Source organism: Bidens hawaiensis, unplaced genomic scaffold (assembly GCF_021521415.1).
Source record: "Bidens hawaiensis isolate Kalapana, Puna unplaced genomic scaffold, B.hawaiensis_p1.1 tig00015764_1, whole genome shotgun sequence".
Classification (NCBI taxonomy): Eukaryota; Viridiplantae; Streptophyta; class Magnoliopsida; order Asterales; family Asteraceae; genus Bidens; species Bidens hawaiensis.
Genome location: NW_027492406.1, coordinates 366,110 through 438,198, shown reverse-complemented (window position 1 = coordinate 438,198; position 72,089 = coordinate 366,110). Strand labels below are relative to the sequence as shown.

The following is a 72,089-nucleotide window of genomic DNA, read 5'->3' as shown; positions in this document are numbered from 1 at the left end:
CCGATACTCGGTATTTGTGAGACCGGTTACGAGTTGAAGAACTAAATCGGCGTCCGACATTGGATCATTGAGATTGGCGAGTTGATCGGACAATACTTTCAATTCTTGGCAGTATGCGGAGACGCTCGAAAAAGACTCGAGCTTGGTATTGACAAGACAGTTCTTGAGAATGAGGGCGCGTGAAGCTTGGTTGTCTCGAAAGAGATTGGCAATGGCTTCCCAAGCTTCACGGGCAGTAGCTTTTGGTTTGATGATAGTTTGAAGAAGGTTATTTGAGTTGGTTCCATAAATCCATTGCTTCACCACTGCATCCAAACGATCCCATGACACCGTTGGTGCGACCTTTTCTTTACCCTTGTCTTTCTCCTTGTCTTGGCTAGTAGAAGAGGATGTGACCGGAGGGGGGGGGGGAGATGTGGTGAAGGACATCGAATTCAGTAAAATGAATGGTAAAGAGCTCGACACACGACGTGTATTGACCCTCTTCAAGATCAAGAGTAATAGGGACAAAGCTTTTGATGTTTGTAACCGTGAGAGCTGGGTGAAGGGAAGCCATAAGGAGTGATGGGAGAGGATCGGATATTAACGGCCGGAGAGGTGGGAGGACACCGTAGATGGCGTCGGTGATAGGAGAGATGAGGATCCGGCTGAGAGGTTAAGAGATTAAGGATGATACCATCATAGAGTTTGAAATCGTGATCTTCTCATTCAATAGTTTACAATATAAATACAAAACTATCTTCTCTATACAAGGCAATGATTTCTCATATTAACAACCAAATCCCTCTAAATATGTAACCGAATCAATCTAATTATGGAACCGAATATACGGATATCTTTGTGCTCTAATAGTTGTGTACTATTTTGCAAGTTGTGTTATCGAACACCGTAAATTATGGCTACTTCCCCTTTGAGTATGATTGTAAACGTACCAAACGAACACAAAAAATGACATATTCGTGTTTGTTCATTAAACTTTTTTCGTTCACGAACACAAGCATGAACATATATATATATATAGGTATTGGATCATTTCAGAAGTTTTTTTACAGTGAGAAGTGCGAGAAGTGAAGGTGTAACTCCATTAATCCCTAATTTCACTCACTTTCTTATGTGTAGGTATGTTGTGTGGGTGCATATGTATGTTTGTAGGTATATAGGTTTGAATGTGGCTCGGTACATTTATATGTTTGTAGGTAGGTTTGAATGTGTAATTAAAACATAAATACAACTAACCTAAATATATGTATGTAACATCATATGAAAATGAGTGAAATTAGGGATTAATGGAGTTATACCTTCACTTCTCGCACTTTTCGCAAGGTCCATTATATATATATATATATATATATATATATATATATTATGTTAGTTCATTAACAAATTTGACATGTTCGTGTAATACGCCAACTAAATTTTAGCCAACTCAAAAAGCGATGGCTAAATTTTATTTGGAAAAGTGTCAGCAAATCCTAACTGAGGATAACTTGGCTATATTTAGCCAGACGATTTACGCCCATATTATTTTAATTACCTCATTCTACTTCTCAAACATTCCAGAGACAACTGTAGCGTTTTTTTATTGCTTGTTTTTTGTATGATTATTTTTAAAGTATTAAAAGTGTACATATCGTTTAAAAAAAGTGTACATGCGTTTTGCTAAAAGTGTCACATTTCTATTTTTATGATATAACAATTTGAGCATCATTATTGTGCAATACTTAATGATAAACAATTTGAGTATCTATTCAAAAATAAGGTGTAGCATATTGTTGGTTTGTCTTAATTATTAATTATTAAACACTACTTTTTAATAGAAAAAAATAGGGAAAGGGAGAAAGAAGAGCCTCTTGACGCATCTGAGATTTTGAGCAACTTTTTTCTCTTCCAATAAAAATTATATTTGTGGTTTTGACTCTATGTGCTAACTCCATTCATTATCTTAACGGGTGATAATGGATGTTTGGATAGAGTTAGTCTAATAGGCTTTAATTATAATTGTGGTTTGACTCCATATGCTAACTCCATCAATTATCTTAAAGGGTGATAATGGATGTTGGATAAAGTTAGTCTAATAGGCAAAAGTGTAATCAAATTTAAAGTATGAGGTATGTTTGTTCAAAATTTTTATTTTAAATTGAAATGGTTATGAGATGTAAACCACATGATAAAAAAGCAAGTTATTCATAAAATTAAATAAAAACACACACAATATTAAAAGAACATTCATTTCCAACTTTGAACCCTTCAACTATTATAGGAGGGGACGGGGTGGAGCGTGGTGGCCGGCCATTTGGCGTGATGGGGTTTTTGCGTGATGGCCATCACGCGGTGATATCTCATAACACCCAACACACACACAAACCTATATATATATATATATATATATATATATATATGTATATGTATGTATGTATACCAAAATCCATCACACTAACACCACCCTCACTAAAATTCATCACTAGTGATAGAATGTGGTGAGGTGAGGTGTCACCATACCATTGGGTGTGGTGGGTGATGGATTTGGAACCATCCCCTTGTTGGATTTAATGGTCGGTTCGGGTCAAGTCAACGCGACCGACCCGAATGTGACCCGGTATGAGTTACACAGGGGGTTAACGAATTATAAACCCACTAAAATGTTTATTGGGCCCGACACAATCTATTAGAGACCGGATGATGGTTATATGATTTGTTTAGTTAATTGGGCTCAAACCCAATTGGTTTAACTTGCTTAAACCCTAATAATATTACTATATATAGTATATGTTAATATTATTAAACTTAGACCTTACAAAACATAACCCTAATTATCACCATCTCATCAGCCGCCGCCTCCGGCGCCGAGTTCCGGCAAGTCGGTTTTCCGGCGAGTCCTTTCCGGCTGCCGCATACTCACTACAGCCACCAATAGTTCTTCTTCATCCATCACAAGCACCACCGCAGCTCAATACAAGCTCCGGTGCTGTTGAATCCTTATACCACGGTTTTCCGGCGAACTGTTTCTTCTCCGGCGAGCTCGGTTTTCCGGCGAATCCAATTCCGGTCGATTCTATTATTGTTTGAAGCTGCTGTTGCTGTCCATCGTTGTCCGCTACTGTTCGCCGCCTTCTGCCGTCACCGTTAGCTACCGCCGCCGTCGCCGGAGACCTCCGCCGACTGCCGTCAGCCACCGTGTTCTGCAGATCTCGCCGGATTTGTTGTCGGTCCTTGGATTGTGTCAAATCTAGCACTTTCGTTAAGCCCTTGGTGTCTTCCCGGTTTCGATAACCGAGGTATATCGATAACTAATCTATGGTTGTTTATTATTGTTTAATCGTACTCGTTTAACGTTGTAATCGGATCCGGGTTTTGGGTTTCGGTTTATGGTTCGCTTAATCGTTTATTTATATTCCGCTGCGTTTTTATAGTTCGTTTATATCTTTGATTATAAATATCGATTAATAACTATTAAACGAAATATATAATTAAAACGGGTTTTAAAAGGTTTATCCATTTTCGTTCCGAACCACCGTTGAAACCCAACAGTGGTATCAGAGCCGCGGTTACAACGTACGAGTCGATACCGGTTCGTTTAAAACCGGATCTACATTTTAAACTTTAAATCGTTTAAAGTTTTGATCTAGATTTATTTTCGGGTGATTTTGATTTGGTCAAAGTTTTGTTTATTTTATCTGACCAAGTCAAAACGACCCGAAATTTTATTTATTTTGAATATGTAAATCCGGCCCCGACCTATGTGTTGTTTTGGTTGTGTTTGATTCTTGAGCTTGTTTTTGGCCATATGGATGGTTCAAAAGTTGTAAAAGGTTATTATTTATTTTTCGGTTTTCTTTTGGACATAAAGATGGTTCAAATTTGTAATAGGACAAATTATTGTTAGTTTATAAATTTGTAATTAAGAAGACGCGAAGATAACCGAGGACGACCTCAAGGACTTCTTGGAGTTAGTGGGAGTTCGGACAAGATGACGGGATGCATGAAGAAGTCCATCCTTGTGGTTGTTTGTGTTGTGAACCCCTTGACCCGATCGGTCTCCCTAATTGGCTCTAACGAGACCGATCACCTTTTGGCCATAAGGATTTACATATTATTTGCTATTGTGGTTGCTTTGATTGTTTATAATAGGATTATAATATCACCGACCTAATACCAAATAAATTTGAAAATAAACATTTTATTAACCGATTATGTTTTGCAAATTAAAAGCGTTTTGCTTTCCAAAACTAATAACTTAATAGATTTCTATTAACTTAAAATTGGTTAGTCATATCGCGACAAACTTAGTTTTTAAATAGGTTATTTAAAACTAAGTGTCCTAAGAGATGAAAGGGTCCATCAATTCGTCCCGATAATAAATACAGTAAAATTTGACTTTTACTCTATTTGGTAATTTTAAAATTAATCCCAATTTAAAACCAATAGTTTATGCCAATCCTACAACAAGTCACACTTGAGGCATACTGCGAAATTTTGAGTGTTTGGAGCTACAGCACCGCACTCGTTTTCTAGCCTATCCCATCAAGGTGAAAGCGTTTCGTTGACACATCCGGCCCTTTCACACGTCACTATACTAGGACAACTATTACTTTACTCTCCTGTTACGTGCTAAAGCTGTCTGGAGACTTAAAGTGGGAAAAGATGAGACTAAACGTATCTATACAGACAATCGTTGTCTCTATAGGTCTCATAACCGAGAATTGTGCTCTATTCACAATTGGCATTCGTTGTCAGTCTGCCTAACCACTTATTAATGTTGTGTGCCACAACTGCCTTTAATAACTGGAAGCCGGATTCTCATGTTTCTATTTCATTAATGTTATTGGGTCATTAATAATGGGACTACAACGTCGAAAATACTAATTAAATTTACTTTTGCTTAATTAATCAGATTTCGTCAAACGGTAAACTCACCCTACGCCCTTAAGACTATCCTTGAGAAGGATAAACTGAACGGTACCAACTTCATCGAATGGCACCGCAACTTGAGACTTGTTCTCACCATGGAAAAGCGCCTGTATGTTCTCGGTGGACCTGTTCCAACCGAGCTTGAAAACAACACAGCCGCTGATCGAAAAGTTCTTGAGAAGCATAAGAATGAATTGGCTGATGTCTCCTGCATTATGCTAGTCACCATGACTTCTGAGCTTGTTAAAGGCTTGGAAGACTTTGGTGCCTATGAGATGCTTGAGCAACTCAAGGGCATGTTCCAGAAACAAGCCCGTCAAGAACGTTTCGACACCATGAAACAACTCATCAGTTGCAAGATGGCAGAGGGGTCTCCCGTCAGTGCGCATGTTCTTAAGATGAAGGGGCACATCGATCAGCTCAAGAAACTTGATTATCCCCTGCCCGATGAGATGGCAGCTGATTTCATCCTCAACTCTCTCCCCAACTCATACGACCAGTTCGTAATGAATTTCAACATGAATGGTTGGGTGAAGACAGTGCCGGAGCTTCATAACATGCTCAAGACGGTTGAGATGAACATTCCTTCTAGGACCAATCAAGTTCTGATGATTCAATCTGCTGGTGTCAAGAAGCCAAAACCAAAGAATCGAGGTTTTAAGGGAAAAGGCAAGAAGAAAGTTACTGTTGCTGCCAAGGTCGCCACCAACACTAACAACATAGTTGCAAAGCCAAAGCCGCCGCCCTTTGAGGAGCGCAAGTGCTACAAATGCAACCAAATGGGGCACTGGATGAGAAACTGCCCCGACTACCTTGCTGAGATTAAGATGAAAAGAGCCAATGGTGAAGGCTCTTCTCGAGGTATTTCCATATACGTTATTGATCTTTCCACTGTCTCTAGCAACACATGGGTACTTGATACCGGACGTGGTTACCACATTGTTAATGTCTTGCAGGAGCCTGAGAAGTGGAGGAAACTGAATAAAGGCAGCATGGAACTCATCGTTGGAGATGGGAAGAGAGTACCAGTTCTGGCAACTGGAGTATTTCATTTTACTTGTCCATCTGGCCTAGTTTTTCCTTTAAATAATTGTTTGTATGCTCCTGGCTTGACCAGAAACATTATTTCAGTTTCGTTGTTATTTGAACAAGGATTTAAGTATGTTCTTAATGGCATGGCTATTTCTGCTTACTTAAATGATATCTTTTATTTTGAGGCTAAACCTCGAAATGGTATCTATGAGATTGATGTTCAACCTGACAATAACGTATATCATCTTTCAAAACGTATCAAGACTAGCATCAATGATACTTTTCTATGGCATTGCCGACTTGGCCACATAAGCAAGGCAAGAGTTAAACACTCCAATCCGAAGGGATTATTGAATCCACAGGACCGGACTCTTTTGACGATTGTGAATCTTGCTTAGCTGGCAAACTCGCCAAAGACTCCTTCACTAATAAAAGTGAACGAGCAAGTGATCTGTTAGGACTCATACATACTGATGTATGTGGACCTTTCAGAACCATGACTAGAAACCATGAGAGATACTTCGTTTCTTTTATCGACGATTATAGTCGATACGCTTATGTGTATCTTATGAAACACAAGCACGAAACTTTTGAAAGGTTCAAATAGTTTCAAAACGAAGTGGAAAAACAACTTGATAAAACCATTAAGATACTTCGATCAGATCGAGGTGGAGAGTATCTCAGCTCAGAGTTCATCACTCATCTAAAAGAGCATGGAATTGTTTCACAGCTCACTCCACCTGGCACACCCCAACTTAATGGCGTGAGCGAGAGGAGAAATCGAACTTTGCTAAACATGGTTCGATCGATGATGTGTAGAACTAACTTGCCTCACTCCTTTTGGGGTTATGCCCTTATGACCGCCGCCCGCATTGTCAATCTAGCTCCAACTAAAAAGATAGACAAAACTCCATATGAGATATGGCATAAGGGAAAGAAGCCCAAATTGTCTTATCTTAGAGTATGTGGATGTGATGCTTATATCACAAGTGAGTCTGATGACAAACTTGATCCCCGTGGCGAAAAAGTTATTTTCGTCGGATACTATTACAAAAGCGGTTATTACTTCTTTCATCCTGATACAAATACGATTTCTGTCAGGAGGAAATGCCACTTCCTTGTGAAGAAATTTCTCAATCGATGAACTGGAGATAACATTGTCGATCTTGAAGAAATTCAAGAACCACAAACAACTGCTGAGGAAGTTGGAGCGTCTGATCAACAAGTTGTTGTTGCTGATACATCAGACGTGAACACGAGCGTTCGCAGAAGTAGTAGGACTCCCGTACCAAATTCTAGATACTTATGGCATCTAGATGGTCCCGAAGTCTTATTAGTAGCCGATTCTGGGGACGAGCCTACTAACTACAAATCTGCTATATTGGATCCGGAATCCAAGAAATGGCAAGATGCCATAAACGCAGAAATGCAATCCATGCATGATAACCAAGTTTGGAACTTGTTTGAGCTACCCCCGATAGTCGGGCAGTAGGGAGCAAATGGATTTTCAAGAGAAAAACCGACATGCATGGAAATGTGCAAACCTACAAGGCACGGCTAGTCGCGAAAGGTTTTACTCAAACTCAAGGTGTTGACTATGATGAAACATTTTCGCCCGTTGCTATGACTAAGTCAATTAGGATATTGCTTGCCATTGCTGCATATTATGACTATGAGATATGGCAAATGGATGTCAAAACCGCTTTTCTTAATGGACATCTTTTTGAAGATGTCTATATGGTTCAGCCAGAAGGTTTTGTTGATCCAAAATATCCTAATAGGGTTTGCAAATTGAACAAGTCCATTATGGACTTAAGAAAGCATCTCGAAGCTAGAATCTTCACTTTGATGAGAAAATCAAAGAGTTTGGTTTTGTCAAAAATGAAGATGAGCGTTGTGTTTACAGAAAGGCTAGTGGGAGCACTATATCATTCTTCATCTTGTATGTGGATGATATACTGATCATTGGAAACAACATTCCTAAGCTTAAGGAAGTTAAGCACTGGCTGGAATCTTGTTTTGCAATGAAAGATCTTGGAGAAGCCGCATATATTCTGGGAATAAAGATCTATAGAGATAGATCTAAGCGGATTCTAGGGCTAAGTCAAAGTACTTACATAGACAAAGTAATGGCACGCTTCTCAATGGAAAACTCCAAGAAAGGAGCTGTTCCATTGACTAAAAAAACCGTGTTGAGCAAATCGCAATCTCCGGAAACGGACATTGAATCTAAACGTATGCAAGCAATTCCATACGCTTCTGCGGTTGGCTCTATCATGTATGCTATGTTTTGTACTAGACCTGACGTTTCGTATGCCTTGAGCATGAAAAGTCATTTTCAACAGAGTCCTGGCATTGCCCATTGGACTGCTGTGAAGACCATTCTAAGGTACTTGAATAGGACCAAAGACATGTTCTTGGTGTATGGGGGAGTGGAAGAGGAGCTCACTGTAAAGTGTTACACTGATGCTAGCTTCCAGACTGACCGAGATGATTCTCGCTCACAGTCAGGTTTCGTTTTCACTCTCAATGGAGGAGCTATTTATTGGAAGAGCTCCAAGCATAGTGTAGTGGCGGATTTTACCACCGAATCCGAATATATAGCTGCATCAGATGCTGCTAAAGAGGCTGATTGGATGAAGAAGTTCATCACCGATCTCGATGTGGTTCCGAGTATTCACAAACCAATCAAGATATTTTGTGATAACACAGGTGCTATTGCTCAAGCCAAAGAGCCAAGGTCTCATCACAGAACCAAGCACATTCTAAGGAAGTTCCATCTTATTCGGGAAATAGTGGAACGAGGTGACATCGTGATAAGCAAAGTAGACACAGATCAAAATCTAGTTGACCCGTTCACTAAGCCGATGACTCAGGACAAGCATGATCAGCATAGAGATGCCATCGGGCTTAGACTTGCTAGTGATTTATTTTAATTTAGTATTTGGATGTATGGACGTTTAGTCAGTTGTACTTCTCTGTTCACTTTTGATTTAATGGTTAAATGCAAACGTTGAATAATACAACTGTGTTCATTTTAATACGTTTAATCAGTGAATATCGTATTTATCCGTAGTCGGTCAGACTCGTGGAAGTGATTCTGAATTAAGACTATTCTGACTTTAGACTCAAGCAGTTGACTTCCAAACTCACAGACCTCATTATGAATAACGTTGGATGTAACTCGCATCAGATCATCTTCATGGATCTCGATCATAAGATGTTTTGATAATAGTATGCTCATTTAGTATCCTTAGACCTGAGATACATATTAGAACTTTCGTTTACCGAGGAATATTCTTTGATCATGTCAACCGCTGTTGCGTAACTGCCAGCCATAAAAGCATTGGTTGGGAATGTTCTGGAGTTCAGTGGGAGTTGTATGTAGTCAAGATGGGATTCTGTACTCTTACATTAAAATGTAACAGTTAGACATATTGGCGCCCTCGTTGATTCAAACTGGTAAAGTGTGAGGCCTCACCCAAACTTACTGTGTGTTTGATTGGACCACTTTGACTCTATATCGAGAACTAGAATAATTGAACACTATATGGGGTTGATTTGATCCATGTCTCATTGTTCAATTAATGTCTTATACAGAAAGGATAGATGACAACGATTACTATAAATTCATTATCTTGCAAAAAGGTATTCCAAGATACTTTGGTTATGGATTTAAAATGTCATATTTGGTTGGGGATAGCTATGTGTAGCTAGAACGCCTCTTGCTGTTAGCGTTGTGATACTTGACCCAAATCCGTCCAAGTGGGAGACTGTTGGATTTAACGGTCGGTTCGGGTCAAGTCAACGCGACCGACCCGAATGTGACCCGGTATGAGTTACACCGTGGGTTAACGAATTATAAACCCACTAAAATGTTTATTAGGTCCGACACAATCTATTAGATGGACCGGATGATGGTTATAGGATTTGTTTAGTTAATTGGGCTCAAGCCCAATTGGTTTAACTTGCTTAAACCCTAATAATATTACTATAAATAGTATATGTTAATATTATTAAACTTAGACCTTACAAAACATACCTAATCATCACCATCTCATCAGCCGCCTCCTTCGGCGCCGATTTCCGGCAAGTCGGTTTTCCGGCGAGTCCTTTTCGGCTGCCGCATACTCACTACAGCCACCAATAGTTCTTCTTCATCCATCACAAGCACCACCGCAGCTCAATACAAGCTCCGGTGCTGTTGAATCCTTATACCGCGGTTTTCCGGCAAACTGTTTCTTCTCCGGCGAGCTCGGTTTTCCGGCGAATCCAATTCTGGTCGATTCTATTATTGTTTGAAGCTGCTGTTGCTGTCCGTTGCTGTCCACCGCTGTCCGCTACTGTTCGCCGCCTTCTGCCGTCACCGTTAGTTGCCGCCGCCGTCGCCGGAGACCTCCGCCGACTGCCGTCAGCCACCGTGTTCTGCAGATCTCGCCGGATTTGTTGTCGGTCCTTGGATTGTGTCAAGTCTAGCACTTTCGTTAAGCCCTCGGTGTCTTCCCGGTTTCAATAACCGAGGTATATCGATAACTAATCTATGGTTGTTTATTATTGTTTAATCGTACTCGTTTAACGTTGTAATCGGATCCGGGTTTTGGGTTTCGGTTTATGGTTCGCTTAATCGTTTATTTATATTCCGCTGCGTTTTTATAGTTTGTTTATATATTTGATTATTAATATTGATTAATAACTATTAAACGAAATATTTAATTAAAACGGGTTTAAAAAGGTTTATCTGTTTTCGTTCCGAACCACGGTTGAAACCCAACACCCCTCCCCCTAACCGAATGACGTTTTGCATTAAAGTAGTATCCATGTTGCAGCATTTTCATGTTGTCAAATTCGAGATCATCCAAGTGTTTTTTTCATGAAACCCGCATCTACATCAAATTAAACGTATGAATATCCGGAACACATGCATGTAATCAACTAAATTTACTTGTAACTTAATTCCCTTTCTCTAATAACTTATAAAACAATTGTTATTCTTCTTTATACATATGGTGATCGAAGTGCCCTTTGAGCATAATATTATATGTAACTAAATTTGTGGAACAAAAGTTGTGCATATATTTGAACTAAACTGGTATATGTGACCACTAGGGTTTTATTTGCCATCTCAAATATCTTTTTAGCCACTTGAGTAGGTGGCTAGTTGAATAAGAGATTATTTGGTAGCCTTTTAATGGTTATAATTAAGAGGTTACTTTTTAATAGTTCATAACTTATTAATGGTTAAGATGTAGTCTTATGTATGAATGGGTAAGAGGCAACCATTAAAACATAGTCTCTTAACAATTCGGACTAAAGTCTACCTCTTAACCATTAAGAGATGGCCTTTTAATGACCATTAAGAATTAAGAGGCTATCAAACAGCCTTTAAGACTGTGTGTAGTGGGGCAAGAGGAAGGGGAGAATTGGGGCGAGAAGAAAGGGAACACCCCACCCCCCCCCGGCGATATGTGGGCGAAAAGGGGCGGGGGCAGGGTGTTATTGTCGCCGGCGTGGTTTAAAAATAATATTTTTATTATTATGACCGTTTACAAACGGTCAAAAATGAAAAAAAAAATTAATTAAAACAATATATATATATATATATATATATATATATAAACATACACATTCTTCTCCATTTCATACACAATTCATACCCAAATTCTTCAAAAAAATCTAGCAAAATGAATCTTACAAACAACCCGAACCAATCGAAAGCCGTGGAACTCACCGCTATCATAACAGAAATCATCAAAAAACACGAAAATTTTGCCGAGGAACTCAACGATACCATGAGAGAAACCAACAAACAACACGAAAAGATTGCCTCTATGATGGAATTGCGGGAAATGAGTAAAGAATACGAATCCCTCAAAGCTGCCGGGTCACACGAAGAGGCCTCATTGTTGCAACGACGACGGGTCAAAAAAATGCGCGAATATTATGGATATTAGTATTTTCTTTTTTAGTTATGTATTTTTTTTTTATTTTTAGTTATGTATTTTTTTTTGTTTTGTATTTTTTTTAATTTTTAGATATTAATTTTTTTAGTTATTTATTTTTTTGTATTTTTTTTTAATTTTAATGCATTTATTTAATTATTTAAATAAATTGGTTTTTATTTGTTTAGTTTAAATATAAAAAGAAAATAATAAATTTGGACTTCCCAGTTTGTAGCTCCTACACCATTACACCCCAAAAACAAATTTCCACCACTTGCTGACTGGGCGCCGCGTGTCGCAATTCGCCCCCATTTGTAGCTCCTCCACTACGCATAGCCTAAGTGACAGAGACTTACACGTTTTGTGGGTAGTCCAAATTCAATCCTTAGGCATAAAGTTAATCTAGAAAAAATAGGGTTGTTTAGGCAGGGTCAAGTTATTTTACAAAGGTTAACAAAAATGAGAAGTAAGCCATAAATAATTGACATGTGTCAAGTTGGGACCAAAAGAAAAAAGTACATAAAAGTAGTAGTACATATTTTCTCTCTCCTCATGCAAGTCACAAGTTAGTACCCTAATCATTTTAAAACGTCTATAACTTTTTCATATGATATTTTTTAAAAGAATTCATCATAATAACAAACGTTTTTTTATCTTTAATATGAGTATGATTTTGTATATAAATAATTAAAACAATTTTTACGTCATTGTGTTTTTTCGCACGTCATTGTGTATTTTCGCTTATCATTGTGTCTTTTTTCGTCATTGTGTTTTTTTCGTCATTGTGTCTTTCAACTCATCATTATGTTTTTTTAATACTAATAACACCGTTGTGCAATAATAAGATATAAAAATAGTGATAAAATAACAACAAATTATCTAGTACATAAAACACAATGATGAATACATGTTATAAAATAACTTTAAATGTAAAACACAATGGTGAATACGTATAACACAATGACCTAAAACGTAGGACACAATGGTGCTTACATATAACACAATGACTTAAAACGTAAAACACAATGGAAACAATATATTACACAATCAGGGACGACCATAAGGTGTGTCCGGGTGGTCGGCGCGACACACCGTAGGCTCGATTTTGTTTTAAATTATATGTATTTTTATTAAAACAATATGTATATTTAGTGTTTAAACTCAATTACATAATCATTAGTTTGGTCTATTAGCAAAGTAGTATTACTCCTAATCCAAAGGTTGTGGGTTTTACTCTCATTTGAGGCATATTTAATTATATTTTTATACAAAAGTTTTTTACACAATCAAGTTATAACCAAGTAAACCCATATAAAAATTAAATTGTTTAAACACAACAAAATACTTCTTTTACTTAACGCCCAAAAAATTTTCGCCTTCGGCCCAAAAAACATTTTCTTTCTCGGAGCCGGCCCTGGACACGATGACTTGAAACGTAAAACACAACGGAAATAACATATTATACAATGACTTGAACGTAATATACAATGAACGTAATACTATTTTCTCATATTAAGTGAATGTCATAAGTTAATCCGAATAAAAGACAATGAACGTATTACACAATGACTAAAACACAATGACGAACAAAAAGACACAATGGTGTAATCTTTGTTTTAATTTTTATCTTTAATATGAGTACCAATTGAAAAACACAATGATATAATACAATGCATATGAAAACTCAATTAAAAGACACAATGAACAAAAAAACACAAATTAAAAAACTCATTATTTTTTTTATTTATATATAATAATATGATACTCATATTAAAGATAAAAAATGTTTGTTATTATGTTAAAAAAAAATTTAAAATGTCGTATGAAAAAGTTTTGGACGTTTTAAAATGATGGGGGAACTAACATGTGACCTGCATGTAGAAAAAGAAAGTCAACAAACGTGGGTTATTACCTTCATGTCATTCCCATCAATTTTAATATATTAAATTAATCTCAATCATTTAAATCTAAGATCAATGTTTTAGATTCCTTTTCATTTCTCATTTTTATTGTTCTTTGTATTTTTACTTTATCCTGTTTAGTTATTGTAATCTACGTTAAAAAAGCATATATTTTCAATCTATAAAATCTCGAAGGCATAAAATGTTACTTAGTTCTAAATAAAATAAAAATGTAAATTACGTATTTTGTCTTCTATGTTTGAGGTGTCATGCAAATCTTGTCCATTTAACATCAATAAGTACATTACTTGTCCCTCAAGGTCATATGTTGTCATATTTTTCGTTTTTATAACTAAAAGACTTTACTTTTGTCTATTAAATTCAATCAGTCTAGTGCAACGCACATGATAGTATTTTAGTCCTTTTACGTTATTCTTTTAATCGATGATTTTCACAGTTAAGTTATCTCACTGCGTGAATACATCACGCCCCGCCACCCCACTCAGGCTATTGACATGATCGGGATCCACGCGGGCATCCGAGTTTGGCTTGGCGATCCCAGTAAAACCCAGTGGCTCACCCCGCCCGAAGGCATGACAGGTTTTAATGTTCTGGTAAAATCCGGTAGAAATCAGGATTCGAACCCGGGACATCCAGGTCATCCATCATGTTCCTAGCCATTAGAGCAAGCCCTGCTGGTTAACATTAGGGTATGTTTGGCACGAAGCTTTTAGGAGCTTGAAGCTTTTAAGAAAAAACTTTTACTCGATTAAAAGCCTTGTTTGCTTCAAGGAGCTTGAAACTTTCAGGTCAGAAGAAAAAGCTTAAAGCTTATACTAGTAGCGTTTAAAAGAGATACAAGCTTTTAGTACTTTAATTTACTTAACTAACCTTCCAAAATAAATACATTTACTATTATTGTTTTACGTTTTTTTTCGATCGGTGATTTTCACAGTTAAGTTATCTCACAGCGCGAATACACCGCGCCCCGCAACCCCACTCAGGCCAACTAAGTTGACATGATTGGGATCCACACTGGCATCCGAGTTTAGCTTGGCGATCCCAGTAAAACCCAGTGGCTCACCCCGCTCGAAGGCACGACAGGTTTTAATGCTCTGGTAAAATCCGGTAGAAATCAGGATTCGAACCCGGGACATCCAGGTCATCCATCATGTTCCTAGCCATTAGAGCAAGCGTCGCTGGTTAACATTAGGGTATGTTTGGCAGAAAGCTTTTAGGAGCTTGAAGCTTTTAAGAAAAAACTTCTACTCAATTAAAAGCCTTGTTTGGTTCAAGGAGCTTAAAACTTTCAGGTCAGAAGAAAAAGCTTAAAGTTTATACTAGTAGCAATTAAAAGAGCTACAAGCTATTAGTACTTTAATTTACTTAACTAACCTTCCAAAATAAATACATTTACTATTATTGTTTTTAGTTATGCTCATTTTAGTAATTTTATACATTTTATTAAAAGCTCCAGCTACTCTGTCAAACATCTAAATATATCTAAAAAGCTACAGCTACAGCTTCCAGCCACCAGCTAGCAGCTTCCAGCTACAGCTACCCGTTAGTTTTACCAAACTTACTCTAAAGACAAAATGACAAAAGGCGTCCTTTACGTTTGCACGGTTTTTTAATTAACGTCATTTGGCAAACTTAATGACAGAAAACATCCTTTATGCTTAAAAACTCTATCACGTTATGTCCTTTGACACTAACCAGTTAATTATTTTCGTTAAATTTGGTCATGTGCCATGCACATGAGGGTATATTTGTAAATTTACAATTAATTTAATAATCAAAACTATATTGTAAAAACATATAAAACACAATCACCACACACTCACATTCTCTCTCTCTCTCTCTCTCTCAAAACCACCACCGTCACCAAACAACCACCGCCTGTTGTAACCACCGCATGCCGTAACCACCACCACCTACCATAATAACCACCACCTGTCGTCACCGTCACCAAACAACCACCGCCTGTTGTAACCACCGCATGCCGTAACCACCACCACCTACCATAATAACCACCACCTGTCGTAAACACCACCTACCGGTCCCGTTGACGCCCCCATTACACCACCCTCATTTATGCCTTGATCGCTGCCATCCTCCTCCTCTCCGTCTCCATCCTCTACCTCCGCCTGACCTCCGTTATATAAACTAAAACTCTCTCTCTCTCTCTCCCCCCTAAACACAATCTCCATTTCAAACTCTCTTATCCTAAATCACGATTGCTAGGCACCCCCCCTCCCCAAACACACACACACACACACCAGTAATCACGATCGTCCCTGGCAGACTCTCCAACATCGTCGGCTCTCCACCAACGCCAACGCCATCCTTCTTCTCCCGACTTTATGCAGCATCAAGTTGAGTAAAACATCATACGACACTCATTCGATACCCAAACCACCAAAATCAACCACTCACCAATCAATCGAAGATATTGTAAATATTGCCGCATAGAAGCCCCTTCCTAACCAATCAACTTCAACGGCTTATTACCCCTAAATCAGACAACCACCGGCTAAGAGCGTCCATCGTTGTGCCGGTAAAAGCTTGAAAAGGCTCAGATCTAGAAAACACAAAGTGGCCGGAAGGGAAGAAGCAGCCGGAACTGGTTTGGTGGTGACTGGTGGGTGGTTTCGGTTCTAAGCGGGGGTGGGGTGCGGTGGCAGGGGTCCCGCTATCCTAATGGTGTAGAGACAAAAAGAGAAGAGAGAGGGATAATTAGGTGATTCCGACGACGGTGGCTATGATGTTGGATATGAACGATGGTAATGGTGATGGCCTTGAACTAGAAAATAATGGTTGGGAGTGTGGATTAAGAGAGAGAGAGAGAGAGAGAGTTATATTTGGGGAAGGAGATGGGTTAAAAAAAGAAATTTTTTTATTTATTTAAAGCCCAAAATTTTAAGTCAATTACACAAATAACCCATGAGGGGGTAAAAAGACTAAATTGCCCTCACATGAGGTGCACATGACTGGATTTAACGAGAAAAACTAACCCTCGTTTGAGAAAAGGACGAACCGTGCAACGCTTTTTAAACATAAAGGATGTTTTTATCATTAAGTTTGCCAAATGACGTCCATTGAAAAACCGTGCAAACGTAAATGACGTCTTTTGCCATTTTATCTATTCTAAATTAGTAAAAAGCACATGATAGTATTTTAGTCCTTTTACGTTGTTGAAACTATTCTTGTAATTAACTCAAATTAGTAAAAAGAAAAAAAAAAGAAAAAAAAAGCTAAACATTAAAAATAGCATCATTTTCAAATCTCACTATTATTGTCAGATACTATCGGGTTTGAGTCCAAGGTTTAACCAATTTAACTAATTGAATACCAAACTCATTTTTTATAACAATTTAGGGCCTAAGATTTTTAATTATTAACCATTTGCATGTGTTAAACATCATCCAAAAGTTCTGTCAAATCCCACTCAGTTGAGAGGAATTTTAGTCATCTTTTCTTAGGCACAAACCTTTAATGCACATAACACAAACTCTTCAAAAACTTAATCTATATATAAAAGCATTTTACCAAACCAATCTCTCTCCTCTTTCCCCTCGACCGGCCATGTTTTCGACCACGTTGGTACTTGGTATAGTTTTGAAAACAAACGAGCCTCTCACTTTTATGTTTGACGCTAAGAAAACTCAAGGTATATATCCAGAATTTCACGAAACTAGGAGTTACATTTAGCATTTATAGCATAGAGCCAGAGGTCACTAAAACTAACCAATTAGATAACGTCAAATAAGTACTCTCAGCTAAAAAGGATGAAAGTTAGTGTTGCTACAACAATTATAAAACCAATGATAGTGAATGGACTGGTTAGGCTAACAGGCTTCAAGGATTCCTGTTAACCTAACGCAGGTCTCCGGGTCCCTCTACGTTTGCAAAACGTAGAGAAAGGTTCACTACTTTAGTTGTTATTTGTTATAGTTCATCAAAGATCCAAGACCGAGATGTTTGGAACTAGTTTTGGATGCGAGTTCTTGATGAAGCTATGTAGATTTTGGAGTAAGAAAGAAGCATGCAAAATGCAAGTTTCTCAAGGAAGAAGAGAAGATCAGAGAGTATATGTTAACTCTCAGATCTGGTGTGTTCTTTTTATGGCTGAGTTGTGTTCCTTTTATAGGGGAAGTAATCCAAGCCTTTTTTCTGATGGACAAGCTAATGAACCTCCAGTTTGGTAGAGGGTTGACCATTTATGGGCGGGAAGCTTTTGACCTTTGGTTAATGATTATAATAATATTACTTTTTCTAAGCGTGTCCCCTCTTTTACGGCAGAGGGATGATGTGAACAGTGATTTGACGTGGTACTGTTGCACGTGCTTACTGTTCACGTACTTGTTTTCCTAAATTGGGCGGGAAAAGAACCTTTTAACCTTCTAACCTTTTTAGCGTTAATATGTGAAAACCATTTTACCAGACTTTGGGCTACCCCTGTCATCAGCCCCCCAAGTCAGAGGTTTTTGAGAAGTAGGCTCAAAGGCTTCTGACTTTTGCACATATTTTGTTATTGCACGCTTTGAACGGTTTTGCTTATTTTATGAATTTCTGACAAGACAGTTGATCTGATGGTTACTGTAGATTGCGGTTTCCAATAACTGCTCTTTTTAATAGTAATAACTGTTCATTTACTTCAGTGTTCTTTTAAAGTTCCACAATATTCTTCAAACACTCATCAAGTTCCTTTCGATCTTTCACCAGGTTAGTTCAAATCCTTCCCTTTTCTTTCGAATTATGGGTGCTCGTAAGGATCTATTGGTGAGTTATTCCCGATTAACCCAAGAGGAGGTTGAATATTTTTGCCTCGATTGGGGTATAGGTTTAGAGTTTAAACCGGTTGCTCCGCCGGCCGACGCTTCGATCGACCGTTGTCCGGCGGGTTCGATTGCCCTTAATTGTCGCAAATTTGAGTTTTCGAACATTCGCCATCCGTTTTCGGTTTTTGTTTTGAACGTGTTAGAGTATTACCGTGTGTCTTTTGGTCAGATTCACCCCTTAGGGCTTGCTAGGGTTTTGCATTTTGAGGTTTTATGTAGGGCTTTAAAGTATGATCCGTCATTATTGTGTTTTCGTCGTTTCTTCCGTCTAGCGAAGAACAGTGATTGGTATACCTTCGAGCATACTCAGGTTGATACTTGCCTGATATCTTCGACGGTTACGACCCTTGGTTCCTGGAAAGATCGCTTTTTCTTTGTTTCCGATTCCATTCTTCCTTTTAAATCTGTTTGGAGACAACCCGAGGCCGTTTTCAATGAGCCGGAGCCTTCTGAATCGGAGTTGAACGATGTGTTTTTTAAAATCTATTAGGAAGTGTTCGTCACGTCTTCATCCTCATCCCAAACATCTTCTCGTTTTGTTAGGAATTAGCAAGTTGTGGGATAAGCCTAATCGGGATCCTGTGCTTATGAGAGATGATAAGGGTATGCGTTTGCTTATCTTGCACTTGTTTTGTTTCCCTGTTGTGCCTATTGATAGATTCCCTTTGTTTTTGTAGTTATGTCGGCTTTAGATTTTTTGAAGAGTGATGATACTTCCGATGTTGGATTTGGGGATGTTGTGCCTATTGTTGGGAAAAACGTTGTGGTTCGAGGAAAAGAGAGTAGGTTCGAAGGTTCTGGATATGTGGGAGTTCCGAACGTTAAAGGGTTCACCAATCTAGTGCTCCCAAGGTCTCTACCCGCCGTTCTAAATGGCATTTGTTGAAATCTTCTGGTCCATCATCTTCACATGAGCATGTGGATGTTAGTGATGATGTTCAAGTTGCTGAGGATCAGGGTCCAAGTGTAGAGGTGGAGAAGGAGCAGGGTTTGGTTGTTTCTAAGAAGAAGAAATCGGTTGGTAAAGAGGTTGCGGCACCTACTCTTCGAGGGTTGGATGGAAATGAGGCTTATGTTCCTGGTTGGAATGTTAAAGTTGGTGATAGCTTTAAGGATCCAGAGGTTTGCGCTGATGTTTTGGCTAACTTTGCTCCCTTGGGGTTCGTGATACCATATCTGAGATGGAGAGTGATGTCATGCTTTCAAGGCTAATTCTTAGCTCTTGCAACCTTTCATCCCTCTTGGCTGAGGGTGTTACTCGTTTTCGGAAGGGGATGCAAGAGTATGAGGAATTTTCTAAGAAGAAAGAGAGGATGAAAGCTTCTATGGCGGCGATGAAAAAATATGTTGACGGTTTTTCAAAGAAGGAGGAGGATTATTGAAGAAGATTGATGAGCTTTCTCGTAGTCATGAGATTGAGGTTGCCGGGTTGAAGAAAAAGATGGAAGCTGGAAGCTGATAGGGAAGCCTTTGAGGTTCAGAAGAAAGCCTTTGATATGGAGAAAGAAGGCTTGAAGGCTTCAGTCACCTAGGCTACTAACGACAACCCGTGGCTGATTGAGCGTGGGTTTCATCAGGTTGTGATTTACGTGTTTCACTCTTCGTAATTTAACTCGGTGTTGGGTGGTGTTTATACAAAGAGGCTGAACTATGGGAAACGGGCTTTGTTATTGGTTTCAAACATCACGAAGCTGGTCAACCCTTGGAGCAATCGCCTATGTTCAACCGTGAAGCTTTCAAGCTCTTTTCAGATTCCGTTCATGCGATGGAAAGGCTTTCTTACCCCTACGTGGGTGAAGTTTCATCTTGCTTTGGTAAACCTCTTTCCGTTTTGCAAGGTTTAAAGCCGGCTGGGCTTGATGAGAATGTTTTCTCTGAGGTGCTTGAGGCGTTATCCAAGAAGCGTTCTCGCTCAGATGACAGTGAAGAGACTTTGTCCGGAGATGCTGGTGGGTTTCATGCGGGTAGTCTCGAAGGTTCAGCGGTTGGTGATGACTTAAAGGCGAGGAAATCCACGAAAGGAAAGAGTGGTGAGGCTAGTACTTCAAAGCCTGTTTATGATGTTTGAACAATTTATTCATAGCTATCTTAGCACTTTGAACAATGTTATGTATTTTAAACAATTTTAGGTTTAGCATGGAACCCTTAAGGTTTCTGCTTTATGGTTGTTGTTGGCCTTTGTTGGCCGTTTGAACACTTTTATGGGAATCCTTGTGATTTCCTTGTTTAGCCTAGATGGCTTATTATGGATGATGCTAGTTATGGCCTTAAAGGGCCTTTTTATGAATTGTAATGTTCGATGTTTTGTATTTATGTTGCTTGTCTTGTTTGTTTGATGTGTTTTTTAGCCAACTTTCCTTAAGAAGTTTTAGTGCTGCTGTCACTTTAGCTTCAAGGCTTCATTAGGTAAAAAACACATGTCGTCTATCCTTTATATCATTACTTAGTGTATATTTGTTTCGTAAACTTTTTTCAAAGCTTAGGAACGAATTGATGTAGGCTGTTCAGACCCGTCTATGAGACAAGTTTTGTTTGAAAAAATTTTCTAAGTCTCATGGAGTTGGATTGATATAGGAACTCACCCCTTATATAGGTTCATTTAACCCTTGAACCTATTGAGCGATGTGGCCAAAGAGCTCATCCCCTTACATGGCCCTTGCCATGGAGTTTCTTGCTAGGTTCTCAACCTGATTATAGGATAGTAAAGACAAGTTATGATAAAAGACTTCATCATTCATTCAAGAGGTTGTTGTTTACAAAAAGGAGAGCTATACATCTCTTGAAATACATTTTAAGATCTTGACTAGACATGGAACCTTTTAAGGGTTTTGCCATTCCAGTGTTTTGGAAGCTTTTTGCCTTCTGCGTCGGCCAGTTTGTAGGATCCACCCTTCTGAGCTTCAAGGATTGTGTATGGTCCTTCCCACTTTGGGTCAAGTTTTCCTTGGTTTTCTTTCTTGCAGGCCTCGTTGTTTCGGAGTACAAGATCTCCTGGCCTGAAACGTTCATGTTTCACTCTTGCATTGTAATAAGCTTCCATTTTTTGTATGTACTTAGCCTCTTGTATTGTGGCTTGATAACAGATTTCTTCAAGGAGTTGCAAATTCAACATGGTCTCATTGTTGTTTGATTCGAGATCCATGTTGAGTGTTCTTTGAGTCACAACTCCGACTTCTGCTGGGATTACGGCTTTCGACCCGAACAGTACTAAGCTGTAAGGTGTCCGTTTGTGACTTGTTTTTTCGATCGTTCTTATTGCCCATAAAACATTTGGAAGTAAGCCAATTGTTACCATGTCTTCCCAGCCTTGCTTTGATTCCTTCCACAATGGTTCTGTTTGTTCTTTCAACCTGGCCATTGGATTGTGGGTATGCAACTGAGCTGAACACTTGGGTGATTCTGAATTCTTGGCACCGTGTGCTAAAAGGCTTCTCAGCAAATTGCTTCCCATTTTCCGTGACCAACACTCATGGCAGCCTATTGCGGCAAATGATGCTTTCCCATACAAAGTCGATGACTTGTTTGCCCGTTATTTTTGCAAGTGGCTTGACTTCGGTCCACTTAGTGAAGTAATCAACGGCTACTAACAAAAATTTTACCCCTCCCTTGGCTGGTGGAAATGGACCAACGATATCCATTCCCCACTTGTGGAATGGCCAAGCCGAGGAGATGGGAACTAGATCGTGTTTAGGGCTTTTGGGAACCAGTGCATGAATTTGACAAGCTTCACATTTCTTAAGTTACTTTGTTGCATCTCGGTGCATCGTGGGCCAGAAGTATCCGAGGTTCATCAATTTTGCAACCACCGTTCTTGGCCCATAATGAGCTCCACATATTCCCTCGTGAACCTCTTTGATCAGATATTGACTTTGTTCAGGGCCCACACATCTTAGTAGTGGTGCAAGGTAAGCTTTTTTATAAAGGGTTTCTCCTCGCAACACATACTGTCGGGACTTGATTCGAACCCTTTCAGCCTCTGTCTGGTCCAGAGGTAACTCACCATTTTTGAGGAACTTTTCTATGGGAGTCATCAAATTGGGACCTTTTTCAGTGATTACATCTTGAACCTCCAATTCTTGAATTGAAGGAGTTTTCAACACTTCTACCAATACTTTGTTGGTGAGGTGTGCAAATGTGAGGGATGCTAGTTTGCTCAAGGAATAGACTCTTTTTTTTGTGATCTTGGGACTTGTTTAATGGTGCATTCTTGAAACGTGTTCATCAACTCTTTTGCCTTATCACGGTACTTCTTCATGTTGGGCTCTTTTGCTACATAGCTATCATTGACTTGACTTGAAACAAGCAACGAGTTTGTGAAGACTTGTAGCTTTTGGATCTTCATCTCTTTGGCAATTTGATGTGCGAAACGCGGTCTATTAAAACCTAACCTAACTTAGACACTCTAGTTTTAAATTTATAAATCTAGACTCTCCTAATGCTAGACAACTAGACAGGCAAGTGTACCTATCGACTGTAGTAAAGCCTATTGAAGTCCGGATATCGAACCCATGAGACACTAGCGACACATAAACTAGACTCTGATTAATAACTTAAATAAATTGATTTTATTGATTTTTATTTTTTCAATTATTAAATATAAAATAATATATAATAAATAATAATTACTCTAAACTAAACACAGACAAATAGAACTAGAACTCAAATAGGGTGAAACAACTACCTAGGTAAGGAATCCTACTAGTCAACTCGTAAACTCTCGGAATTGGATATATGATTGGTAACCAGATTCTAAAAATTTGAAACTTAAGGAATAACTAAAGTACGCTAGATCACCTCCCGGTCTCACCAACAATACCTAAGAACCCTAAATATCATGTAAAACTCAATGGTTTAATGGCTCGGATCACCTCCCGGTCTGACCTAACCTAACTATGTTCAAAGATTAAATCACCTCCCGGTCTCTCTAATCACAAAACACCCTAAGGCGTAAGGGGTATTTTTATTAAATTTGGTTATAATTCGGATCTGTAAGAATCTAAAGGAATCTAGGGTAACTCACTCCCGTGAAATCACTACCCACACCCGCAAAAAAAAACCAAAACAGACGACACTTAATTACCTCCCGGTCTCTCAAGTGGCAGAATATAAGGTATCTCTAAACTTTCAATTACCGCTCGTATGGAATACGTTAACAATAAACCATAAACTAGTTACAAACACACAGTAAGTAACCTAATACGCATCCATACATGAAAGACATTCACAAAGACGCATATGGAACAAAACCTGATTATAAATTAATACCAAATACGCATATGCATCACAATCAAATAAAATTAAAACTTTACCAAAGCATAAACCAATCAATAAATAATCCAAGATCAAAAATAAAACGAGTCTACAAAGTAATCATCCAAACCCAGGCAGTATAAAATTTTAGCCAATCATAATAACGAATGAAACAAAGATATAAAATAAAGTGCGGTTCATCGTAAAAGAAATTAAAATAATTGAGCTACTAGCCTGTGAGCTTAAATTAATTGAGCAGCCTACCTGCTTGCTTATTAATTCACTTTTTTGATTCTTTGATTCTTGAAATTTGTCGTACACCTTTTGAGAGCAACCTGCCTTGGTGCTTGATTTCTTGTGTTTTTTTTGATTGATCGCACCACAGGGGCAGCCCCTGTTCACGTATGCCCCCTCCTTGACGTCTCTCTTTCTTCCCTTTTTATATTAATTGTTATATAAACCCTTGATATCTTATGTTTTGTCGGTTTCATGAAAATTCTTATGAGCTTGTTTATATTATTCATGGACTTTGTTTTTTTTGTTTTTGTTTATATGAAGGATTTAATAATTGAGTAAAACTAACAACTTGAGGCATGCCTTTAATTCATTCATTCACTTTATTTGGATTCCAAACTCTCGGTGGCCTACATCACAAAATACACACCAACAATTATTAACATTCAAGATCATTTAATATATTAAATGTAAATTTTACATTTAGGAAATATCGATTTCTATATTTTTTTTTAATATTAGTGAAAATAGAAATAAATAAAACATTTAATATTATTTGTTAGTCTTTAGTTTAGCAAAAATACTCCATTTTAGTTCGTTGTCTCACTAGACTATTATATATTAAATTTGAACCGACTAGGAGTAAAACTTAATAAAAACCAACCCAAAAGTGGCTCAAAGTGTAAGAAATACTTATAATGTTTATAAATAATTTAGCCCATATCACAATTTTCAGACCATCGATCAATGCTTCATATTCGGCTTCGTTGTTGGTGGTCTGAAATTCAAGTCGTAGAGCACATGTAAATTCTAACCCTTCGGGGTTGATTAAAATGAGCCCAGCTCCTGACCCTTCAATGCTGGAAGCTCCATCGATAAAAAGCTTCCAGGCTTCAGGGTTAGAAGGTTCAGTGGCAGTCGTATGTATTTCAGGAATGACTTGTTTCGGGATTTCTACAATGAAATCCGCCAAGACTTGGGCTTTGACAGCTTTTCTTGGGACATAGGTGATGTTATGTTCACCTAGTTCCACGGCCCATTTGGCCAATCGGTCTGAATTTTCTGTTTTTCAAGCACACTCTTGATGGGTTGGTCAGTGACCACTTGTATAGGGTGTGCTTGAAAGTACCTTTGAAGCCTTCTGGCAGTTTGAATTAAGGCCAGGAAATTTTTTTCCAAATGAGGATATTTGATCTCTGCCAGTTTTATCGTTTTACTAAAGAAATAAACGGGTACCTGAACTTTGTTTCGTTCGATGGTTAGGACCACGCTTAATGCTTCTTCAGCCACTGAGAGATAGACAGATATCAGTTATCCTGTTTCGGGAGCTGCAATAGCTGGAAGTGAAGCCAAGTGTTGCTTCATTTGGTTGAAGGCTTCTTTCGCTTCTTCCGTCCACCTGAAGTCTTTTTTATTGGTGCAACCCTTTAGTGTTTTGAAGAAGGGTAGGGATTTCTCAGCGAGCTTGGAGGTAAAACGCTTCAAGGCTGCAAGCCTTCCGTTCAGACTTTCTACTTCTTTTTTGCTTTGTGGAGATTTAGTTTCAGGAACATCCCTGACTTTATTGGGATTGGCTTTTATGCATTGTTTCCCCACGATGTGTCCCAAAAACTTGCCTTCTTCGAACCCGAATGAATATTTTCCAGGATTGAGTTTCATGCTGATCTTCCTCAGGTTTTGGAAGGTTTCTTGTATGTCATCGAGCATTTGATGCTCGGTTTTTCTTTTGATTACCAGATCGTCGACATAAGCTTCTATGTTTCTGCTAATTTGGCTGGCAAATGCTTTGTCAATCAAACGTTGATAGGTTGCTCCGACATTTCGTAGGCCAAAAGGCATCTTTTGATAACAAAACAAATACCTTTGTCCGTGTGGAATGCAGTTTTTTCTTCATCCTCTACTTTCATGAGAATTTGATGATAACCCTTGTAAGCATCGAGAAAACACTTAAAGGGATGGTCGGTTAAAGAGTCAACCTTGAGGTCCATCTCGGGTAAGGGATAACAATCTTTCGGGCATGCCCTGTTCAAGTCTTTGAAGTCGATGCACATCCTCCAAGACTTGTCAGGCTTCCGAACCATGACTGGATTAGCAACCCAAGACTGATATTTGACCTCACGTAGGATCCCAGCTATGACAAGCTTTTCAACTTCTTGGCACGCTGCCAAGCTTTGTTCAGGAGCCAGGCTCCGTTTCTTTTGGACAACAGGCTTGACATCGGGTGGTATTTTTAGCTCATGCTCTGTAATGCTTCGAGGGATGCCCGTCATGTCTTCCGGGCACCAAGAAAAGACATCGTTATAGTGTATCAACAGCTTCTCAAGGTGCGAGATAGTTTCTTTGGAAAGGCTTGTGTTTACCCGTACCTTTTGTTCAGGATACTTTGGGTTTATAATCAAGCCTTGTTCATCGTTTTCGTTTCTTGAACTTTCCCCTTCAACCGTGTAAACCTCTTGGGTGGGTTGAAGGGTTGCAATTCCCCTATCGGTGGGAAACTTTACGGCACCTTGACCAACCGAGACAGCCATGTTAAACGCACATTGTCCTGGCCTTCCTATGATTACATCATAGTTGGAAGGTATGTTGATAACCACAAAAGTGAGTGGTTTGGTTTTCTTCATCTTGCCTTCACTAAAACAGACATCAAGGGTTAGTTGGCCCAAAGGCTTCAAGGGTTTATTGGCGATACCTTTTATAGATGACCCGGAAGGTTGAATCCTTGAACGCTCTTCCTCACTTATTCGGTTGAAGAACCTTTCATACATGATCTCTGTGGCCGCCCCTGTGTCAATGTAGGCTTTGCTTGTTTTGAGTGTTCCTACGTTCGCTTCTACCACCAAAGGGTTTGAGAGTAAGTCACCTTGAGGTGGTGTGTCACACCCGGCCCTGAGCGGCGGAAACAGCCGGGCGCGCGCGAGTGGGAATTGATACTTAAGCACGGGCCATTGCAAACATTCAAAGTAAGATTTTCATTGCGCATGAAAAGTTTAATACAAATACATTACATTGTTTAAAAATTACATAAAAACATCCAAGTATAAAAATTGTTGAAGATTTCCACGCCATATCCCCATGCGCGGCGGGAACAACCACGCGCATCGAAGGGATAGAGCTAAAATCTTCCAAAAAGCTAGTTTAGATGTTCAGCGTGAGGTGCTCTAAGTGTGACTCCATGCGCTACCTAGTTATCTCCTGAAAGACACGTAAAAACATTTGAATCAGTATAAACTGAGTGAGTTCACAAGTCTTAGTAACTTGATAAATCGTATTGCATCATAATCTTGATACAAATCATTCTGAAACATAATTCTGATAGCATCATTAAAACACATGCTTGGTAAGACATAGTTATATCAACATATTCTGATAAAATCGTTCCGCGGGTTACGCGCGAACATTTCTGGGAACTGTGCTCGTCTATGCAAAGTGGCGCTGCCACTACGAGCTAAAATAAGTAATACCGTCCCGCGGGTTACGCGCGAACGTTTCAGGAACATGTGCTCGTCCATGCAAAGTGGCGCTGCCACTACGAGCTAAAATAATAATACCGTCCCGCGGGTTACGCGCGGACGTTGTGCCGGAAAACAAGGCGCTCGTCCATGCAAAGAGGCGCGACCCCTACGAGCGGGTTCAATCCCATAGTACTGCCCCATGACCATACTAGGCACTCGTCCATGCAAAGAGGTGCGACCCCTACGAGTGGGTGGATCAAACCAGCAGTCCCTACCCTTAGAGTTCCAATGGTAAAGTGATCACTTACTCGAGTTCTAGCGCACATACATCGAAAACCTTAGATAACCGTTTGCATTACTCATCATGAAACATAACTTAAACACATAATCGCTTGCATAGCTTGTAAGTATACCATGATAAAACATTATTTAAGTACGTGTCCCTCGCCCCGAAAACAGTTTAAAAATAGTGAAAACAGTGAAAATAGGGGCTGTGAGACTCACCTGTGGTTCTTGTTAAGGGATTAATCGAGATTCGGGTTTTCTTGGTGTTGGCCTCGGAATTGAAGGTCTAGAATACGATTAAATAACAAGAAGTATATATATTAAGATCAAGAAATAGGAGAATATAAGGGTTGGAAAGTATATCTCAAGGTTATAACCTCGGCTTACCTAGTAACTGGAACGGAATTGAAAATAACGGATGCTCGGGAGATGATTAGTGCAAGTTTGCAGTTCTTTGGAGTGTGTTTTGAGTGATAACTTAGGTTACATATTTAAAGGCAAACTCAAGGGAACACAATCCCTTGCTTTAGGGGATTGAAATCTTTTCATATCTAGGGGTAATGATGATAAAGTATGGAAATTATTATTGTTTATTGTTTACTTAAAAGTGGAGGAGTGGACAAAAGATCTTGATTTGATTTGGACAGGACATGCAGGTCTGGGGTTGGTGAGAATAGGGTGGCTGACAGTTGACTTTTCATGTTACAGTGTGCTTTTTCAGGTACTTTTGTCAGTGTACAGTAAAAAAAAAAGTGGAAAATCTCTGAAACACGCTACTGTTTCCTTTTGGGCGGGAGTAATCTCCTTATGTCTGGAGAATAGACTAAGTGTTCTGTGCGCATCACTTTGTGCGCATAGCTTTCTGCGTGAAGGACATTTCTTTGCTGCGGGTAGGTGCGTAACCTTCTCGCAGTTAGGGACATTGAGTTTCATTTGTAGATTCTCCAGGTGGTCTTGGTATTTCAACATAGTGATCAGTCATGTTGAAGTCAATTCCATCTTGGAGCTTCAGACAAACTAGCTCTCAATGTTCCCGCCATGCGGGGAGGTTAGTTCCCTTCCGCACGCGCATAAACGATGTAGGATGCACCCGCCTTAGCATCATGCGGGATGGTCAACCCATAGACAACATAACGTTAAGTTACATGAAAACATAAAGCCAAAACATTCGCGCATGGCGCATATAACATATGCTCACGCTGGTTCTTAACATGGTGCGCTCGCGCAGGGCGCACATAACAAATGCACGCGCTGACTAACATGGCGCGCTTAATATTTACAATCACCTAATTATTAGGTTGATTACTTAGTTTATAGGATTGAGAAATTTACCGGGTGTCACATTCTCCCCCTGTTAAGCGAATTTCGTCCCGAAATTTAGGAGACGTTGCTGGCAGAAGCCATGCTCTGAAAGAGGTGTGGGTATTTCTTGCGTATTTGGTCTTCTCTTTCCCAAGTGAATTCAGGCCCACGCCTCGAGTTCCATTGAACCTTTACTAACTTGATTTTGCTCCTGCGTAACTTTTGTTCTTTCCAATCGGTTACTGCTATAGGTTCTTCTACGAAGTGCAGCTGTTTGTCGATGTGAATCTCTTCCAACGGCAAAATCAACGTTTCGTCAGATAAGCACTTTTTGAGGTTGGACACATGAAACGTATCATGAACTCCACTGAGTTCGGCGGGTAAACGGAGTTTATAAGCAACCGGACCGATCCTTTCCAGGATCTCGAATGGTCCAATGAAGCGCGGATTCAACTTTCCTCGCTTGCCGAAACGGGGGACTCCTTTCCATGGAGAGACTTTCAAAAGTACTTTATCCCCTACTTGAAATTCCAATGGTTTCCTTCGCACATCTGCGTAGCTCTTCTGTCTGTCGCGCGCTGTCTTAAGGCGATCCCTTATCTGAAAAATCTTGTCTGTTGTTTCTTGGATCAACTCTGGACCAGTCATTTGCTTGTCACCTACTTCAGCCCAGCACAGTGGGGATCTACACTTGCGCCCATACAAAGCTTCGAACGGCGCAGCCTTAATGCTTGTGTGATAACTGTTGTTGTAAGAAAATTCAACCAATGGGAGATGAGTATCCCAGCTACCTTCGAAATCGATTGCGCACGCGCGTAGCATATCTTCCAATGTCTGGATTGTTCGCTCGCTTTGCCCATCCGTTTGAGGATGATATGCCGTACTCATGTCAAGACGAGTACCTAAAGCCCCTTGTAACGATCTCCAAAACCTTGATGTGAATCGACTATCTCTATCAGAAATGATGGACACTGGGACTCCATGCTTTGAAACTACTTCTCGAATATACAGTCGGGCTAACTTTTCCATCTTATCGGTTTCCTTGATCGGCAGGAAGTGCGCTGACTTAGTTAGCCGATCCACAATAACCCATATTGTGTCATAACCCCCAGGTGTCCTTGGCAGTTTGGTGATGAAGTCCATAGAGATTTGTTCCCACTTCCACATGGGAATTTCTGGCTGTTGAAGCAACCCTGATGGTTTCTGGTATTCAGCCTTTACCTTCGAACACGTCAGGCACTTACTGACATACGTCGCGATGGCGCCTTTAAGATTGGGCCACCAATACAGCGTTTTAACATCTTGGTACATCTTGTCTGCGCCAGGATGTACGGAATACCGCGTCTTGTGAGCTTCGTTCAATACCTGCTCGCGCAATCCTCCCTTGAGAGGGACCCATATGCGGTTAGCGAAATATAGATTGCCGTTCTCTTTAAGTTCCAAATTCTTAACCATACCCCCAAGGCATTCGTTTTTAACAAACTCTGGTTTCAAGGCTTCTTGCTGAGCGTCTCGGATGCGGGTAGAGAGATCTGCGTGAATGGTCAACCTTAGAGCCTTGACTCGTAGCGTTTTTATTCGCCCCTTCCTACTTAGCGCGTCTGCTACCACATTCGCCTTTCCAGGGTGGTACTTAATCTCACAATCGTAATCGTTCAACAACTCCACCCATCTTCGTTGCCTCATGTTTAAATCCTTTTGATCAAATATATGCTGAAGGCTCTTGTGATCCGTAAAGATTATACACTTTGTACCATAGAGGTAATGGCGCCAAATCTTTAGCGCGAAGACAACCGCTCCAAGTTCTAAATCATGCGTTGTGTAGTTCTTTTCATTGGTCTTGAGTTGGCGTGAGGCATACGCTATGACTTTGTCTCGCTGCATAAGGACACATCCAAGTCCCTGATGTGAAGCGTCGCAGTAAACAACAATGTCATCCATCCCCTCGGGCAAAGACAAAATTGGCGCACTACATAACTTCTGTTTCAACATTTGAAATGCTGTTTCCTGATTTTCACCCCAAACAAACTTCTTGTCTTTCTGAGTTAGCGCGGTCAGAGGTAGAGCTATTTTGGAGAAGTTCTCAATGAAGCGTCGATAGTAGTCAGCTAGTCCTAGGAATTGCCTCACCTCAGTTGGGGTTTTTGGCGCTTCCCAGTTTTCGATGGCCTTGACTTTGGAAGGATCAACGTGAATTCCTTTCTCGTTTACAACGTGACCGAGAAAGTGAACTTCTCTAAGCCAAAACTCGCACTTGGAAAACTTCGCATACAACTTTTCTTTCCTCAACAATTCCAAAATCAATCTCAGGTGTTGCTCATGCTCGGCCTTGGTCCGTGAGTAAATCAGAATATCATCTATAAACACAATCACAAACTTGTCCAAGTATGGTTTGCACACGCGGTTCATCAGATCCATGAACACAGCCGGCGCATTAGTTAGCCCGAAAGGCATTACTAAGAACTCATAATGGCCGTATCTAGTTCGGAAGGCTGTTTTCGGCACATCTTCCTCATGGACCCTAAGTTGGTGGTATCCTGACCGTAGATCTATCTTCGAATAATAACTGGATCCCTGCAACTGGTCAAATAAGTCGTCAATCCTCGGTAAGGGGTACCGATTTTTGACTGTCAGCTTGTTCAGTTCCCTGTAGTCAATACACATTCTGAACGAACCATCCTTCTTCTTAACAAACAGTACTGGAGCTCCCCAAGGTGAAAAGCTTGGGCGTATGAAACCCTTATCCAATAGTTCCTGTAACTGATTGGATAGCTCTTGCATCTCAGATGGAGCTAGTCGATAAGGCGCTCGAGCTACTGGCGCAGCTCCTGGGACTAAATCAATACGAAACTCGACTTGTCGCGGCGGCGGTAATCCGGGCAAATCTTCAGGAAAAACTTCTGGAAATTCGCGCACTACTGGTAAGTCTTCAATTCTTCGCTCATCTCCTTTCTTCTCTACGACATGCGCCAGGAAGGCGTAGCACCCTTTCCTTAGGCACTTTCGCGCCGTTAGGCACGAAATCAGTTTCGTCGCAACTCCCCTTCTTTCCCCTTGAATTACCAAGGTTTCTCCGTTCAACAGTGGGATCCGAACCTGCTTCTCATGGCAAATAACTTCCGCGCGGTTCTCGACTAACCAATCCATACCTACCACAATGTCAAAACTTCCCAAGTCTATTGGCAACAAGTTAATATTGAACCCGTGACCTCCCATGACTATAACACATTGTTCAGTTCTTTCGTTTGCGCATAACTGCCTACCATTGGCTAGTTCTATAGTATAAGGCGTGTCTAGTTTACTGGTTGCTAGGCCTAGGGAGTCTTTAAACTCGGCGGATATAAAACTTAGGTCAGCGCCAGTATCAAATAAGACAGATGCAAAATGTCCGTTAAGCAAAAACGTACCGGTTACCACATTCGGCTCTTCTTTAGCTTCGCCTGCGCCGATCACAAAAGCTCTCCCGCGAGCTTGGTTCCCCTTTTGCGGGCAATCCCGACTAAAATGCCCTGGCTTCCCGCATGCGTAGCAGTTGTCGCTTGCTCCAGCTTCTCTGACACGGGAATTCATCGTCTTGTGCCCTGGTCTGCCACATTTGGCACATTCGATTCTTGCGCATTCACCCTCGTGGTGATACTTGCATTTGTTGCACCATGGGCGAGGCCCGCTGTATCCTTTTCGTGGTGGCTCCGCGGCCTGAATCGCGTAAACCTTTGCGCTTTCCTGCTTCTTGAACGGTGGTTGCTTGGAGTCAGACCCTCGGTGGTGAGAGTTCCATTTCCTCTTGGGATCAGAGGTTCGCTGCTCGATTCCGCGCGTAGTCAACATACCCGCACGGATCGTATCCCTTGTAAGGGTGATGGCCCGCGCTACCGCCTCATCAAAGGTTGGAGGCGCTGCGGCGTTGAGCGGAACCCTAACAACAGGAGGTAACCCAAAAATATACCTCTCGATCTTCTTTTCCTCCGTGTTTGCCATGTCTGGCACCAACTGGCAAAGTTCGTTGAACCGGTTGTTGTAGGCGTCGATATCCGTTCCTACCATGGTGTGGTTCCAGAATTCCTGTTGTAGACTCTGGATTTCTGCGCGAGAGCAGAACTTCCTCATCATCATCTCCTTCAGTTCCTCCCAGGTCTTGTGGAGAGCAACTTCTCGCCCCAATGTTTTCGTTTGAAGCTTCCACCAAGACGAAGCTGCCTCTTGGAACATGCAGGTCGCGTAAAGGACCTTCTGGTTCTCACTACATCCGCTAATGGAGAGAACTGTCTCCATCTTGTCAATCCAGTTGTAGAGCCCAATGGCCCCTTCGGTTCCCTTGAATGGCCAAGGCTTACAGGCCATGAATGTCTTATAGGAGCATCCTTTGTCCAAGGCTCCTGATTCGGGTTCTGGGGTCTCATTCTGACGACCCTGACTTGATTCGGCCTTGCTGGCCTCATGTGTCGCAATCGCTTGCGCGATTATTTCCGCGAGTTCCTCGGGTGTCATGGTAATTCCTTTGGCTTTAGTTGGAGGCATTCTCGCTTTAAAAGAGAATGAAAATATATCAAACTTAGCGCATGTACTCAGAGCACATAATGTTATCATTATTTACTAGACAGTGTGACCCGTGTTCCTAAGTGTGTGTATAGTTTCTTTTGAAAATATTTTCTTTGAAAAAATATTTCATGCGATTCCCCAACGGTTATAGTCTAGGTTAAAACTTCTTTTCCTAGTTCGCTATAACCAGTGCTCTGATACCAATCTGTCACACCCGGCCCTGAGCGGCGGAAACAGCCGGGCGCGCGCGAGTGGGAATTGATACTTAAGCACGGGCCATTGCAAACATTCAAAGTAAGATTTTCATTGCGCATGAAAAGTTTAATACAAATACATTACATTGTTTAAAAATTACATAAAAACATCCAAGTATAAAAATTGTTGAAGATTTCCACGCCATATCCCCATGCGCGGCGGGAACAACCACGCGCATCGAAGGGATAGAGCTAAAATCTTCCAAAAAGCTAGTTTAGATGTTCAGCGTGAGGTGCTCTAAGTGTGACTCCATGCGCTACCTAGTTATCTCCTGAAAGACACGTAAAAACATTTGAATCAGTATAAACTGAGTGAGTTCACAAGTCTTAGTAACTTGATAAATCGTATTGCATCATAATCTTGATACAAATCATTCTGAAACATAATTCTGATAGCATCATTAAAACACATGCTTGGTAAGACATAGTTATATCAACATATTCTGATAAAATCGTTCCGCGGGTTACGCGCGAACATTTCTGGGAACTGTGCTCGTCTATGCAAAGTGGCGCTGCCACTACGAGCTAAAATAAGTAATACCGTCCCGCGGGTTACGCGCGAACGTTTCAGGAACATGTGCTCGTCCATGCAAAGTGGCGCTGCCACTACGAGCTAAAATAATAATACCGTCCCGCGGGTTACGCGCGGACGTTGTGCCGGAAAACAAGGCGCTCGTCCATGCAAAGAGGCGCGACCCCTACGAGCGGGTTCAATCCCATAGTACTGCCCCATGACCATACTAGGCACTCGTCCATGCAAAGAGGTGCGACCCCTACGAGTGGGTGGATCAAACCAGCAGTCCCTACCCTTAGAGTTCCAATGGTAAAGTGATCACTTACTCGAGTTCTAGCGCACATACATCGAAAACCTTAGATAACCGTTTGCATTACTCATCATGAAACATAACTTAAACACATAATCGCTTGCATAGCTTGTAAGTATACCATGATAAAACATTATTTAAGTACGTGTCCCTCGCCCCGAAAACAGTTTAAAAATAGTGAAAACAGTGAAAATAGGGGCTGTGAGACTCACCTGTGGTTCTTGTTAAGGGATTAATCGAGATTCGGGTTTTCTTGGTGTTGGCCTCGGAATTGAAGGTCTAGAATACGATTAAATAACAAGAAGTATATATATTAAGATCAAGAAATAGGAGAATATAAGGGTTGGAAAGTAGATCTCAAGGTTATAACCTCGGCTTACCTAGTAACTGGAACGGAATTGAAAATAACGGATGCTCGGGAGATGATTAGTGCAAGTTTGCAGTTCTTTGGAGTGTGTTTTGAGTGATAACTTAGGTTACATATTTAAAGGCAAACTCAAGGGAACACAATCCCTTGCTTTAGGGGATTGAAATCTTTTCATATCTAGGGGTAATGATGATAAAGTATGGAAATTATTATTGTTTATTGTTTACTTAAAAGTGGAGGAGTGGACAAAAGATCTTGATTTGATTTGGACAGGACATGCAGGTCTGGGGTTGGTGAGATAGGGTGGCTGACAGTTGACTTTTCATGTTACAGTGTGCTTTTTCAGGTACTTTTGTCAGTGTACAGTAAAAAAAAAAGTGGAAAATCTCTGAAACACGCTACTGTTTCCTTTTGGGCGGGAGTAATCTCCTTATGTCTGGAGAATAGACTAAGTGTTCTGTGCGCATCACTTTGTGCGCATAGCTTTCTGCGTGAAGGACATTTCTTTGCTGCGGGTAGGTGCGTAACCTTCTCGCAGTTAGGGACATTGAGTTTCATTTGTAGATTCTCCAGGTGGTCTTGGTATTTCAACATAGTGATCAGTCATGTTGAAGTCAATTCCATCTTGGAGCTTCAGACAAACTAGCTCTCAATGTTCCCGCCATGCGGGGAGGTTAGTTCCCTTTCGCACGCGCATAAACGATGTAGGATGCACCCGCCTTAGCATCATGCGGGATGGTCAACCCATAGACAACATAACGTTAAGTTACATGAAAACATAAAGCCAAAACATTCGCGCATGGCGCATATAACATATGCTCACGCTGGTTCTTAACATGGTGCGCTCGCGCAGGGCGCACATAACAAATGCACGCGCTGACTAACATGGCGCGCTTAATATTTACAATCACCTAATTATTAGGTTGATTACTTAGTTTATAGGATTGAGAAATTTACCGGGTGTCACATGGTGGGAAGCAGACGCATTGAAGCTCCCAAGCCTCCAAGCGTTGTCGTTTGTGGGAACACCTTGGTCTATATTTACCATATTCACTTCTTTGCATTTTCTTTCGGTCATCTTGTCCTTGACCCCTTTTACCAAATGGGCCAATTCTTCGAACTTAACAGCTTCCTCAATTCTTCTCTTGAGTTGAAAGCAATCGTTGGTGTGGTGACATTTTTCTTCATGGAAGTCACAGAACTGAGTGGAGTTTTCGTTTTTCTTGCTTTTGGGCAAGGGTCGAGGAGGTCGGAACCCGTGTTTCACTTCTTCGGTGGCAAGGATTTCCTGAGGGGTTTTGGTTAGAGCTGTGAAGTTCACAGTCTTTTCCTTGCTAGGAAGGTTCCGACCTTCAGGCCTTCGTTGATCTGAGCTCCTTGGGTGTCTATCATAGGGATTGAAATTTCCTATCTTTCGGTTGGGGCTGTTGCCTCGCCAACTAGGAGCTCTTTTTCTTTGTTCTTTAAAATCAACGGCCTCTTCTCCTCGGATATGAGCCTCAGCTCGTTCAAGAGCTTCTTCAAGGGTTTTAGGTAGGCACTTGTTAAAGTCCCTTGTGAGGTATTCAGAGGTGATGGCGTTCATGAAGCCTGCCACCCTCATTTCTTCGTCGGCCCCCACATATGTCAACCCTTCCTTCTTATATATTTCGATCAAGTCTCGAAGGCTTTCGTCATCTTTTTGTTTTATCTGAAAAATTACCGTGGCATCCTTGACATACCTCCTTTGTTGTGAAAAGTTGGCCAAGAATCCTTTGCTCAGATCATCAAAGCTTCAAACGCTTTGGGCAGGAAGGTCGTTGAACCATATCCTGGCTGATCCGACAAGCGTTTGCATGAACATTAAACAACATTCAGCGTGGGACCACTTTTCAATTCTGGCAGCGCCGGTAAAGATCTGTAGGTGGTCTTCGGGATCCTCGGTCTCATCTTGTGTTTTTATATGGGATGGCATCTTGATTTTAGTTTGAGAGTCATAATCGGCGATTTTTTGAGAGAAACAAGATAGGTTATCGGGCTTATAGGGCTTTGCAAGGTCTTCTTCTACCCTTGTAGCAAGATTATGACTTGTTGCTCCTTGGTGAGTACTCAGCGCTTAGTTGATGAGCTGGGTCCAAGGGAAGTGTGCCATCATTTGAGTCATCATCTGAGGCATGAGGTTAAAGCCTTGAAGGCTTTCAGTAGTTGTTGTTATTTGGTTTGTTCCCATGGGGGTGCTCATTGCTGCACTCCGAGCCAAGGGAAAGGCCGCCATGGCCTGCTCCCATGTGGTGGCTATAGGAAGAGGAACACTTGAAGCTAGTGACTGCCATATTTGTTCCAAAGTAGGTTCATGCCCGAGGGGTTGTGAAGTGAACAGAGGGAAGGCTGTTGGGCTTGGCCTCCCGTAGGCATAAAGAGTTGGGTTAAAAGGTTGGCAGGTTACACTTGGACCAGCTTCCAAATGAGAAGTAGTTGGTTGTGAGCTAGTAAGAGAGGGATGTGGAGGTCCGAGTAACAGTGAGGGTTCCGGATCGTCATAATCCTGCCTTATTCTTATCCCCTTTTCTCTTTCTTGGCTCACATGTTGGTTAAGAAGAGATTTTAATTGTAAGAAATGTCTTGCTACCCCTTCCGGTGTCAAGTCGACACGCTCCGGGATGTTTGAGGTTCCTATGTGAGGAGAAGGAACTCCGGATCGTGAAGGGGTTGGAGTTCGGAAAGGTGAAAACTAGAGGAACAAAGGTCCCGTCGAAGTTCCTACCAGAGTAGAGATTTTAATTGTAAGAAATGTCTTGCTACCCCTTCCGGTGTCAAGTCGACACGCTCCGGGATGTTTGAGGTTCCTATGTGAGGAGAAATGTGTTAAGAAGCTACACTACTTGGTGTCGGTGTTCTTGACACTTGATCAACTTCTTCGGGAGATTCACTTTCCGACATGGCGATTTTGATGAAAATAGAGCTACACTACTGGTCTTTAAGATAAAGTAGGCGGCGTAGCCCCACGGTGGGCGCCAACTTGTTGCTACAACAATTATAAAACCAATGATAGTGAATGGATTGGTTAAGCTAACAGGCTTCAAAGGTTCCGGTTAACCTATCGCAAGTCGTCGGGTCCCTCTACGTTTGCAAAACGTAGAGAGAGGTTCACTAGTTTAGTTGTTATTTGTTATAGTTCATCAAAGGTCGAACACCAAGATGTTTGGAACTGGTTTTGGATGCGAGTTCTTGATGAAGCTATGTAGTTTTTGGAGTAAGAAAGAAGCATGCAAAATGCAAGTTTCTCAAGGAAGAAGAGAATATCAGATAGTATATGTTAACTCTCAGATCTGGTGTGTTTTTGTTATGGCTGAGTTATGTTCCTTTTATAGGGGAAGGAATCCAAGTCTTTTGTCTGATGGATAAACTAATGAACCTCCAGTTTGGTAGAGGGTTGACCATTTATGGGTGGGAAGCTTTTGACCTTCGGTTAATGATTATAATAATATTACGTTTTCTGAGCGTGTCCCCTCTTTTACGGCAGAGGGATGATGTGAACAGTGATTTGACGTGGTACTATTGCTGCACGTGCTTACTGTTCACGTACTTGTTTTCCTAAATTGGGCAGGAAACGAACCTTTTAACATTCTAACCTTTTTAGCGTTAATATGTGAAATCCATTTTACCAGACTTTGGGCTACCCCGTCATCAGTTAGAAAACACAAAAATTCCTAATGAGTTCCATAAAATAAACGAATAATAATACCACCTGTAATATGGCAGTTGAATTTTACCGACTTAGAAAAACAACGTCTAGTTTTATTTGGTTCAGAAAAGCGCCGGCTAAATTTTAACATGAGACTAGTGGCTAAATTCACCCGTTGTCACACGGATTATTGTAATTGATTTGTTTTGTTTTGGAAACCTCATTCTACATTTCAAACATCCTTGTGCCACCTAAATTCCAGTCAAGAGCATTTTTGTTATAGTGTTCTTTTTATTGTTAGCAGCGTTTTTCTCATTGTTTGCTTTTTTCATGTTTAAGTATTTAAAGTGTACGTGTGTTTATTCTAAAAACACATTTCTATTTTTTTAAATGATTTCAGCAACCACCATTGCAAATGGGCAACATAAAATACAGACCATTTTTGGATTTAATACTTTGTGGTTTGTATTATATCTGTTATATTTATTTTTTTATTTAATATTCAAATTCTGCATATGTTATGTTAATAATGTCACATGTCTATTAATTTTAGTGATTTTAATGACATAAGTAGAGCCTCTTCAACCTAAAATCATCCATTTTTTTTATTTCTCTTTACAATGGCTACTGCTTCTTCCATCTCCTTAATTTTCATTGGTTTTTTCGTGCTTTCAATATCATTAAACAGCACTTCTTTGCATGCTAATGGATGTTATACATCCATCATCAGCTTCGGCGACTCCCTTTCGGACACTGGTAACCTTAAACACCTCGCCTCGATATCCAACCAACAATTTTTATTGTTTGCACCCCCTTACGGCCAAAACTTCATCAATCAATCTACCGGTCGTTGTTCTAATGGCCGCCTAATCATCGATTTCTTTGGTAACTTTTCTATCTCTACGTGTGATCGTAACCTGTTGATTGTATCGCTCAGGCTCGTTAAGTTTTTCTCAAAATACATACAGTAGTTTAAAATGTATATTTATAACTTGATAAATAAATAATGAGCCTAGTTGGAATTTTAGAAAAGGAGTTCGAAATGAGGCTAGCTCGGATTTGGTTCTGCTTGTTTGCCAATGAATATAATTATTATATAATACAAACAAGAAGTTTGGTGCCTCAAAGTCTCGATTGGGCAACTTTGCGGCACCGTTTTGGTCCTTTTTGGTTTGATTTGTTTCGGTCCATAACAAACGTAACGAAAACCGACCGAATGTAAATTTTGTTTTGTTTTGTTTTGTTTTGTTTTAGTTTTGATATTGTAATGAACATGATGAAAACCGACCGAATTCGAGTAGACTCAATGCGTTTTGTTTTAGAAACGTAATGAAAATCGACAGAAGTGTGATTTTCTATTTATTTATTTTTTTAGTTCCGGAACCGTCACGAATGTGACATAAACCGACCGAATTTGCGTAGACTCATCGTCTTAATGCCCAGGATCAGCAACGATTGGGTTTTACCAACACTCGAGTTTACCGGCTGACGCCACCCCATCGGCTCACATCAAATTTTATTATTTTTTTATTTTGACCTTAGTTCTGGCACAATAACACATGTAACCATAACCAGCTAAATTCGCGTCGACTTACCGCCTCAATACTTGTGACCGATAACGTTTGGGTTTTACTATTGCCCCGGCGCAACGAGCCGGGTAAAACACTAGTTAGGTACTAAGACACGCGCGTTGCAGCCAGGGCCGGCCCAACTATTTTGGTGGCCTAAAGAAAACTGGAAAGTTCGGGGTCTTATCGAGAGTTAGAGAGATGAAATTAGGGATGAGCTCGGTACCGTTACCGGTGTCAAAAATTCGATAAATACCAGTAGTGGTACCCCAATCGCGATTTTTTTAAAAAAACTTGGTAGCGTTATTGAAATGAGTTCGGTACTAGTAGCATTTTCTTAGCCTTGATGAAATTATAAAACTTATATTTTTATTTTTAAAAACTATCGATGGGTTTTCGTGTTTCGTATATGAAAATACAAAATAGAATTTGATTTATATATCATACAAATCCAAGGGATCTGTTATACCTACAAACTTCATGCATTTTAAATTTATCGAGCCGTGTACATAAAATAAAGTTTGGATCTGTATATAATAAATAAAGATTCAAGGTATATATATCCTAGGGGAAGAATTATAAAATAAATAGTTAGAAATAATCAAGTGAAAATAGGAATATTGATCATGAGGGCATCGAACTTGCGTCAATAACATGTAATATAAAAAGTAGGTCGGCCTTAACCACCAGGCCAACATCAAAGATTGGATTAGTTATCAGCTATTTCTAATTAATAATCGATTATTTTTATATATAAAATACGTAAACGTTAAAACGGAGGCCTTAATTTTTTGGAGGCCTAAAGCCCTAGCTTTACCTAGTTCTACTATAGGGCCGGCTCTGGTTGCAGTGTCGGCGTTCAAAAATAATATCAAACATGAAACCGCACACGTGCATAGTGGAGCATTAACTCACGCATTACGACACATTAAAACATGAGAAAAAAATTTTAGACCGAAAGATTAAAAAAACACTATCATATAAAAGAATAAGGGCGTTGTTATATTAAAATGGACTAAGAAAAACTTCAGTGACTTGTTCGTCTATATTTAAATGCGAATCGGTAATAAATAATCTCACATTTTATGTATTGGTCGTTAATAATTTTGCATTTAAAAATCATGACCAAAGGTTCAACCATTCAACTTTTTTTTTGTCTAAACGGACCTTCGTTAAATAACACTTAATGTCATTATGTTTTTTTTTTCGAGTTTCAAACCGATGTTTTAGGGCTTTTGATCGAAAGAAAGATACGAGTCGACTGATGTAAAACTTATCTCGATACGGTGATTCATAGTCTATTATTACATCGATCATAGTAAACTATGTACCAACATTATTGCCCAATCTGGCCTAACTGTGTTGTCTAAACCGGACACACGCTAGCTTCATAGTTTGGCTTGGGTGTTCCCCTAGGAAACCATACCATGCATATCTGTCTATCTATATATAATATGTAATTTTTTTTTAAAAATTTATAAGATTTAAAACCAACATATTTTTTTAAATATTCTCATAAAAGTCTCTCAACAACTTGGTACACATAAAAAACCAACGTAGTTTCTGTTTTAACTCACAAAAGTATTAACAATTTTTCCAAACAATATAAATTGAACTACGTTATGACACAACAACAACAACAACAACAACGTGAAACTAGTAGACGTTTTCATTGGTTATTTTTAGTTTATTCGGGTTATTCACATACTTTTAGCCGATTTGGGCTAAACAAATAACCAGTCCAAACCCAAGAGAAATTAAGTACTTCAAAATCGAACCACAAACCACATTCCAATTCGCTTTGATTTTCTATTTAAACGAATAAACCGAATTCATTTTGTTGGGTTTTTTCGGCTAAGTATAAAGTATAGTTTGTTCGGGTTATTTGGTTTATTGGGCTATATAGAACATTAAACCAAAAACTGAATCTGTAGTTCATTTGTTTAACCCAAAAAAGTTTAAATCGAATAACCTGGATAAATCGAAAAGAACCGATGAATACCTCTATTGGTTTATTTATATTTTTTGTCGCAACTTTATATAACCTTAAAAATACGAAGGAACTTTAATATTTGAAAAATTATTAAGAGACTTTTGTAAGACAAAACAGAAAATATGTTAGTTGTTTTTTTTTATTTATAAGATTAAACGAATCATTTGAAATAACAAACCTGTGAACGAAAATTCCTTGGTAAATAAAATAAAATCTCACATTGATCCTTCAAGATGCATGGGTGAAGCACGTGTACTCCACTTGTTCACAACTAAAAATTTATATAGAAAATAGAATGTGTTTAATTATGGATTTAGATTTACCATCACACCACTATTTACAAAACTCTCCAATGCTGACTGAACCGCCACATATCGTAAAACGTCTAAGTAAAGTTATGACTATGCATGGTCTTACAATTTACACACTTTAATCATCACAATTTTGTACAATCATCACTGAAACTCGGCACCTTTGTTCATCTACATTTATTTATGCAGCTGAGCATCTAGGGTTGCCATTGGTACCACCATTTCTGCAAGACAATCGGAATAACAACACGATGACATTCAAACAAGGAGTGAATTATGCAGTTACAGGTGCAACAGCATTGCATCCATCAGTTCTTGAACCGATAGGGTTTGTAAATCCATTAACAAATGCATCTTTAGGAGTTCAATTCTCATGGTTTAAACAATCACTACCTTCCATTTGTGGTGACGATTCAAGTAACAAATACAACTTCTTAATTCAAACCCCTAACTAGGAGGTTTTCATATATACTAATCGATCAAAATTCTATGATAGATTGTAGAGATTTCATTGAAAGATCTTTGATCCTCGTGGGAGAAATTGGGGGAGACGATTTCAACTTTCCGTTACTTAAGGGTGGTAAAAAAATCGAAGAGGTTATGTTACTTGTTCCTGTTGTTATTGATACCATCATCTCTACAGTCGTTGTAAGTTACAATTTTATATCATTGTATGACAAATATTATCTTATTTGTGTTGTAGATGTAACTTATAGTTATAGGATTTGATTGATATGGGAGCTAAATCACTAGTCGTTCCTGGAAACTTTCCAATTGGATGCATCGCGGCATATTTAACAGTCTTCGGTTCTGAGAATGAAGAGTACGATCCTGTAACTGGTTGCCTCGTTGGTATAAACCAATTTGCTGAATACCACAACAAACTTGCAAACAAAACTAAATCAAGTTCAATATCTCCATCCAAATGTTAACATCATCTATGCCGATTATTACAATGCCGCCATGGAAATCTTCCTTTTCCCATCTAAATTTGGTAATTAACAAGAGTTCGAATGCCAATAATAACTAGTTTCATGTTTCATATACCTACATAATCAATTCCACATTTGGTTAAATTTTTAGGGTTCACAAATGGAGCTCTGAAGGCGTGTTGTGGAGGCGGAGGGAGATATAATGTCAATTTAACAGCGGTGTGTGGAGATGTGTCTGCAACCGTGTGTGATGAACCAGACACATATGTTTGTTGGGATGGAATACATTTAACTGAAGCAGCATACAAAATAATCTACAAGAATTTATTTTCAATGCCTCAATTTAGTTCATTGTGTTCTATATCAACTTAAGGAGTTGGATTATCAGATTCTATGTAAGTGATTTGTATGGAATATTTGTTAGTAGTTGCAACGTTTATCATTGTCTTTTCCTTTTGTTTCAATTAAACATAATTCTTGTAACTCATGTTACTCTTGTTCTGTTAAAAATGTCATAAACTTCTTTTTTCGGTTACGACTATTACTACAAATGCACCCTCACAATTGCTATATTCGGGCGTATGGTCATCTCTAGTAACATATGCTGATGGTTTTAAATATTATTTGGTGGATGGCCTTACTAAAAGAATTAGGGTTTACCTTTTAAAAACATAAATCTGTTTCATGTAACACATTCATTCATTTTAAGGAACTTACTGAAAATTATTTCAAACAAAAATCCAACAACTTTATCCCGATGCAAGGGTGAATAACTCAAACTATCTTCTCGTCTCGCCTTGTGTGGCATTTCTCATCTCACTTATATATCCTCCTCACACACACGAGCACAATGGCTATACAGGACATAGACACCTTCACAAAGTCAAAATGTGTTTAACCCTCTTATCTCATGCCAACAATACCCCTAAAATTTTGGCCCCTCGCTTTTACTACCACTACCTATCTTATAAGTCTCCTACCCAAAAGCCACAACCACCCTAAAAATGATTCTCCATTCTCATCTCCTCCACAATATACCCAACGATGCTAAATTGTATGGCTATGGATCTATGCAGTCGATATCGCCGATATATCACTAATATATCAGTGATATATCGGTTATCAGTCCTGGTGATATATAAATCTAAATATCAGTTCAGAATATCGGTACCGATAATATCAATGATATTGACCGATATTGGACTAATATTTGACCGATATATCACCGATACTCCCGATATTAGTGTTTTAATTCTTAATTATCAACTTTTAGTGTTTGATGTTAGTGTTTTAAGTCTTAATCAATTATTACATTGCTACGATTGTTAATGTTTTGCAATTTGCGAAAGGTTAATTTGTTCATGATAGGAAACTATACTGAATTATTAGTGTTAAATTGCTATATATATATATATATATATATATATAAAATTTACATGATATTAAATTAACGATATCTCACCGATATCTCACTGCGATAACCGATATCTCAGATATCGGTTCTTGACCGATATCCGATATATTTTCGCATTAACTGCTTAGCGATGGATGTCCATCGCGTCATATTAAGACCAGATCATGATCCCATCCATGTTACATCGATTATTCGATTCATACCATTTTGCTCCCCTTTGTATCCCGAGACTCGAAATTAAGCTTGACTTTAGTTTAAAAATCATTTTGCAACAAATAGGACGAGTTCAGATGTTAATAAGAAAAAATAAGTTGGCTTGTTAATTTTCGTTATATACACAATATATTTTGTGAACGTACGCTGATCTTATAGCATTGAATCCGTTAGTTCTTGAACCAAGAGTGGGTGTAAACTGTAAATACCATGACAAATGCCTCTAGGAGTTTAGTTTGTTGGGTTTAATGTGGAGGCTCGATTGTTTTGGGTCCGGTTCAAGAGAACAATGGAGCAAGAAATTAGAAGATCAAATTGGTTGGCCCACTTTGTTTTAATTAAAGCGCGTATTAGTTGTCTTGGTGAATAAGTAGAAAACCCTAATCTTGTATCTATATATATTTAGCCTTGTACCTGTAATATATATATTTAGCCTTGTACATGTAATTCCTCATCACGAGTGAGGCGGAAAGCAATAATAAAAGTATCTTGGTTGCAGCCAATGGGCGTAGGTCAGCTGGCCGAACCACGTAAATCTCACGTGTTCATCTTCGTTTATATTTTTCTCTTGCAGATTATTTGTGTTTGTGTATGTGTTGCAATACCCGAATCCCTAACAAGTGGTATTAGAGCCGAGGTTACGGTTACACACGGGCGAAACACAACGCTAGAGAAGTTGTTTGGATTGAACTGGGGTTTTGTTCTTTTAGCGGCCAACCATCAACTTAGTTGTTCATTCGTAAGACTCCGGTTCCACTCCAACGTTTACATAACAAAAAGAAAAGAAAAATAGAGATAACCTACGGCCGCAAACCATTGCAATCATTGATCAAAATTGTAAAACATGGATATTGCAATTTGTTTAGGAAGTCAGACCACAGCCACCAAAAAGAAGCAATTAAATAAGAAAAAAAAGGTGTCTTTTTTTTCGTTGATCTTGGCGGGTTCGCTAATAAGGACACCGCCCACCCTAAAGCCCAAAATGCTTTGGCGAGTGCCCTTTATAGTAAAACCGTCCAAAGTTTGGGAGAAAAGTTTGGCATGTCCTCTCGTCAGAGAGCGGTGTTAGAATGTCTTCAGGCTGCTCATGTTCAAGACTTTTTGACTGTTACCCCAATCGAAGGGTTAGGCCAGCACATGTCAGCAGTGGAGTACCGAGCCATTCTTAATATCGGTTAATGATCCCCCTGTTCCCAGTTGATAAGCCCTGCCTAGTTTATCGTAAGGCGTGTTTAGACAATTTTGGTGAACATGCGGTTCATTGCAAAGAGCTCCCGGGATTTAAATATAGACATAATTTGCTCAGAGATGTCCTTTTTGACGTGTTAAAACGAGCGGGAATCTCGGCAAGAAAAGAGGCTTCTGTGAATTTCTTGTCGGATCCGCGTGAAGTAAGGTCTACTCTCCGACCAGCGGACATTCTTGTGTTTGGATGGGCCGGGGGGGAGCATGCTTGTGTGGACCTTACTGGGGTGTCCCCTCTTGTCGGGCTTAGGGACACCGGGTTTGTTGCTAGGCAGGTCGTGTTAAAGGCAGAAGCAGGAAAAATTGCTAAGCACGAGAAGGCGTGTGTGGAGAATCAACACGCCTTCATTCCTTTTGCTTTTGATACATTTGGGTCTCTTGATCCCGATGTTGCTACGTTTCTAAAAAGAGTTCAGCGGGTCGTGCACAGTAACTCAACGACGCCAAAGAACGATAATTTTATTTTCAGTAGGATCGGTTTTGCCATTCAAAAGGGGGTAGCGGCCCAGCTTGTTGCCCGCTTACCTGCCTCTTTATTGTAATTGGATCCTTTTATTTGAAATGACAAGTACACATTTTATAAAATCAAAAAAGGTATTAATTTATTTTTTGCACTGGTATGAACGACAGGATCGAATATTGCTTTATTTTTTTAGTCACCTCTTGTCATAAAGAAACCAAGGAACAGCCCGTGTTTCTAGTTCATTCCAGTTTCTGATTAATAATTTGGTTTGGGGTTGGTTTGTGAGTTTGAAGTGGTTTTTGATTATCGAGTTTGCGACATATTTGTCAGGCAGTTTAGCCGGGTGGTTTTGTTGTGGTTGTCGGGGGTTATTTTGTGTGTCCGAGATTATTTTTCTGATTTTGCTACCGAGATCCAAAGTCAGGAATTCTCAGTTTGAGATAATGGCTGAGAACGGGAAACTTCAGATTGAGAAGTTTGATGGTAAAGACTTTGGTTGGCGGGAAATTCAAATGAAGGATTTGCTAGTTCATAAGGAATTTGGACATGGTATTGGGTGAAAGACCGGAGAAGATAAAACCATATGAGTGGGAGACATTGGGTAAGAAAGCCAAGGCAGTTATTAGATTGTCGTTATAGAAGGATGATGCGTTAAACATGTTGAAGGAAACCACGACGCGTGGGATAATGAATGCTTTGTCTAATACGTATGAAAAGCCTTCGGCAGCTAATAAGGTTTTCCTAATTCGTGAATTGGTGAACGCGAAGATGAAAAAGGAAGTTCAGTTACAGTGCACATCAACAAATTAAACTCGATTTTGTCAAGACTTGGTTCAATTAGTATCAAATTCAAGGATGAGGTTCTAGCTCTACTATTGTTATCGTCCTTGCTTGATTGCTGGTCAGGGACTTTTACAGCGATTACTAGTTCTACCAGTGAGTTCACTTTTGATGGGATTCGGGATCTTATTTTAGGCGAAGACGGCAGAGGAAGGAAAAATAACAGAGGTAGTGGGAGCGGGAACAGGAAAAGGAGCCAGTCTAGGACTCGGAAGGATGTGGTATGTTGGAACTGCAATGAAGCGGGACACTTTAGGAATCAGTGTCCGAATGATAAGAATGAAAATAAAGAAGTCAACACTTCAGAAGAATGCTCAGAGGATGAGTTTTTAGTTGTTAGTGTTGAGGATAATGTTGATTCCTGGGTCAGGGATTCTGGTGCTTCATTTCATGCTACCAACAGTAGTGAAGCATTGCAGAATTTGAAGGAATGTGATTTTGGTAAGGTTAGACTAGCGAAAAATGTTGTTCTTGATGTTACGGGCATGGGTGACATGAATTTAGTTACTTCAGCCGGGGGAGCACTGGCAGTCGGTTAGTCAAAGCTTTAACCAGAGTTAGCAGACAGAGGGTTAAGAGAACCAATATTTTAGCGGTTAAAGTCTCTCCAGAAGATTACCTGCTTAATATAGAGAGTTTTGTTGGTTCTCAAGGTATTCCAGGATTCGGCAGTTCGTGTAAGTGGGAGCCGGTAGGGACAGAGAACGAATCGGTGGAGGTTGTATCCATGACTGATGTGTAGGGCTGGCAATTGGGTACCTGTTAAAGACATGATAAGACCTGTTAAGCAAAAAAGTGCGGTATGTGAATTTTTTATTTTCTTAAATAATTGAAATTACTAGACTAGACTCCCTCATTATCCCTATTGGTACACAAAAATTAAAACTGTCTTATAGTCATGACATATAAAGTAGTTAAACGAGCCGTATTCAAGTTTGATATTTGTGTTACACGCGTCGCCTCTTAACTGTTAAACCTGTTAAGACACGAATTGCCAGCCCTACTAATGTGTTGGAGCTCGGGGGATCTTCAATGGGCGTTCATGTTAACTGATGAGAAGGCAGATGCAACCAGGAAGACGAGGAAGATTACAAGAGGTACAAGTGATCATCGGTAGGCAGTTTGAAGATTATCAAGCTTCCAAGTGGGAGATTGTTGGGTTTAATGTGGAGGCTCGATTGTTTTGGGTCCGCTTCAAGAGAACTATGGAGCAGGAAATTAGAAGATCAAATTGGTTGGCCCACTTTGTTTTTATTAAAGTTCATATTAGTTGTCTTAGTGAACAAGTAGAAAACCCTAATCTTGTATCTATATATATTTAGCCTTGTACTTGTAATCCTCATCACGAGTGAGGTAGAAAGCAATAATAAAAGTATCTTGGTTGCAGCCCGTAAACGTAGGTTAGCCGACCGAACCACGTAAATCTCACGTGTTCATCTTCGTTTATATTTTTCTCTTGCAGATAAATTGTGGTTGTGTGTGTGTTGCAATACCCGAACCCTTAACACAGTTAACATGGTTAATAAAATCATTGCCTTCTTTTTGCGGAAACTATTCTTGTAAGCAATTAACATTATATTTTTTATTTAGACTAGATTGCAACTGTCCTATTAGATATGGGCAAATAAATCGGTTAACCGAGTAGACCTGAAAACACCGAACCAGTTATGTAGAAACTGGTTTGGAACCGACAAAAACTGTAGGTTCGGAACCGCTTTGTAGTTTTCTCTACCAAAACCGATTCCAACCCGGTCAACCGAACCGAAACCGGTCAAAACCTAAACCGAAATCGGTCAAAACCCGAACCTAAACCTATAGTAACATGGTAAGAAACCGGTTTCAACCCGAACCGAAACCGATTATAAACCGGTTTTGACTTTTTTTTACCAAATCAAACCAGTTTCAACCCAAACCGGTTTTGAGTTTTAAACCGGTTTGTGCACCTCTATGTCTGATGATCTTAACTCTTAGGATATATTATCAGTTATTTCAAGTGTTATAAAACAATTACAGGTTTTGATTCAAATGGGGCTAAATTCCATGAAACTTTTCAATTGGATGCTAGCGTATTTGACAATCTACGGTTTGGAGAACGAAGAGTATGATCCCAAAACCGGTTTCATTCGGTTAAACAAGTTCGTTGAATACCAAAACAAATTGCTGCAAACAGAACTAAATCAAGTTCAATATCTTCATCCTGATGTCAATATCATCTATGCTGACTACTACAATACCGCCATGGATATCTACATTTCCCCTTTCAAATTTGGTAAATGAACTTGAGTTAATAACCGCTTTCACATTATTATCAATTAGGGGTGACAATTTCAAACAAGACATGATTGTCATTCACATCATTGATTCATGTTTGTTACATGTTTTAGGATTCACAAATGGAGCTTTGAAGGCATGTTGTGAAGGTGGAGGGTGGTATAATGTCAACTTATTAGTTGCATGCGATTGCAAGTTTGTGTGATGAACCGAATACATATGTTGGTTGGGATGGATCACATCTAACCGAAGCAGCGTACCGAATAATTTCCAAGAATTTGTTTTCTTCACTTTTAATTTGATTCATATGAAATTTGGTAGTTGTTTTGTAGCAATCATGTTGAATCTTCAAGTAAAGGTTGAAATGGTGGTTATTTTATATATTATGATGAAACATGGACACATTGGTAAGGCTAACGATGGTTTCCAAGCCGTACATGGGGGTTTTGGTTTTGGTGATAGGAACGAGACCGGATCAGACCTCCTAGAGTTTGTGGTGGCTCGTGACCTAGGTATTATAAATTCCTATTTTAAGAAAAAAGATTCTCATTTGATCACTTTTAGCAGTGGCGGACGCGACACGCAAATTGACTACATATTGATGAGGCAAGAAGACTGACGTTGGTGGAAGGACTGCAAAGTCATACCTAGAGAGACAGTTGTAGCTCAACATCGACTGCTGGTGACAGATATAGGCTTCAGAAATAAGCTGAATGTTCGAGAGAAGAAAGGTACACCTAGAATTCGATGGGGAAATTTGAAGGACGAAAATTTCCTACTGTTTAAGGATAAGCTCATACTGCAGACGCGGGGTCGACTAAATGGGGACTCAACTCATATATCGGAAGCTATGGCGACAAAGATCATTCAAGTAGCAAAGGAGACTCTCGGGGTCACAACAGGAAAGGCAGGTGGCCATAAGGAGTCTTGGTGGTGGAATGAGGCTGTACAAGACAAGATAAGGGACAAACAAGGATGTTTTAGGGAGCTTATGAGGTGCACGAATGAGAAGGAGCGAGTGGAATTGAGGGAGACCTACAAAACGACCAAGAGAGAGGCGAAGAAGGCAGTGGCAGAAGCAAAGAACTCGGCTTATAAACGGATGTATGAATATTTAGAAACAAAAGAGGGGGAACATGCTATGTTTAAGATTGCCAAAGCCAGGGAGCGTAGAAGGCAAGATCTAGGGCCTGTGAAGTTCATAAAGGATACATATGGGCATGTACTAGTCAAAGAGCAGGACATCAAGCTAAGATGGCAAACCTACTTCCACAACCTTTTTAATAATGGGAGAGCTTACCAAGAAGAACATGACAACACAACCTTCCAACTACAACAACCGAATAACTGCTACTGTCGACGGATCACACGAGAAGAGGTGCAGACTGCACTTAGGAGGATGGGAAGGGCTAAGGCGATTGGCCCAGACAACATACCCATCGAGGTGTGGAAGTGTCTGGGAGAGGAAGGAGTCATGTGGTTAACTACTTTGTTCAATAGTATTATTAAATATGGTAAGATGCCAGACCAGTGGAGGAGCAGCGTTGTAGTTCCTATCTATAAGAACAAAGGAGACGCTCAATGTTGTGGTAACTATCGAGGAATCAAACTAGTAAGCCATACTATGAAGCTATGGGAAAGAGTGATTGAGGTTAGACTTAGACGAGAAACTCAGGTTACGGTGAACCAATTTGGCTTCATGCCGGGTCGTTCCACCACAGAAGCAATACACCTTATAAGAAGATTGATGGAAAAGTATAGGGAGAAGAAGCGTGACCTGCATATGGTGTTTATTGACCTAGAAAAGGCCTACGACAGTGTGCCACGACAGGTGCTTTGGGAGTGCTTGGAGGGTAGAGGAGTACCAAGGAGATACATAGAGATAATTATGGATATGTATATCAGGAGTGCAACAAGTGTTCGTGTATCAGCGGGGGATACTGATTTCTTCCCCGTAGAGGTAGGTCTTCACCAGGGGTCAGCGCTGAGTCCGTTTCTTTTTGTAGTAGTCTTGGATGAGTTGTCAAAGTCGATTCAGGGGACGCTTCCGTGGTGCATGATGTTCACAGACGATATTGTGTTACTTGCTGAGAGAAAACAAGATCTAAACATGAGGCTTGAGGAGTGGCGAACAACCTTAGAGACAAAAGGTTTAAGGATTAGTCGCTCTAAGACGGAGTACCTACACTGTGATTTTGGTGGGGTAAATGACAATGAGGACGCACAGATCACCATTGAAGGGTAGGTGGTTCCGCAGGTAACGAAGTTCAAGTATCTAGGATCTTTTGTTCAGAGCGATGGAGAATTAGACATTGATGTGATCCATCGAGTCCAGGTAGGATGGTGTAGATGGAAAGCAGCCACAGGAATATTGTGCGACAAGAGTTTCCCAACTAAACTAAAGGGGAAATTTTATAGGGTTGCAGTTAGACCTGCAATGCTATATGGAACAGAGTGTTGGGCCATCAAGAAGGCACACGTGCGGAAGATGGAGGTAGCAGAAATGAGTATGCTACGTTGGATGTGTGGACACACAAGATTAGACCGAATAACAAACGTTGTGTTTCGGGAGAGATTAGGTGTAGCGAACATAGCAGACAAGATAAGAGAGTGGAGATTGAGATGGTTTGGACATGTGAAGAGAAGACAGACGATGAATCCTGTTAGAACGTAGAAAATATTAATATAGAAGGGAAGAGGGGTAGATGACGACCTAAATTGACTTGGGACGAAAGGATTAGGCATGATTTGATAGACCTAAACCTCTCCGAGAACATGGTTGAGGATATGAATTCTTGGAGAAGTAGAATTAAAGTTAAGGTTTTCTAGGGAAATGATTACCCTAGGGCTTCTATTTTCCTATTTTTGTCACACACCATAATGATATTTCCTTTACATATATTATTATTATTATTATTATTATTATTATTATTATTACTGTTGAACTTTGATTTCTTTGTATTGCTTCCTACATACGTACTTTAGAGCTGAGGGTCTCTCCGGAAGCCACCTCTTTATCCCTTTGGATAGAGGTACGGTGTGCCTACATCCCACCCTCCCCAGACCCTACTTATAGCTTTGCTGTTTGTGGGACTACATTAGGTCTGATTGATGATTGATAATATCATCTCCTCCCAAGTTTCTATATAAATTGGAATATATTCTATCTATTAGTTCAAAATCCAGTTTTACAACATAACAAACTCTTCTACCTTTAACTGCTTAAGAGTTTCTTTACAAGATTTCATCAGATTCAAAAGAATTACATTTGGTTCTTCATTTCCGATCGATAAAGTGTTTACCCTATCTATTACTCTTAGAAGCGTTTCTTCCTGGAAAAGTTTGGGGTCATCTTTGAAACGGGTCACCCACGAAATCCGAGAATATTTATGTGATTCGGTTGAAGGAAGACATATTAAACAAGAGAAAGCAGCATCATAATTATCTTGTTTCAGTTTCATACAAAACATTTCTTGAACAAGAGGTGGTGGCGGGATTTGGTCCCCTTCAATCAAATGTTTCCATGTTGTTTCTAATAGATTCACCTGCAAAATTGATACAAAACGGATCAATTTACAGCTAATAAATGTTTTTATCATGCTAAGGAAGTAAAGTTTGACTTTTGAGGTCAAAGGTATGACTTTTAAGTCCGATATTGATATGGGTTGTTTTAAAAAATTAAACAGAAAACTGCCAAATGTCGATATATCGTAAAGTTTGTGCACGCTCACAATTTTTCTTGATAACCTAAAGAAATCATATCTAATTCTTGTTAATAAACATAATGCAGTTGACCTCAAAAGTCAAAGGTATGACTTTTTAAGTCCAAGATTGATCAATATTATCATAAGTTTATGCATTTTTACATTATCATAAAGTTCATGCATTTTTACAATTTTCTTGATAACATAAAAAAATCGTATCAATTTCGTGCTTATAAACATAGTCCAGTTGACCTCAAAAGCCAAAGGTGACTTTTCAAGTTCAAGATTGATATGTGTTGTAATAAAATCTAAAAAGAAAACTTTCTATACTATCATAAAATTTTGTGCACTAACAATATTCTATATAACCTAGAGAAATCATATCGATTTAGCAATTATAAACATAGTTCAATTAACCTCAAGAGTCAAATTTGATGCCCACATATCATTTAGCAAAATAACCTTTGTCAATATGTTATGAAAAAGATTAAATTAAATAAAACGAACAGAATATTGATAGAAAATACCTTTCCAGCTTTGCATGCTTCAAGAATCATAGTCAAATGACGTTTTGTGTTAAAATAATATCCATGTTGCAGCATTTTCATGTAAACAAATTCAAGATCATCCCACTTTTGATTTACCAAGCACGCGTCTAACATCAAATTAAACGTATGAATATCCGGTAAAACAACCTGCCCGTAATCGACTTTACTTGTAACATGATTCCCGTTCTCCAATAACTTATTAAACAATTGTTTTGCTTCGTCAAACATATGGTGATCGAGGTACCCTTTGAGCATAATATTATATGTAACTAAATTCGGTGAACAATACTTGTGCATATGTTTGAATATGTAAGTTACACTCTCGATTTTCCCAGAGTCCAAACTCGCTTGAATTAAACCGGTATATGTCACCACCAAAGGTTTATTTGCCACTTTACATATCTTTTCAATCTATGGAATCACAAAATGCAAAAATGATATAAATTAATAATGAATACTATTATTGAGTCAGTTTAGAAATATCATATTAAACCATTCCATAAATATAACATATAAAATTACAAAGACTTCACTGAACTAACAAAGACGATACAACGTTATTAGTTATTACTATGAATAATCTCAATTCTCAGCACAAAATGATGTCTTTGTTTACTCACAGGCTTGTAAAGGAACCGAACAGACACGTTTAACTTTAGCCAACCAAACGATTGAACACAAACAATTAAACGAACGTGGATTTCTTGTCCGTGCCCACTCGTTAAGGAAATCAATGTGTTCATGGTTGTTCATGTTCATTCATAAACATTATAAACGAACTTCCTACCGAATGGCTCACGATCAGTTCGCTAAACGTCCGGTTCATTTACAAGCCTATTTACTCAACAGGCTACTATAAGTAATTGATTTTATTATTTACTATGACATACGAATTATTTAATGTTTAGAAAAGATGCATATGAAATTTTGAACTTATAGAAGGATATGTGTGAAATTGTTCTCAAATAAAAAAAATCAAAAAACTATCATTATTTTAAGAATAAAAATGTAAATAGTTTTTTACTTGCACAATAGCTTCGACATGTCTTCCTGCACTACAAAGGCATCTGGCAAGGTCATAATAGAGGGCTGCGGAACCAATTATTCCTCGTTTTTCCATTTCTTTAACAGTTAGAATGGCCTCATCAATTTTGCCTTCTTTCCATAATGTATTCACAAGAACTACAAAATGAAATTATAAAAATTATAAAAAACATGCAACGTGCGATAAGGATGAAAAACCTCCAATGACTTACCCTTATAAGTTAAAGAATTTGGAATAAATGATTTCCGCATCTTTTTGAAAAACTCGTGTACTAGATTATACTTTTCACATGCCAGCATTACCTACATCCAAAAACCAGGAATTAATTATCATGAAAATTAATTATATTAATATCATATAGTATATTCATAGAGGTTGTTCAATACATAACCAGTTTACATAGAGAACTGTGAGAACCTCTTAAAACACTTGTCCTTAGTTATTTAATAATGAAAAATAAGACAATTATCCAACACTAAATTATTGTGAGAACAAAAAAGAACAAGCATAATGAACTAATTTTTTGCTCAATGGTTCATATTTTTTATATCTTGTATATGTGTCCTTCTTAAACACCAATTTGTGTGTTATATACATAAAAAACAATCAAATTAATTTGTACATATTTTTTTATTTTAATTTTAACAGTTTATTTACACACATGTAAGTTATGAGTAGGTAATATAACCTGCACATGACTTACACATTTGTAGGTATTATATACAAATGAGGAATCAAACTACTAAGTCATACTATGAAGCTATGGGAAAGAGTGATTGAGGTTAGACTTAGACGAGAAACTCAGGTTACGGTCAACCAATTTGGCTTCATGCCGGGGCGTTCCACCACAGAGGCAATACACCTTATAAGAAGATTAATGGAAAAGTATAGGGAGAAGAAGCGTGATCTACATATGGTGTTTATTGACCTAGAAAAGGCCTACGACAGTGTGCCACGACAGGTGCTCTGGGAGTGCTTGGAGGGTAGAAGAGTGCCCAGGAAATACATAGAGATAATTATGGATATGTATACCAGGAGTGAAACAAGTGTCCGTGCGCCAGTGGGGGATACTGATTTCTTTCCTGTAGAGGTAGGTCTTCACCAGGGGTCAGCGTTGAGCCCGTTTCTTTTTGCAGTAGTCTTGGATGAGTTGTCAAAGTCGATTCAGGGGACTCTCCCGTGGTGCATGATGTTCGCAGACGATATTGTGTTACTTGCTGAGAAAAAACAAGATCTAAACATGAGGCTTGAGGAGTGGCGAACAACCTTAGAGACAAAAGGTTTAAAGATTAGCCGATCTAAGACGGAGCACCTACACTGTGATTTTGGTGAGATAAACGACAGTGAAGACGCACACATCACAATTGAAGGGCAGGTGGTCCCGCAGGTAACGAAGTTCAAGTATTTAGGATCATTTGTACAGAGCGATGGGGAATTAGACAGTGATGTGACCCACCGAGTTCAGGTAGGATGGTGTAGATGAAAAGCAGCCACAGGTATATTATGCGACAAGAGTTTCCCGACTAATCTGAAGGGAAAATTCTATAGGGTGGCAGTTAGACCTGCAATGCTATATGGAACAGATTGTTGGGCCATCAAGAAGGCACAAGTGCGGAAGATGGAGGTAGCAGAAATGAGAATGCTACGTTGGATGTGTGGGCACACAAGGCTAGACAGAATAAGAAACGTTGTGCTTCGCGAGAGATTAGGGGTGGCGAACATAGCAGACAAGATAAGAGAGTGGAGATTGAGATGGTTTGGACATGTAAAGAGAAGACAGACGACGAATCCTGTTAGATCCGTAGAAAACATTACTATAGAGGGGAGGAGGGGTAGAGGACGACCGAAATTGACTTGGGATGAGAGGATTAGGCATGATTTGATAGACCTAAACCTCTCTGAGGACATGGTTGAGGATAGGAATTCGTGGAGAAGTAGAATTAAAGTTAAGGATTTTTAGAGAGAATTGAATACCTTAGGGCTTAGACTTAACTTATTTAGGTCACATACCATAATGGTATTTCCCTTACATACTTTATTATTATTATTATTAGCTTTTATATTGCGGTTAAACTGTGACCTTTTTATTAATATTATTATAATTAGTAGTAGTTTTTTATATAACTGTTAAACTTTGATTTCCTTTTTTTGCTTCATACACATGTTCTTAGAGCCGAGGGTCTCTCTGGAAGCCACCTCTTTATTCCTTTGGATAGAGGTACGGTGTGCCTACATCCCACCCTCCCCAGACCCTACCTATAGCTCTGCTGTCGGTGGGATTTTACTGGGTATGATTGATTGATATATACAAATGAAATTTGTTCATACTATTTTGAATATAAGGAGAGATGAATAAACATTGCAATTCAACTATTTTCTTGTATTTTAAAAAACCTTAAGGTTGGAAAATTTTAGAAGTCTTGGTGAACCGAAATTAACAGAACCGAAGTATTCATATTTTCATATATTTCTAGCTTGTATACCTCCATTTCATGTTTTATATCACTATTTCATGTATTTATACCTCCATTTTATGTAGTTATATCTCCATTTCATGTATTTAAAACCTTCATTTCATGTATTCATGCATCCATTTAAGGTATTTCTAAGCAAAAATTTTAGCCAAGGTTTTAATTTGGTTATTAGCCGAAATTTACCGAACCAAAAACCAACAAAACTAACGAACGAACCGAACCAAATAACCAAAAACCAATTAGTTAATTCGGTTGAGGTTAATAACCGGATCATGCACACACGTAGAAAATTTTATGATTTAGTTTGTTCTCGCAAAAACGGTGTTCTGCCTAACTCTACCTTATATGTGCGCGCGGGCAAGAGATTAAAGCAATACCTCCATTACAAGTCCATATGTTATGCTATTAGGTTGTAGGCCTTGTTGCTTTAGCTGCTGCAACACCCAGAAAGCACCTTCTAGATTCTTCTGGCGAGCACACGCATTTAGAACCTACAAATGCATGTTTAGACACATAATCATTTTGTATATATGAAAATTTAACATTATATTTTAGCTACTTCTCACGTACTCCAAATTTGATTACCATTAGACTAGTAATCATCTACAGGTTTCAACAATTGACGCACAGTCGCACAGATGCTTAGGATGCGTCAAAAGTGAAAATTTGAATAGAAAATATGAGAGATGCAAATACTCACAGCATTATAGACTATAATATCTGGCTCAAGTCGTGGGTCCCATTTTTGAAGAACACCAGTTGCTAATTTCTTTTTGGGAGGAGATCTCATTGTGTCAATCACATGGAAAAGTTCCCTCATATGACCTGCTTGGCCAAGGGTCACTGCAATACAATGATAAGCTACAATATCTGGATATGAAGCCATTTGTTGCTGCAAAATATTACAAACAAATACAGAAATGAATAATCAATTCATCTAATGTTTTATCAAATACATGCATTAAACTTGATCAAAGCAAAGTGATGCCTGCATTGTGTGAAACATGTTGAGTGCTTCCACGGGTCTCCTTGCTTTCCCAAGGGCATCAAGGGCAGCAGTGTAAATATTTCTAAATTGCAAACACAAAGAACACATATTAACCATCGTATTATTTTCAAATTTCAACTATGGTCAAAAGTCAAAGCATGTATCTTTAACACACTGAAGAAATCATTAATGTTATAAGTTCATTCACAAAAAGTCAAACCTTATTCTGTTAGACTTGAAGCGTTCCCGTGCTTGCATCCACTCTATTACTTGAAGCACCTGCCTCCAATTGCCATAATTTCCTAAGATCTGTATAAGCCTTATAATCGAAAAATCTGCAAATCTGATCTTTGCACTTCTCATCATTTTAGAGAAATTCCACTCGGGAGTGTCAATTGATGCACCATTCAAACTGTTTAAATAAAGATAATGAATACTAACCAAACAAAGGTGCATTTAAATCACTAGTGATCATCATAATTCAGTATTATTATTTACCTCTTTGCTAACTTCTGGATTCTTTCATCCATATCTACTCGTGAAACCCTCGGTTGATCACAAACATCTGGAAATTCCTCTAATGATTTAAACGCCGCTCTCTCTATCTCCACGTCATCATAACCATCATTCCCACCTTTCCGACTCGGTTTCTTCACATACTTTTTACTTGAAATAGAACTTCTTTCATAACCCCTTAATCCCATTTCAGCTTCTTCACCATCCGCTTTCTTCCGGGTCCATCTCTTCACAACTTCATCTAAGTTCGATTCCGTCAACCTCTGTTCTCGAAACTCAGTATCGATTTGTCCGTCTTTAGAATCCGGTTTCTTCCGTGTCCATTTCTTCAAAACAGCTTCACCTTGGCTCACATTTGGCATAATTCTCTCAACTCCTTCATCTTTAGAAACCCTTTTCATATCAAAACTCCGTTCTCGAAACTCGAAATCTGTTTCGGCATTTCGTCGAACGCCTTCCGGGCGACTACCCTTTGCACCAAATTCACCTACTTTAAACTCCAATTTCTTCATAACAACTTCATTTTGGTTCAAATTTGGCATACTTGTTTCATGTATTTCCTCTTTAGAAACCTTTTTAACACTAAAACCCTGTTCTCGAAACCCGGCATTTCGTCGAACACCTTCCGGGCAACTACCCTTTGCACCCAATTCACCTTCTTTAACATCCAATTTCTTTCTAACTACTTCATCTCTCTCAATTACACTTGCCGGTGGGGCTTGGGTTTGTGTTGATAGGGTTTTACGCTTGTCTCTACGGGTTTTAACAGTCTCCATGGCTTTCAAATACTCGTCAAATGAAGGCTTGAATACTTCATGTTCTTTGTCAATTACGTTTGCTCTCACTACAGAAATCTTTCTGATTCTTTTTGTTTTTCCAGTGAAGTGTAAAGGAGTTGTCGGAAACCTTGTGGAGTGTGATCTTTGGGTTTCATTATTATCGAAACGAATGAACGGTAGTTGTGAATATAGTAGTGTTGTTAATGTCATCACACTGGATTTTATGAAGCAGTGATGGATGTTAAGATGTAGAGAAGATGGTAAGGTTGGGTTTGGTTTTTGAGTTTATTACTTTTTTTAGAATAGTAAGACGAGCGACAGCAGCTTGCAACCAACGATGTATTTGTTGTCAGGCACAACTAGGCATGTACGTCTTTCTTTTAAGTTAAGGATGTGCCCAATGAAGTCCGAGACAAACCACCAACCTTAAACATTGTAGCACAAGCAAACAAATCGATCATCACACAATTGGTTCGTGACATTAAGCTACTCGAGTTGGGTTCAGAGCTCTATCTCTAAAGCTTGAACTTGATTCGTAAATCGTTTTTAAAGCTCAAGTTTGGTCATACTTAACTTGTTTTCTATTTGTAATTATAATTATTTAATAATGTAATTGTATAGATATTTATAATATGATTTTTATATATAATATATAATATATGTTGCCTTATTAGATTTTACCATAATTTATACATATTATATAAGTATATTAAATTAATATTACATAATAAAAAGCTTGTTTAACTCACCAGCCGACTTGAGTTTAATATGTGAAGCTCTGGCTCAAACTCATTTGCTAATAAGCCTCAATACAAGCTTAAGCTCGGTTTAATTCAAGTTATCAAATTACTGAATAACCTAATCTCAAACAATTCATAAACGGCCTAACTAAACTAAAGCCGCATTATCGTACGCTGACTCAGATTCACACGTGTGATCATCCATCCATTGTACTTTTTGGATAATAGCGTTTCATCAGCACACTCCACCTTCATCATCTTCATCTTCATCTTCATCATCCAAATTCAAATCAAATCATAAACCAGTGTAAAACCCATCTTCCAATTCCTCTAATTAATTTAACATTCCAATCCAAGAATCAGCAACCCAATATTGTAAAATCTTGGCATATGGCTAGCAGAATCTCTTTACAACTTTTATCAAACAGAATCAAGAACAACTTTAGACGGTTTGGAACGGTAACCGAACGCACCGCCTCTTCGACCGCATCGTCTCGTCACTTAATCGATTTAGAACATGATTACAGCGCCCACAAGTACGCCCTGTATTTGTCTTTTATCAAATTTAGCTAAGATTTGTTAGCCTATATATATAGATGAACCGAGTTAGGTTTTCATTACGAGTTATGTGTAAGAGAGGTTTTTCAGTAATAATATTAAATATAATTGGGAGTTATCTGGTTTTTTTGTGTGAACCGGATCGTTAGCTACTTAAGTTCGGATAGATAAAAAGCTCGAAATGAGCCGAACCTTATTGAGCCCAAGCCTCAATAAAGTTCATTTAGCTATCGAGGCCAAGCTCGAGCCTTGTATGAGCGGGTCGTTTGGGCTCGTCCAGCCTTAACGTCCGTTGTGCATTTCTAAGTTTGAACTCTTTTGGACTTATATGTATTAATTTCACATTGTAGTATTGTACAGCCGAGCTTAGGCCCCTTTAAGGTTTTTTTCCAACATATATAATAATTAAAAACTTACAGAAAGTAATTAATAAAGAATAAATGAGCCTAGCTCAAGCTCTTATAAGTCAAAAAGAGCCGAGCTCAAGCCTTGCATGAGCAGATTGTTTGGGCTCGTCGAGCCTTGTGTTACTGTGTATATCTAAGTTTGAACTCTATCGGACTTCTATGTATTTCACATTGCAAAGTCGAGCTTAGGCTCGTTTAAGGTTTTTTTTAAACATATATTATAATTAAAAACTTATAGAAATTAATTGATAAAGAATAAACGAGCCGAGCTTAGGCTCATTTAAGGTTTTTTTTAAACATATATAATAATTAAAAACTTATAGAATTTAATTGATAAAGAATAAACGAGCCGAGCTCGAGTTTGAAAAAACAACTCACGAGCTGAGCTCAAGCTCTCGTAAGTCAAAACAAGCTCTTACTCGTTTACATCTGTATTCGTATGTTTGTGTGCGTTTTTCGTGTTGGTGAGTTATATCAATCCATTCTTGAACAACCAGTAAGGCAGTAATCATGATTCAAGAACAAATTGAAATTGTGGATATATATACTTAATTTCGTCTTTGTGCAGTTATCATCCGGTTCCTGTAGTATTTTCTCATGGAAAGGGATCAGCTATATGGGATCCAGAAGGCAATAAGTATCTCGATTTCCTTGCAGCTTACTCTGCAGTTAATCAGGTGAAATGAACTCGTAATCGTTACACATTGATTATGATTTACTTCTTATATCATTACTGGATCAAAAGGGAATGATGTTGGTGTTTGTTGCAGGGACATTGTCATCCAAAGATCATGAAAGCATTAACCGATCAGGCACAAACGTTAACTCTAAGTTCTAGAGCCTTCTACAATGACAAATTTCCAGTATTTGCAGAGTATTTGACCAAGTTGTTTGGATATGATATGGTTCTTCCAATGAACACTGGCGGCGAAGGAGTAGAAACTGCTTTAAAGCTTGCGAGAAAATGGGGTTATGAGAAAAAAAGAATTCCCAAAGATAAGGTATTAAGTTCGTACTAATTTTTATGTAAATTTAATTTCTATCATTATTGTTTTAAAAATATATGGACTCTATAAGCCTTCACTAATTGCTATATTCTAGTTAGTTTGTTTTTACGTCTTTAAATGAACCAAACATTCAGTGAACAATTCGTGAACCGTTGAGCTGGAAGTTCGTTTATACATTTACTAAATTAACATGAACAAAATTTGTTGTTCATTTAGTTAAATGAACGAACATGAACATATGTCTCGTTCTCATTCATTTATGTTCATGAATGTTGTTCACTTAAATTTGTGTATGTTTGTTAGTTTACGTTTGTTTAAGTTTTCTAGTTTGCATTCATTAATATATTCATTTAAAGTTTTTTGGCCCATTTCAAATTAGTCTAGTTTTACAAACGTTTTAGGCGTAACACACTGTTCTTCACGTTACTTTTAACCAGTTTTAGCTCAATCATGCACGTTCATATATGTTCAGCTGTAAGTGTACATTTATGTTCGTGAACCGTTCTTTCTGTTAACGAACAAACATAAACGAAACAAAAGTGTTCATTTTCTTAACGAAGGAGCACAAACAAGAAAATCCCGTTCGTGTAACTGTTCGTGTTCGATTGTTTGTTCGGTTAAAGTTAAACGTATGAAATGAACATGCTCGGTTCGGTTCCTTTACAATCTTATTTGTTTTATGTTCAGGCTATCATTGTGTCATGTTGCGGATGCTTTCATGGTCGTACGATGGGAGCTATTTCTATGAGCTGTGATAATGACGCCACTCGTGGATTTTGGCCGTTGTTACCTGGTCAACTTAAAGTTGACTTTGGAGACGAAGCCGCTCTTAAGAAACTTTTTGAAGGTTTTTCGTTGTTGCATTTTCAAATATAGAGGTTGCAAGATGGGTGGGTTTAGTAGCGAGTCAATACGGGCTTAGGTTTTGAGAGGCCACTTTTTGTACACGTTGAAATGAGCCGGGCTGGGTTGACCCAGTGAACGGTTAGCCATCATGATTATAGCAATAAATGGTGTGCATGAAACCAGAAAAAACCGATCTGTAACGAAAAAATGACAGTTTGGTTTTATGTTTTTGTAAAAAACCATAATTTCAGTTTGGTTTTGGTTTTGCATGTAACTAAAACCAAAATAACCAAACCAAATTTATGGATTTTTATTTTCAATTTTGAATTTTAATTAATTTTTTAGAATTTAATATATAGTGTAACCCATATATTTTATCCCAATTGTATTATAAATCAATTGTTAATTAACAAAATAATATAGACCCAATTCATTACTTTGAGTGAAAAACCGGCCCAAAGTTTCAACCCAAGTGGTAATGCCCAAAAAACGAGACCGAAAAAGCGAAACCGGGCGCTTTTAAAAAACTCAAAAACAGAATTTTCAGTTTTTGGTTCGGTTTGAGCCCAAAACTAATCCATGCACACAAATAGCCTAAATCTGAATGTGTTGATGTGACCCGTTTCAGATAAAACACAACCGATGTCGACACACTTATAATAAGTAAGCGGGTCGAAATTTGCTTGTTTACCATATAACGCCTCTTGTTTATATGATTCTTTATGCTGTCTAATAAAATTATTATATGATATTGATGTGTGCAGAACACGGAGAACACATAGCTGGCTTTCTATTTGAGCCATACAAGGCGAGGCCGGGGTATGTAATTTCACTATTTTCTGTTATTTTTTTTATTCTAAACCGATAAAAATATAATATATTATTTTACAGGTTATAGTTCCTCCAGATGGTTACCTAAAGGCGGTCCAAGAGCTTTGCTCAAAACATAACATATTAATGATTGCCGACGAAATACAAAGTGGATTAGCACGATCGGGAAGAATGTTGGCGTGTGACTGGGAAGGTGTGCGCCCCGATGTCATCGTAAGTTTTTTTTTTCAATTTAATTATGAGATGAAATACAAAGTGATAATATTAATATTCTTGTGCTGTATTTATTTTGATTCAGATATTAGGGAAAGCATTGGGTGGAGGAATGATACCGGTTAGTGCGGTTCTCGCAGATAAAGACGTTATGTTTTGCATACAACCAGGGGAGCATGGGAGGTATGCTAATATGTTATATAACTTAGGTTCGTTTGTTTAACTTTAACTGAATAATTGATTGAACACAAACGATTAAACGAACGAGGTTTTCTTGTTTCTGTTCGTTCGTTAAGAAAACGAGCATGTTCGTGTTCGTGTGTGTTTGTCCATAGACAAGTTAAACGAACAGTTCATGAACGTAATCGAGCGAAGATACATGTGCGGGGCCTAAAAGTTTATTAAAACTAGACTTAGTAGTAAGGGGCCATAAGATTTTTAAATGAATATATTAACGAACGTAAACGGACAAGACTCAAACAAAACATAAACTAACATACATAAGTGAATGTTAACGAATTAACATAAATAAACGTACATAAACAAAATTGTGCACTAACATTCGGTTCGTTTATAGGCTTATATATGTATAATTTCATGATAACTAGCAAATAACATACTTTTATTTTGCTAATCTTTAGTACATTTGGAGGAAATCCATTGGCTAGTGCTGTTGCCATTGCATCATTGCAAGTGATACAAGACGAGAAACTTGCCGAGAGGTAATAAAGTTATTGTTTGATATGAATTGTTTAATATTGCATAATCACTTCCAAAACACATGTCTAAACAAACTGATTCTTTTAATTCTTTTTAGAGTAAACTGCGATTTTCATCCATGAGGTTTGTCCAAATATGCGGTTTTAGTCCAATAGTTTTAAATTTGCGATTTTCGTCCTTGTGGTTTCATTTTTCTTGCAATTAAACTTGAATTCACTAACACCGTTAAGTCTGGTCGCTAAACCCATCAGCATGCCCCTCACGTGAGGGGCAGTTTTGTCCCTTTTCTCCCAAGATACAACCAAGCCCCTCACGTGAGGGGGCTTGCGAACTAGGACTGAGGTTTATTTTGGGAGAAAAAGGACAAAATTGTCCCTCACGTGAGGAGCACGCTGATGGGTTAAACGACCAGACTTAACGGGGTTAGTGAATTCGGGTTTAATTGCAAGTAAAATAAAACCATAGGGACCAAATTCGCAAATTTAAAACTATTGGACTAAAACCGCAGATTTAGACAAACCACAGGGACGAAAATCGCAGTCTACTCTTCTTTTTAATAACCCATGTGTATGTTATCTGCTTCAGATCTGCTGAAATGGGAGAGGAGTTGAGGCGATTATTAACAAAAACTCAGCAACAGTTTCCTGAAACTGTGTTGGAAATTAGAGGAAAAGGATTATTTAACACGGTGGAGCTAATTAGCAAGTCTTTATACCCTGCAACCGCGTATGATCTTTGTATCAAATTGAAAGAAAGAGGAATCCTTGCAAAACCGACGCATAATGCTACTATTCGGTTAACTCCTCCACTTTCCATCAGGTACATATGATGGTTTTCTAGTTTGTCATAAGTTGCATGATAAGTATGTTGTAATTATCCAATAACTTAATTACAAATCGACGTAAATGTTTGGTTTTATAGTTTGGATGAGATTAAGGAAGGAGCTAAAGCGTTTCATGATGTTTTGGAACACGATCTCCCCAAACTGGTGAAGGAGAAGCCCGAGCCTACATCGCCAAAAGCGCAAGATACGTGTGACCGTTGTGGACGTGAGTTGTATGGTTGATGTATCACAATGTTAGGTTTATTTTAACCATGTAGCTTTATCTCTTTGATAACTCATTTCTAAATAATCTTGATCTTGATACATAATATGCATACCCTGTCTTAAGTAAAAGGTCAGTATTTTGTGGAGTTTTTATTGTTGGGCTTGGATAGATGTTTGAGTCGAGCAAAATACCACTCAGTTTAAACACGACTAGACATCATTTATCGGTTGTTTGGCACACTCAAACACGACCCATTTATCGGATTCATGTTAGATTGTGTGCTTAAAACAATCTTGATTAATAACATAATTTCCACTGCACTATATTAAGATACTCCCGTTTGACCGAGAAGCCGAGAACCTTGTAGTGGTAAAACTCACGGGACCCTATCAATACTTCTAACCAATCATGTCAGGTATAACGTAGCTTGTGTTTAGTAAGTGACCATAGATGGTTAAAAACCATTTTGAAGATATAATGTTTTTCGGTTGGTTACTTCAAAAAATATTAGATTAATAGATGTTAGTACTTACACAAACAATTTATTCGTTTGCTATTCTTGTAAACTAAAGTGTTGCAAAGACTGTTCCTGTAACGATACAGAAATTTCAGGGAAGGTTAACATGGACCAATTGTCCACCCTAGGCAAATCCTAAATCGATAATGGACATGAGATCATTGGTTCATAAGTAATGACCCCTCCTCTTAATCATCAACATGTTTTGGGCTTGAGACTAGTGGACGAAAGGAGAACTCCACAGTTAAGTGCGCTCGGGTGGAAATAGTACTAGGATGGGTGACCACCTGAGAAGTCTCTATCGGGGCAACTAAAAACAAATCCGTGAGTTCCTTGATGGGTCATCCATCGGGGGTAGAACGGACAATATTGGTGATATGAAAGGCGGGACGTTACAGTTCCACTTATAGACATTGTTTTATCTGTGATCATAAATGAAAGGAAAATTGATCTTAAATACTCCCAACTATGATGTGTTGACAAACAACAGGCCCAACTTTACATTTGGCTGGTGATAGTCCCAACTAAAAAGCTATTTATTTTTAACAGTCCTCGACTAATGGATTCATAACTCTGTTAGTATTATGCTGAGTTGGCCATCAAGCTGTTAAAACCCATTTGACGTGAAACGATTACGTGGTCATCCAACTCTTTACAAACATCAGGTGACGTAGTTGAACAAAATCATAACCCTAAAATCACCCAATTGAGCAAACTTAAGAACCCTAAAACACCAAATTGATGGAATTGAGCTCCCAATCGTCTTCTTCATCTCGTTGGAAGAAAAACCCTAAAAGGTTTAAGCTTGATTTTGATGGAAACGTCTACTTTAATCACGGCGTACTTGCAATTCCTAGAGTTGCTGGACGTAGAAGTGTTCGTAATGGGGACAAATTCTATGGGTGCCCTTTATGGCCGGTAAGTACACCGTTTAAGTATACTTTCAAATGTGATTTGATTAGGTTTTTTTTATATGTTTAATATAGAATGAGGACTGTAAATTCTTCATGTGGAAAGAAGATATTGATGAATTCTTGAAGACACATGAACGATGCAAATGCAGTGCCAAAAAACAACAAGACCTTGAAGATATGAAGATGGAAAATTTGAAGTTGCAGAACTTGCTTTTGCAAGAGGAGAACAAGAAATTGAAAGAACATTTATTGAAAAACAACAATTGGAAGCATCAAAGTGTTTTAGGTTTAATAATTGTTACTATAGCAGTATGGTGGATATTATATGTGTAATCTTTCAGTGTTTGTTGTTAAGGTAGTTGTCAATATTTGTTGTTGTTATTGTCAATGTATTCAATGAAAAGTCAATGATGTTTTTTGAGTAGTATGGACTAAAAACATGTTTGTTGTTAATTGTTGTTATTGTACAAATTGTGTGTTATTGTTTAGAGTGTCTGCAACATTTTGTGCCTGCAACATTATGACCATGTTAAGTAGAGTGTCTGCATAAATGATCATTTTGTGTGTAACATCCTAAAATATTATAACGTTAAATAAAGAAAGTTACGTTTAAGTGATTTCGCGTTAGTAACTAATTAATATCGAGTAAGGAACGGATCATGAACTTAGATTAATTAAGATGGATTAAAGGGAATGGGCCTTAGGTCCATGGGCTTTAAGGGATATAAATATCCCCTAAACCAACCTAAAACCCTAAACCCTCATTTCTTTCCATCCTAATCTCTACACACTCAAAAACACACACATCCTTCACCATATTACGGCCAAGAGAGAGGCGAGAGGGATTTGAGACCAAACGGACGCTAGCTTGTAGTAGATCTTTACCACACGAACTATATACAAGATCTAGAGTTCATAACCAAGCTTAACGAAATCCAAACGAGCACTAAAGGTACGTCTTTTACCTTAAAGATTACGTTTTTATTAACATTTAACCTTGAAACTTAGAGCAGAGATAGATCGAGTGTAAACAAAATGTAAAGTTATAAACTTGATGTTAAAACGAACCGAACGAACCCAAGAACATAAACGGCTCGTTAAAATGGAACCCTAAGATCTAGTGTTAAACGTTCTAGCTTAAAGGTCCAAACTTTACACTTATCCGAGTCAAGTCTTGTCTGAGGTTGGCTTTGGGAATGTTTACGAGGACGGTTAAAAGGTTTATACGTTGAAATATAGCCGATTAGCGGAGTTAAAACCAAACCAGTGGCCGTCACTGGATAACTTCGCTGTAAGCAGTTTCATGGTAGGCAACTTCGCCTGCAAAGCTAAGTTCGCTGGATGATAACTTCGCCTAGCAACAACTTCGCCTGGCATATGTTCGCTTAGGGTTAACTTCGCCGAACACTAACTTCGCCTAATACAAGTTCGCTGATGATAAGTTCGCATGACGTTAAGTTCGCTTACAGTAAGTTCGCTTAATGTTAAGTTCGCTTATTGTTAAGTTCGCTTAATGATAAGTTCGCCGGAGTTAGCAAATTAGAAAATAAATTAAAAACCTAATGGAAAATGTGTTAAGACAGTTAATGTAAATAAAATTTTTCCAAGCTGACTTGGCAGCTCGACCCCAGCCAGGGGCTCTGCCCCTTGGACCCTGCTAGGGGCTGCCGCCCCTAGACCCCGCCGCCAGGGGCGCTGCCCCCGGACCCCCGTTCGTTCGTTGTGGGTAGTAGCTAAGACTAGAAAGATGATATGAGTAGTGATAGTTAATTGATACGTGTACTTATTATACAGTCAGCCGTGCACAACTGAAGAAAGGGATTACGATTATCGGTGAACGTAATCGCATTCAGGTGAGTTTCTAGCCCCATTTATGTGTTATGTTTTCGGGGCTGTGTGCATACTCAATATGTTTGTTAATACGCTTATCCTAAGAGATAAGTGTATGCATTATGTGAATAATGTGAAATGTCTGAATGATTGCTTGATGGTACGTGAACGATCTTCGGATATTGCACGTACTGTCAGGTTGTAACGCTATATATAAGGTAAGTATGATATGTATGCTTATGTGTATGAACGTGATAAAGTTAATAAAAGAAGGAAAGGATGGTTGTATGGTTGTATGGTTACGAAAAGGGTACCGAGCCCTAATAATACTCGAGGTATGATGTATGGTTGTATGGTAACGAAGAGGGAATCGAACCCTACTAATATTCGAGAACTAGGGAATCGAACCCTACTAATATTCGAGGAAAGAGGGTACCGAGCCCTAATAATACTCGAGGAAGGAGGGTACCGAGCCCTAATAATACTCGAGGAAGGAGGGTACCGAGCCCTAATAATACTCGGGAAAGGAGGGTACCGAGCCCTAATAATACTCGAGGAATGTAGGGCATAATGCTCTTTATAACGTAAGATATGAAAGCAAGTTAGTACAAAAGAAAGTATGAAAGTATGAATGAAAGAATATAAGTTTGTGTGTATTGTATATGTATGATTAACTAGCACTCACTCAGCGTAGTTGACTTTTAGTATGCACGCAGGTGAGTAGGATGAGGCAGCTCGCTTGAGGGGACACGTGGCGTTGAATAAGAGACTGGCATCGAGAGGCTCAGGGCGTGTTATGTTTTAATTACTTAGTTTTCGAAAGACAAGTTGGTTGTTTAAGACAAGTTTTGAATTGTTATGAAATGTTTTATTAAAGTTTTTATATTCCGCGAATGTTTTTAATTAACTCTGATATTAGAACTGCGTTTATGAGTAAATCCAACACGAAAGTAGGGCTACCGGTAACGGGGCCTTACATTGTGTCTGCAACATTATGACCATTTTGGGTCTGCAACATGCCCAAGACTTTTGCATAAATGACCATGGACATAGTTTTTGACCAAACACAACCATCACTAATTCAACCAAAAAAAAGACTTCTGCATATATCACCATCAAGCAAACACAACCATGACTAATTCAAACATTTGACCCTTCTGCATTTTACTAGCTGCACCAGCTATATGACCATTTTACCCTTATGCATAAATCACTATTTTGACACTAACCATGAGTTCAAACAAAATAAGCATGACCATTTTACCCTTCTACATTTTAACCAGCTGCACCAGTGAACAATGTTAACAAATAATATAACCATTTCACCCTTAAGGCTGTTATATATGACCCAAGTTTGCTGTAAATATCCCTCATTGACCCATGAAACATCTTATATGCACAACCTTTAGCATTATAAGCCATCCATTTATTAATGATCACCTTATACTTTTCTCTAACAGCTGTTTGAATGTCTGTAGCAGGCCAATTAGGTTTTGCTTTGAACATTGGCAAAAATTCATTAGCTATAAAGGTTGAAGTTAATTGCCTATTCCTTGTCATGTTCCTTTGGCAATTGTGCTTGCTTTTTACTTGTTTAACAATATAAAAACTTTTTTCTTTATGATATGAGCAAAACAAAGAGAATGGACACCCTTTGACACAGCTGAAACCTACTCTCCCACCTATGTTCTTGTTACTGGAACTGATGGAAAGATTTCTACCATTTGTGACAGCATATCTCCTAACAGCCTCTTTAAAAGCATCCCTAGTAGGGAACCTTATTCCAACAACCCACTTGAAATTAACCCACTCAGTTAGGTTATCTACAACTGGAACATGTTCTCTATACTTGTTCCCTCTTATGTTATCATCTTCACTCTCTCCAGGTGAGTGAACATCAACATCAGAATCCTCATAGCTACTATATGTTTCTAAATTACCGGCAGCATCACCAGATCCTATTAAACAATCCTCAGCCAAATTACCAGCTGCATCAACAGAGTCTTTCAAACACTCATCAAGCACCTTCTTTTGTGATGCAATAGTTTCTTCATTTACTTGTTTTATTGCATCAACTGAATCTCTCCACTCCTCATCATCTCCATCAGATCCTTCGTCATCATCATCCAAATTTACTTTATATGAGTCATCATCAGAATCATCACAATCTTCATCTGACTCATCTGAACTGTCATCAATTGGTGGCACTTCAACTTTGGTAGTTAGTGGTACTTCAATTTGTGGTACATTTTTTTTTGTTGTAAGCTTGCTGTACTTCACAGGGCTCAAACTAGATCCAGATTGTCTTATACAGGTGATTGGTTGGGATTGAGGGTTAGTATGCACTTTTGGATAAGATAT

At 38.8% G+C, this 72,089-nt stretch overlaps 1 protein-coding gene and 2 pseudogenes across 3 annotated transcripts; 2 read left to right on the top strand and 1 right to left on the bottom strand.

Annotated features, from left to right (window-relative positions):
• The first annotated feature begins 39,412 nt into the window (after positions 1–39,412).
• LOC143549738 (GDSL esterase/lipase At1g28590-like) lies at positions 39,413–44,059 on the top strand (annotated as a pseudogene). The gene is made up of 5 exons (XR_013138187.1): positions 39,413–39,677; positions 42,854–43,081; positions 43,161–43,312; positions 43,387–43,658; positions 43,748–44,059. The product of XR_013138187.1 is annotated as a GDSL esterase/lipase At1g28590-like (transcript).
• Positions 44,060–53,213: 9,154 nt separating this feature from the next.
• On the bottom strand, positions 53,214–60,327 carry LOC143549736 (pentatricopeptide repeat-containing protein At1g30610, chloroplastic-like). The gene is made up of 9 exons (XM_077040568.1): positions 59,300–60,327; positions 59,022–59,213; positions 58,802–58,883; positions 58,514–58,705; positions 58,191–58,304; positions 55,551–55,641; positions 55,319–55,476; positions 54,274–54,705; positions 53,214–53,587 (listed from the first exon to the last, which is right to left on the bottom strand). Exons 1-9 carry the CDS (start codon positions 60,304–60,306, stop codon positions 53,231–53,233), a joined length of 2,625 nt encoding a protein of 874 aa, XP_076896683.1. The 5' UTR covers positions 60,307–60,327; the 3' UTR covers positions 53,214–53,230.
• A 689-nt stretch (positions 60,328–61,016) lies between these two features.
• On the top strand, positions 61,017–66,511 carry LOC143549727 (ornithine aminotransferase, mitochondrial-like; annotated as a pseudogene). Its single transcript, XR_013138182.1, has 10 exons — positions 61,017–61,372; positions 62,370–62,478; positions 62,572–62,802; positions 63,496–63,655; positions 64,419–64,473; positions 64,546–64,698; positions 64,784–64,881; positions 65,340–65,420; positions 66,004–66,237; positions 66,340–66,511. The product of XR_013138182.1 is annotated as an ornithine aminotransferase, mitochondrial-like (transcript).
• Positions 66,512–72,089: the final 5,578 nt, after the last annotated feature.

Coding starts and splice junctions, on each gene's coding strand:
- LOC143549736 (XM_077040568.1), bottom strand. CDS start 60,306: ATGACATTAACAACACTACTATATTCACAACTACCGTTCATTCGTTTC. Junction 55,477..55,550: donor AAATTCTTTAACTTATAAGG/GTAAGTCATTGG, acceptor TTCATTTTGTAG/TTCTTGTGAATACATTATGG. Junction 53,588..54,273: donor AAGCATGCAAAGCTGGAAAG/GTATTTTCTATC, acceptor TCAATTTTGCAG/GTGAATCTATTAGAAACAAC.